The sequence below is a fragment of the Setaria italica genome, chromosome I (genome assembly GCF_000263155.2).
Source record: "Setaria italica strain Yugu1 chromosome I, Setaria_italica_v2.0, whole genome shotgun sequence".
Taxonomy (NCBI): Eukaryota; Viridiplantae; Streptophyta; class Magnoliopsida; order Poales; family Poaceae; genus Setaria; species Setaria italica.
The window spans coordinates 25,081,810-25,141,374 of NC_028450.1; the positions used below are offsets into that span (position 1 = coordinate 25,081,810).

The following is a 59,565-nucleotide window of genomic DNA, read 5'->3' on the forward strand; positions in this document are numbered from 1 at the left end:
AAGCGAACTATTGAAAGCGCGAAAAATTCTTGACAATGTGTTGCTACAGTAAACATTTGCTAATGATGGATTAATTAGGCTTAATAGATTCGTCTCGCCGTTTAGATTCGTCTTATGTAATGGGTTTTGTAAATAGTCTACGTTTAATACTCCTAATTAGTATCTAAACATTCGATGTGACACGTGCTAAAAATAAGTCAGTGGAAAAAAACGCCCCCTTGATCTGCTTCTACAGGATGTCTCCTTGTTCCTTCTTTTCTTCAGATCACGAGATATGATCTTTCTTCATAATTCTCCGCAGATAAGAACAATGATCCGGTGCTATGTTGTGCCCATGTCATTTGAAGAAAAGGGAGGTGTTCCCGTGCTCCACTGCAACGAACATCCGTACATGGGAAACGGAGTCGGAGAGGACAATACAAGACGGAATCGTCGAAGCACGCCGCCGTGTTCTTGTTCATGTTGTTATCAATTCGGAGTAGAATAGATCGATGCCGCGTTCTATACTGGATACAACAAAGTTCGAATAGGAAGTGGTGTACGTAATTAAGGTTGGTCTTCTACCACAAGTAGAGAACTCATCTTTAGTCCCGGTTGGTAGGGTGCATGTATTCCGAAAATCCATCCGAGATAAATCAATCGAGACAAAAGGAAGGGATCTTTAGTCCCGGGTCCTTCAACCGGGAGTAAAGCCACTCTTTAGTCCCGGTTAGTAAACCGGGACTAAAGGGCCTGCCACGCCAGGCGCGGGACAGGCCCTTTACTCCCGGTTGGTAAAACCAACCGGGACTAAATGGTGCCCCTTTAATCCCGGTTGGGTTTCCCAATCGGGACTAAAGTCCTACTTAAATTTCAGGTGCACGCCATGCAGGCGCTTGCATGGCACCTGTAATTTCATGCATCATGTACGTACTCCGGCTCTTTTGTTAATCTTTAGTAGTTGAGACTTTTTTATAATGAAATCAACTAGTATTTAAACGAATGAAATTAGTAATTATACAATTACTATATATATACACAATTCTTAGTATATATATACAATTCTTAGCATACTATACAAATCGATCTTAGCGTGTATTATATATACAAATCAAACTATATATCTACAATCTTTCCATCGAGGTGTTGCTTGGAGCGTCTAAATTTCGTTCATCGTAATAAATTCTCCTTGTGGATTTACCACCTCGTCCATTAGGAATCCAATGAGACCTTCACATATTGCCGCTACTCTTTCCTTCTTCAAGAGTCCTTATTGAATATTTAACATCTATAATTTGGAAATATGTGAATGTTACACGAACAATTAAATATAAGGAGCTAGAAAATAATTAACTATTAATAGTTTTATTTTACGTACTTTAAAGTTGTGCAGCGTCATCTTTAGTCCCTTAGGTCCCATAAAACTGTGCATGTGCTCACAGATGTAGTAGCCACATAAATTATTCCCGGGTTCCTATCTTAAGTACTTCAGTGGGAAAAAAATAAGTTATGAAATATTCATGTTATACAATGTACAAAATATGCAGACTTCATACGTACCGGGAAGTCTGTGTTCCATGTAAGTTTTTCTTTAAATGGACCTTTGTGTGTCCTCATGAATTGTTTCCATGCGCTTCGAATTAGAATAATGAATGATATAGTGTAACCGGGATAAAATTTAGGAAACAAACTTTTGCATAGAGATAAAGGTCCAGAATTATTACAAGTCTAGCATGTCTTGCATGTCTCGGTACTCCACTGGATCTTTCCTCAACGAATCGAAGACAGTGATGTGTCTTCTTTCAGGCTCAATTATAATGAGGATCCAATGGAAGCTGTGTACGTAAATGTTCATACATATTAGTGCTAACTAACATTAATTATGTAAGGAAAAAGAAAACGAAAGTAGACGGTATACACACACTTACTTGAAGTTGTATGAAAGTAGTATGAAATTCTTGAATTTTTGTTTGTCTAGGAAATTGTATACTTCCACCAAGGTTTTTTCCTGCGATACCTGTAGCTATTTTTGGTTAACTACGGATGGATCCATGAAGTCAATGTGGAGGTACGCTTCTCGTTGGCACGTCTGAATTAGCATCCTATATAAAATGGAAGACGAAGTTAGTACGGTGACGCATGCAAAAAAAAATAATGATATGAGCCAAAATTTACATGTAGATAAACGGACACTTACTGAACCTAGGGGCTGATCAGAGAGACGTCTAGGGCATCATGATAGTACACTTCGTATACATAATTCAAGCCTCATAGCTTTCTCGCCTTCGCCGTAAAAATCTATCAGTTTTACCTTAAGGCCAAACATTTCCCTCGAGTCGGTGGACACCTTCATATACCATTGACAGAATTCGTACATCTTTGTTGATAGCTTCCGTACCAACTCAGGCCTTACTAGAGACTTGCCTAGCTCAAAGGTCCATCTCGGTTCAACTAGCAGTGCAGCTGGCGGCTCAACTTGCCCTAAACATTCATCAAGTCCCATACCTGTTTCTTCCATGAATTTCAATACTTGTGCTTGTTGATCCAAGGGCATTGCTGCTATCTTTTGAGCGTCTTTTTCTGGTAGATGCCCAAGGTCGGGGACAACACCACTGCAAGATGACTTTCCTTTCCTTTTGTCCCTCTCATCAGCCTTGACTAAAGCCCGTTCGTAGTTTGATAGTAGTGGTATCCTATTCTTAGCTCCTTCTTCCATCCTGATAAATAAATTTAAATCTCTTCGATTTACTGGCGGTGGCTTCATCTCCCTTGCTTTTTTTTCTTCGGCTTGTTTCTTGAACCACTCACTGGCCTCTACTAGGTCAAAAGACAAGGTGGTTGCACATGAGCCCTCATCAAACTACACCACTGACTACATAGTTACAATGGACCACAATGGTAAAATAGTAGTCAAATATGTTGGTGCCTACACGAAAAAGGCTATCTTTAGGAATGTGTGGGTTCCAAAGGTTTATCCGTCTAACCAACAAGGACCCAAATCTTTTTGGGTACCTAAATTCCAAGCTTAACTTGTTTTGTAGGCCTACTTCTCCGGTGGAACATCATGGTTACTCGATAGTGGATGTTTAAATCATATGACTGGGGTGAAGGACATGTTTTCATCCCTAGAGCACTATGACACACCTAAAGAAAGCATTGTCTATGGTGATAATAGCAAAGGGGATGTGATCTTTGGTGACAATAGCATTGTCTAGGGTGACAATAGAATGGGTAACATTGCTATCTCAAATGACAACTCTCTCTCTAATGTCTATTTAGTTGAATCTTTGGGATACAATTTGTTATCCGTCTCACAACTTTATAAGAAGCGCTACAATTGTCTGTTTAATAATGAGGGTGTGACCGTCTTTAAAAGGGAGGATTCCTTTATTGTTTTTATGGGTCGCTTGAAAGGCAAACTCTATCTTGTTGATTTCACAACGGATAGAGTTGAGCCCAAGACTTATTTGTGGTAAAAACTAACTTGGGTTGGCTTTGGCATCACCGGCTAGCCCATGTTGGGATAAGAAACTTGGCCAAACTTCAAAAAGGCGATCACATCCTAGGACTAACAAATATTGTGTTTTGAGAAAGATAGGATATGTAGCACATGTTCAGCTGGAAAACAAGTTGGTGCTCTACACCCCGCCAAGAACATCATGACTACGTCAAGACCATTGAAGCTTCTACACATGGATTTATTTGGACCCATTGCTTACGTTAGCATTGGCGGTAACAAATACAATCTTGTTATTGTTGATGATTTTTTTCGTTTCACTTGGGTATTCTTTTTGCAAGATAAAAGAGAAGCCCAAGGAATAGTCAAGAAATTTATTAGAAAAGCTCAAAATAAATATGAGTTGAAGATCAAGAAAATAAGAAGCGACAATGGCTCGGAATTCAGCAACACCAATGTAGAAGAGTTTCTTGACGAAGAGGGGATCAAGCATGCATGAGTTCTCTGCTTCATACACACCTCAACAAAATGGCATTGTGGAGAGGAAGAATCGAACTTTGATTGAAGCTGCAAGAACCATGCTTGATGAGTACAAGACCCCGAATATCTTTTGGGTCGAAGCAATCAACACCACTTGTCATGCCATCAACCGCCTCTACCTCCACAAGTACTTGGGCAAGGCACCCTATGAGATAATCATCGGTAACAAGCCTAAGGTGTACAACTTTAGAGTTTTTGGGAGCAAATATTTTATTCTAAATAAGAAACCTAAAAGCTTAAAGTTTGCACCAAAGATTGATGAAGGTTTTCTACTTGGTTATGGTATTAACGAACACGCCTATCGTGATTTCAACAAAACCACCAGTTGTGTTGAGATCACGGTAGATGTAACTTTTGATGAATCCAACGGCTCTCAAGTAGAGCAAGTTGATAAAGACCTTGTCGATGATGAAGAACACCAAGCCAATCAATCATGAGGATGAGTTTGGGTGAAGTGAGACCGCGTGAAGTTGAAGCTCAACCTCCGGAAGAAAATGACAATAATGATCCATCATCATCAACAAGAGTTGAACCGCCAAGCTCTCAACAAAGCCAAGATCAAAGTCAAGATCATGGTGACGACCAAGGTCATGGCATTGATCAAGGGGGAGAACAAGGTGGTCAAACTCAAGAAGATGATCCACAAGTTGAAGATGATGATGATGATGGACCTATTCAACAACAATCACTAATGCTTTTTCCTAGTGTTCAACGTGATCATCCCGTCGACAACATCATTGGAAGTATCCAAAGAGGGGTAACTAATTGTTCACGTTTAGCAACCTTTTGTGGATGTTACTCATTTGTTTCCTCTTTGGAGCCCTTTAAGTTAGAAGAAGCACTTGATGATCCGAATTGTGTGATGGCCATGCAATAAGAACTAAACAACTTCACAAGAAATGAGGTATGGGAGTTGATTGAGAGACCAAAACAAAATGTGATCGGCACCAACTGGGTCTTCCGCAACAAGCAAGATGAACATAGTGTGGTTACAAGGAACAAGGCAAGGTTAGTTGCAAAAGGTTTCATCCAAATTAAAGGTTTGGATTTTGGTGAAACCTATGCACCCGTAGCTAGGCTTGAGTCAATTCGTATTTTACTTGCCTATGCTACTCACCATAGTTTCAAGCTTTATCAAATGGATGTGAAGAGTGCATTTTTGAATGGCCCCCTATCCGAGTTGGTGTATGTTGAACAACCGTCGGGTTTTGAAGACCCAAAGTATCCAAACCATGTGTACAAGCTCCATAAGGCGTTCTATGGGCTTAAGCAAGCACCAATAGCATGGTATGAATGCCTTAAGGATTTTCTTCTCAAGAATGACTTTGTGATGGCAAAGCCGATTCCACTCTCTTTATTCACAAAGTTGATAAGGATATATTTGTTTGCCAAATATATGTCGATGACATTATATTTGGTTCGACTAATGAAAAGTTTTGTGAATAATGTAGTAACCTCACCAAGAGGTTTGAAATATCCATGATGGGTGAATTGAAGTTCTTCCTTGGATTTCAAATCAAGCAAATGAAGGAAGGGACGTTCATATGTCAAACACACAAGAGACATGCTCAAGAAGTTTGACATGGCCGACGCCAAACCTATCAAGACACCCATGGCGTTAAATGGACAACTTGATCTCAATGAAGAAGGAAAGCTGGTCGATCAAAAGGTATATCACTCCATGATTAGCTCTCTACTTTACCTTTGTGCATCTAGGCCCGATATTATGCTTAGTGTGTGCATGTGTACAAGATTTCAAACCAATCCTAAGGAATGTCATTTAATGCATGTTAAGAGAATCTTTAGATATTTAGGATACACTCTTAACCTTGGCTTGTGGTATCCCAAAGGCTCCACTTTTGATTTACTTGGCTACTCCGATTCGGATTATGCCGGTTGCAAAGTAGATCAAAAGAGTACCACCGGGACTTGCCAATTTCTTGGTAGATCCTTGGTGTCATGGAGTTCTAAGAAGAAAAATTCGGTTACTTTATCCACCACCGAAGCCGAATATGTAGCAGCCGGTGCGTGTTGTGCCCAACTTTTGTGGATGAAGCAAACGTTGAGTGACTTCGATTGTGAGTTTAGTAAGATCCCACTCTTGTGTTACAACAAGAGTGCCATCAAGCTAGCTAACAATCCAGTGCAACACTCAAGAACAAAGCACATAGATATTAGACATCACTTCTTGAGGGATCATAAGGCTAAGGGAGATATTGCTTTACGTCATGTAAGCACCGAGAGGCAACTTGCCGATATCTTTACTAAGCCTCTAGATGAGCAAAGGTTTTGTGCTTTGAGGAATGAGCTACATATCTTGGATTCTCGTAACTTGGCTTAACTTATTGCACATATTTGTATGTTGCTTAGATAGGAAAAATGGATTTACTTGTGTTGAGTATTATTTCAAAACTTGGATTTTGATCCTTGGATCAAATCTTGACTCAAGTGATCCTTGTTATGTAATGTTGTTTGTTGACTGATCACTTTAGGGTCAAGATGTCTTATATGTCCATAAGCCATCTATCTAGAATCTCAATCAATATTCATCTCAAAATCTATCTTTCTGGAGCTGTTTTGCACCTGTCGGAACTTCCAACACAGTATCGGAACTTCCGACACCCACCGGAAGTTTCTAAGAAGTCCCGACAGAGGTTCTCTGGAGGATCTCATCTCCCGTCGGAACTTTCGACGGGTACCTTGGGGTTTAAATACCCCGGAGCGCTAGCCCCTCAAACCCTAACGTCTACTTCTTCAAACCGGCACCCCTCTCTCTCTTTCTCTCCACCACTCACGGAGATCTCAAGTTTGGACCGTGGAAAGTTGAAGGGATTGCTATATTTGGATTCTCCACTCCTCGGAACCGCCATCCACCCTTTGAATCCTTCGATCCGCGCGCGAAATCATCGAGGTAAATCATTCAAAAATCCCATCATCCGATCTCTCAATGCCCTAGGAGTTAGAGGTTTTCCTTTTAGGGATAGACTCTAGGTTCATATTAGAACTCTTTCCTGTGATATCTTGTGACCTGTGATATCTTGTGAATTGGATGGATAAATCTCAAGTTCTGAGATTTTGGACGAACTCGGGCTCTGTCAGAACTTCCAACAATGTATCAGAACTTCCGACGATCGGAAGTTCCAACACAGTGTTGGAAGTTCCGATAAGCTTCTGCAGTTCCCGTCTCTTAATCTGTGTGTGTCATCTCTGATCCATCTCTCATTTTCTTTGCTTATCCTGTCAGATGGTTCATGAGAGGAGGAGCAAGATGTAGGAGGATACACCAGAGATTCAGTCTGACCCCTCCACTGAGTCAGATGATATGCCTATTTCACAGAGGAGGGGCAGAAGGAAAGCTATCCCCAAAGTGCCTACCCGAGCTAGAGGAAGGGGGAAGCCTAGTGCAGCAAGAGCTTCTAGCCAAGCTCGTCGTCCTCGTATGAAGAGTGCATCCACTCCAGGAGCTCATTTGGAAAACAGTGAACCAATCAACTTGGATGCTCTCAAAACCGTCATTCTAAGGATGAAAAAGCCAACTCGTTGAGAGAGACCCGGCTTTACTCCAGTGCGTCCAGTGGATTACATGAAGGGGAGATATGATGTTCGTGTGTTGAGACATGATGATCCATCACAATATGAGAAGGAATTCTATGGGGATGTCCATTTTTAGTTGCGCTTCCATGCGAATTGGTATGAGTCAGTTATCCTCTCCAAGTATCATCCCACTACGGACATGAAGTCCATTGACTGGCCATACTTTAATGAGATTGCTTTGCCAGTCATTGAGCAAGTGTACACAGCCTGCAACAACGAACACCTTCTTTCTATCATGGAGTACAATCACGATTGGAATGAAGAGGTGGTGGCCCAATTTTATGCCACACTCAATATTGATAGGGCCACCAAGGTCATGCATTGGTCACTCCAAGGAAGCCATTATCAGTCACATATACAAATTTTGCGGGTATCCTTGGATATGTTGGGGCTAATCTTCATAGGCATAAGATTCATGATGAGAATGTTATTGAGGATGGGGAGATGGCCTTCATGTATGATGCAGCTTATGGACCAATTAAGCATGGCACCACCAAGGGCATGATTCCGTACTATAGATTGATTAATCAATTGTTTCGGTATATTCTTTGTTCTAAAGGTGAAGATTCCGCCGGAGTGCTCTATCCTGGCCGCCTTCTCTTTGTTCTTCTTTTTTCCCAATCGCGGGAGCAAGGCAGCAGGTAAACTATTTTTTAGCTGTAGCGCGGGCTTTTCTACCACCAAATACCACACTCACCTAAAACTTACCTTACATGTGGGACCCTGTCGCGGTAAAAACTTCCCATTTGATCGGTAACAGGTTCGACCCACGGGAGGAGCACGTTTTCCATTTTATTTTCCTACCCTATTTATCAGCTTAAAGTTACATGTGGGATCCTCGTTGGTTTATGACGTTTTTGCGGAGCTTATATCGTCACAAAACCACCATGTAACAGCGAGTGATGATTTTTTTTTTGCTACAGTGGCAACTTTATGACGTTATGTAGCTTTGTCACTAAATTTGCTCGGATGTCAAACTTTATGATGTTTTCAGCTAGAAACATCATAGATCTATAACGAGAACAAATATGTCATAAAATTTTTGTCATAGATCAACATATTTCTTGTAGTGTATTGTCAAATTCTCGGAGAAATTTGCAATAATGTAAAAGCTTGGTGCTTTACTAATCACCCGTAGATGATGTGTGTCGTTACAATTTGTGTAACGCTTAAAAGCCCTAGTTACTTGCATTGCACAAATCATCTATAAATTATGGGTATGCATGATATAATAAACCAAATTACTCCCAATATTCTCTACTGGACACGCTCTAGAAGAACGATAAGACAAATGTCATTAAGACTAAATGTTGTGAGAATTCTGTAGTCTCACATTAAACTATCCTTGCCAATATTTATTGGAAGTTATCATCAGGCGAGTATACATTGATCACCATTACACCCGGGATTCTAATTGTTATTTGACACCTACAATTGAATATGGGCTTAAATAATTATGGTACTCCATATCCTTACATCATGAGTTCCAGGAGAAAGATATGGTCCGCATCATGAAATGATTTGTTATGTCTATATGCATATATACTTCCCGCAGAAAGTATTCCAGGATACATTTTGCATGGCTTAGGGGAGTTCTTTCCAAACGTTAGCCCTTTTCATGATTTTAGAGAACGTTGTTTTGTAGATAAATGTTGTACTTTTTTTTCCTCAGTGAGTTTTTATGAAGTTTCTCACATAAGGTTTTTAACAAGGTAACAATGTGCAAATGCATTAAGCGAGAACAATGTACTCTTTCTCCATTTTTTCCAAATGGGTTTTTGGGAGTTTTAATGAGGCATGTGTTGGTCACGGTATTCGCCCAAGGGAAAAATTCCCCACTATGGATATGAGTGGGCTCGTACCTTAATATCATGTAGTGTGTAGGCTACTAGATGTGCCTTGAAGGCTACATCTATATACAGGAGCTATATGTGTAATACCATATGACTAATGAGAAGATGCATAACTCCCTCACATACTTATCTCTCGTGTTCCTTCTATGGTGACCATGTGTATTAGGGAGAGAGAAACAAGATCTACCTACTTCTTCACGTCTTGTTCTTGATGGGAATTGGGGAACTGGATCGGAGATCCGATTTATAACACTAAGTACGCGCACAAAATACCCCTTTTCTTTTTTCCCGAAAGATAAAATACTCCCTTTTCTCGTGACCGGAAAAGGAAAAGAAACTAACTGTTCTGCCCGACGTACGCAGCCCAAGGCCCAGAAGCTACTACTGGGCCAGCTTCCGTGCGGCGTGCGCCCGCTTCCGTCCTCCCTCTGTCTCGCTTCCTTTTCCTCCTCCCCGGCAACACCACACGCGGCCTCCGCGTCTCCTCCCCCTGCCTCGAATCAATCTCCCCCACCAAACCGGAGCACCCGATCCCCCCGGAGGCCGGAGCCGGCGGCGAGCGAACCCAGCCAGCCCAACCGTCCATCCACCATGCTCAGGGTCGCGGGCAGGCGCCTCTCGTCCGCCCTCTCCAGGCGCCCCGCCGCCGCCGCGGCAGCCGGCACCCGGGGTCCCCTCGCCGGCGCCCTCCCCGGCCGCGACGACGACGACACGCGCGACAGCAGGGCGCGATTCGCCATCGACTCCCCCTTCTTTACCGCCGCAAGAGGTATGTGCTGCGGTCGTCCTTCTCACCCTCGCTCCGATCTGCGCTCCCGTGGATTGACGGCTAGATTCGAGCGGGATCCTATCCGGCCCCTTGCTCCTAGGGTTTCCGAGCTCGCGGCACCTGCGCCTGTTCGATTCATGGTATCTGATCTCGGGGTTGGGTTTGCTTCGGTGCTCTTCGGTGCTCGTTGATCTGTGTATTTCATCCCCGCATGCCTGATGTGATATTAGATCGCGCACTAAAACTCCCTGATTAGGATCGTTGGGCCTATGGATGAGGGTTCTTGCGGTTCGATCATTTAGCGTGAACCAGTTTGCTTTGTTTCTTTTCCTCGTAATGTCTGGTGGGACTGGATTGTACATGGAATGGAGGACATGGTGTTTGGATTGCTCAGTCTGGATTATGAAACGTGACTGTTAGGTAACATGTGCCAGAATTTTGCAATTGGTTTCTGCAAGCCAATTGTTGTTCTCTAGTTACTCTTAATTCTACTAAGGATGTTAGTGCTCTTATCTTTATACCTTGACATGCAAATCCTCATTTTATCCGAACTACTCTTAGATTTTTTCATGTGGATAGAGGATACACGGCAGCATATTGAAATATTGATGTGGTAGTGGATTCGAAATAATAGCAAAACTGTAGCCAACGAGCGTTTTTCTTGTGGTATGACATGGTGATAATTCCAATCTTAATTTGGATCTCTTAAGCTAATCTCTAATGCTACTGTTTTATTTGGTTATATCTGTCATGCAAACTGAGGTTCCCTGGCATCTCAAAAATAGTTGAAGAAAATTTATGTTTGTTAAATGTTCTTTGAGTGCTTGAGTTTCTTCTACTGAAATGTTCAGTATAATTTTTAGCTAACATTTTCAGATGAATTCTGTCTGAAAAGTTGCTAGTGATATCTAGTATTCTAATTTAGTATGAATAATACCTAGTTGTCATGTCAGAATTGTGTTATGAAGTAACTGTTTTAAGGCCAGAAGTACCATGACGCTCAAATCTGCCATCAAGGCAAACATGTTCTTTCTTTATTAACTGGTTAATTTCTGTAAATTAATTAAAATTTCATACTTACTCATGTACGATTATCTACTTGGATTATTACTGCTATATCATGGCTGATTTGTTGGTAAACACGTGTGCACTTAAATTTTCCCAGTGTTGTTTTAAATTATCCCATTGCTATACTACTGCATGTTAGATGGTTCTTGTTTGCTGTTATTTGATTCTCTCCACTAGCTGGTATAGATCTTTAACCATCAAAAACATGTTAGCTTTCTTATAAATTGTTGTTTTTGGTTTAGATACTTAAATATTCTTTTGTCTATATGATGGAATTGATAGTTCCAACCTGAGTAGAGTTCTATTAGTTGTGTGATCTGGACAATGGTCCTGAGTAGCCTAACTTGTCAGTTGTGACTTACTGCAAAGAGATGATATTGTCTTTGGATGCTAACGGTAACCTAGGTAGAAGGCATGGCACATTGTTCCTTGTTTGGAATGCTAGATTGAACTGAGGTACAACAAAAAGAAACTGAAGTCAGTCCCATACTTATAAGCATATAGCATGTAGCTAGTGAGTAGTGATAAGAATACAGAATTGGCAACAATAAACATTGAATACTTGCCACTAGAAGACATAGTTAACCACGCAATGGCTCCATATTCTTTTGTATTTTGCTGTTGTACTGTTCAAATGCATCATCTAGCAGTGGCCTACTCTGCTGCTATGCATAAGTGGCCTGCTGACTAGTGACTAGTTCAATCTCCCATTTATAGTTTTTCATGTTCGACTTTCTAATGTTGTTAAGATGCCATCTTATTCTGACATTATAGCGCTAATGCTATCTTGGCGGTGCTTCTGTTATTCTATTTCTATGCGAGCTAATGGCTCTTATTTACAGGGTTTTCGGCTGAAACTCTTGTTCCAAGAAACCAGGACGTAGGCTTAGCTGAGCTCCCAGCAACTGTGGCAGCTGTGAAGAATCCCAGTGCAAAAATTGTCTATGATGAGTATAACCATGAGCGCTACCCCCCTGGGGACCCCAGCAAGCGTGCATTTGCATACTTTGTGCTGAGTGGTGGGAGATTCATTTATGCTTCCCTGTTGCGTCTGCTCATCTTGAAATTCGTCCTGAGCATGTCAGCAAGTAAGGACGTCCTCGCGCTTGCCTCCCTTGAGGTTGACCTCTCAAGCATTGAGCCAGGCACCACAGTGACTGTTAAGTGGCGAGGCAAGCCAGTCTTCATCAGGCGAAGGACAGAGGATGACATCAAGCTGGCCAACAGTGTCGATGTTGCGTCCCTTCGCCACCCGCAGCAGGATGCGGAGCGTGTCAAGAACCCCGAGTGGCTGGTTGTCATCGGTGTCTGCACCCACCTGGGTTGCATCCCACTCCCCAATGCAGGAGACTTTGGTGGCTGGTTCTGCCCATGCCATGGCTCGCACTATGACATCTCTGGTAGGATCCGCAAGGGCCCAGCACCCTTCAACCTGGAGGTGCCGACGTACAGCTTCTTGGAAGAGAACAAGCTCCTCATCGGCTGAGACTACTGGGCTGTAGTGTTGGCCCTATGGCGCTGTCATTTTGTGTTTGATCGACAATTACCTTTTTTGTTGCCTGGGGTATACCTTTGGTGGACTGTTGTCTATCGGAGTGCAGTGTTGTTGCTAGCACCTGACAGTAATGAATAACCTGCTGCTACTTAAAGGATGCTGTTAATTGTTAAGTTTTTGGGTGCTGTTTCCTGATCTCAAGAGGAAGGGTCTTGATCATGTAATACCTTTAGCTGTTGTAGTCTATTTTATTGGGTTTCGCCTATGTTAGTAACTCTTGCGGTATTACTTGGGGTCCAAAAGGAACGTCTTGTAGCTATCATGGTTTCTGGAATTATGATGAATAATCATGTGAAAATATGTTATAATGGCTGTAAATCCTTGAAGCTTTGCGATGGAGCTGCTTGATGTTATGTTTCAACTTCTAGAGTAGTACAAGTCTTCACAGCTCTCTTTTTTATCCGCTTTCAAACATCTCCACAGATTATTGAAGCTTTGCCAGGCGTTATATATGTGACGATGCAAATGCTACTTGCACGCCCCCGAAATAACAACTTATCTGAGTGATCCAATGCGAGATCAGAGTGCTCCCTGACTATGAAAGCACATTTGTGGAGCTCTGCAACTTATCTGACCATGAAGTCCTGTTAGCTTGCTTTGTTGTTTATAGTGATGTGTTAAGAGGCACTCACAGATGGTAGCATCATTTTATAAATAGTGGGTGTTGTACTGTACTTAGGCCAGTAGCCATGGTCCTTTTCTCCTTTGCCCCTGTTGTGGACTAGCGAAACACTCCGGACGTGCGCGCCACACGCACACATCGTTGTGCCCATGCGCGCGCACGACTCACCTGACTGCACCGGTAGGCATTTGCCAAAGAGACCGAGTGCGCATGTCGTTTGGTCTCTGAAGCTCTGCAAGATTGCAACCATGACTTGCCATTTCGTTCTAGAATTTTACCAGTATAACCGGTGCAATTCCCGCAAGAGTTGTACTGAATTCGTGCGTTACAGATGGAGGCATGGAGCATAGAAGGCCACGAGTGGGGCGCATACCTTGATCCTCTATAATCTACCATATCCTTTATTGCCAACGGAGAGTGAAGCTGCCACCACTGCTACACTAGTGAGAGCCGATATCCGCCCACCGCCCACGCGGGACAAGTCTCTTTCGTGTGTTGCCTTTATTTGGACTTTGTTGAGCGACTGCGACTGCGAGAGGGCGACGCTAACCAAGAACCAATGTACGGTACTTGTATATCGAAGTACATGCTGGAAGCAGATTGATGGGCGCTTGCTGACAGGACAGGACACGACACGAACGCATCTGTTGGTACTTGGTAGGTTCCCTGATAGTTGATCAGCTTGGTTGGGAATTGGGATCATGTTGTGCACTCACCTAACACTGCTGATTTAGTTTTTTTTTTCTGATCAATGAAAGGTTTATATGAACCTGATCAATGAGAGCTTATCAGTTATCTCAGACAGAATGCCATTGGGATAGGTAGTGAGGCTAAGAAGGCTTAAGCCACACAATATGGCAAAAGCCCTTCACTGTTCCAGGACCAACCACCAGAAACAAACTCATCACAAATCAAGGTGCTCACCTACCAAAGTACAGTATCAATTGTTTTTACCTTCTCCACACCAAGACTCAAAAATATAAAATATGCTCATATCAAAAAACAGAGCCTTGATTACTACTCATCCTGGTCAATGGTGTTTCCCTGCTTTCTTGCCCTTGAGTGACCCATTCCCGATTTCCAAATTCCCCTCCTCTCTGCAAGCTTGTCCTCACAAGCAACAAAACCCCTCCCTGTTTGGCTCCTTGTCCCCTTGTCACATACAGCAGCAGATTAATCTCTCACTTCTCCTTCAAACTCCTGTCTGATCACACACTCATTTCTTCAGGTAGCTTCCGCGCGATCCCGCTCTCACTCTTACCTCCCACCATCTCGGCTGAATCTCGTCGCCTAGTTCGTTGGTGGAGGTGGTGACTGGTGACTATGACGGCGGCGAGGGCGAAGGTCCTCCTTGCCGTCGCTTCCCTCTCCTGTCTCCTCCTCTCGTCGCCGGCGGCCTCCGCAGCCGCGGGAGCAGAGGTGGCAGGCGGGGTGGCTCATCGGAACATCGAGCGCATCGCAGGTGATCCCCTTTCTTGCCCTGTCTGATGCTCCTGTCTTCCTCGTTTTCTTGGAGGAATTTCTGGTTATTTGTCTCATCGATTGCTTGCGATTGTGATTAGTGGTAGTACTAATTCAGGTTTGTCTATTGGAATCGTGAGCGATGCCAGCTTTGTGATTTGATGCATTGACTGTTTGAATTCAGTAGCAGTGGATTCATATAAAAGTTTTCTTCTTAATATATTTAATGATACGCTATGTGTTCGAGAAAAAAAATATAAAAGTTAAAACCTTTTGCGTCCTTCCTTCGAGTCGAGATTGGTGTTTTTATTAGGTTAGGATTTTGATACGATAATATTATTAATGACTCTTTGCTCAACTATTGCCATCGTTCTGTAATTGCTTAGTTGAAATCATCCTCTGTAGCATCTCATAGATCCATCATCGACTGGTGGTTTATTTGAACTGCTTCCTAGAACCTTATTACAGATACTCACTTGCTAGAGGTTCCTGATAATGTGCAAAATTCGATCTTTGAACTGTATTGACCCCCTTTTTAACGAAGGGATGCTCCGATCAAAGTTTGTGTCCATGGATCAAGTCTGGGTATATTTTTTTTAGGCATATAGTCTTGAATAAATCATTGGTGAAAAATATGGAGTTACCATCAGAAAGCTTTTTGCTTCTCCTTTTCCAAGTGCTACAAGGTTGATGGTTGGTAGTTTAGCCAACCATACCGTCCTGCGCGGCTGTGCAGAGTAATGCCATTGACAATGTCTGCTGCAACTACCATGACTTGAGACATTGAAACTAAGCCTAGTGATGCCTGTGCTATTATGTGCCTGCAATTAAGGAGCAGTTGTAGGACAGACAGTTAGCCTATACATTCTGAATGTATCTAAAAGAAATGACCGGATCAGCCAAGGCAAAACATTGTAAAAAGATGCACGGCACCATGAATTTGGGATAAATCAGTCATGCTCCAGTGACTTGTCAGAAATTTGGACTTTCTAAACCTATGTTGTGCTGATACTTTTCCCCATCTTTAACATGCTAGATATACTTGAGTACCATGTTCGGCTTAGCATAGCTGTATGATTGGCTTACTTTAGGATTTGTTCGTTAGCTTTATGTGTACTTGGTTCATATGGAGAATATTCTTCTATTCATTAGCTGTTACTAAGCCAAGAGTATTAACCTGCAGGAAGTGCTGGTGATGTTCTAGAAGACAACCCTGTTGGAAGGTTGAAGGTTTTCGTCTATGACTTGCCAAGCAAGTACAACAAGAGGATTGTCACCAAGGATCCACGATGCCTCAATCACATGTTTGCAGCTGAGATATTCATGCATCGTTTCTTGCTCTCTAGTGCGGTGCGAACACTCAAACCAGAAGAGGCTGATTGGTTCTACGCACCAGTTTACACTACTTGTGATCTTACTCCAGCTGGACTTCCACTGCCATTCAAGTCCCCAAGAATGATGAGAAGTGCAATCCAATTTATTTCACACAAGTGGCCTTTCTGGAATAAAACTGATGGAGCTGACCACTTCTTTGTTGTTCCGCATGATTTTGGTGCATGCTTTCACTATCAGGTGAGGACATGATATTTTCACTTCTACTTGCTGTACCTCATCACTGCCCACTGCCCCACTACTTCATCCGTTCATTCTTTTTGTAGGTGTATTAGGATTTAACAAGGTCTTTAGATGTATACTTTGACTATCAATTTCTATTACAGTATTCATCAATTGCAATCAATCCAATGTTGTATCAAAGGGTCTTTGAAACACAAATCTATTCATATAACTTCTATACAGTAAGCATCATATAGTTTGACTAACTGTCGGTCAAAATTTATGAAGTTTGACTTTTCAAAATCCTTACGCCTACTAATTCCAAACGGAGGGAGTATTTCAGTTCTCCATGAACTAGGAGTTCTGTTGGTCGCTTTTCAGGAAAGTTCCTGCCTTTAGGGCTGTAACTCTGAGGTTTTATCTGTCTTTATAGGAAGAAAAGGCTATTGAACGTGGAATTCTTCCAATGCTCCGTCGTGCTACATTGGTCCAAACATTTGGACAGAAGAACCATGTCTGCCTAAAGGAGGGTTCCATCATTATACCACCATATGCACCTCCGCAGAAAATGCAGGCTCACTTGATTCCACCTGACACTCCCCGTTCAATCTTTGTTTACTTCAGGGGACTGTTCTATGACAACGGCAATGACCCTGAGGGTGGGTACTATGCTAGGTAAGAGTGTGTGTAGAATTTTCTATGCTATACACTCAAAACATGATGTATGGATCCCAATTACTCATTTTGTTGTGATGTTATGCAGAGGTACCCGAGCTTCACTGTGGGAGAACTTTAAGAACAATCCTCTCTTTGATATCTCCACTGATCACCCTGCCACTTACTATGAAGATATGCAACGCGCTGTCTTCTGCTTGTGCCCATTGGGATGGGCACCATGGAGCCCAAGGTTGGTGGAGGCCGTGGTTTTCGGCTGCATTCCAGTCATCATAGCTGATGACATCGTTTTACCATTTGCTGATGCGATCCCATGGGAGGAGATTGGTGTTTTTGTCGATGAGGAGGATGTTCCAAAGCTAGATTCAATCCTCACCTCCATTCCAGTAGAAGACATTCTGAGGAAGCAAAGATTGCTTGCCAATCCATCTATGAAGAAGGCCATGTTATTCCCACAGCCAGCCCAACCTAGGGACGCGTTCCATCAGATCCTAAATGGCCTTGCTCGCAAGCTGCCACACACGCAGAGAGTATACTTGCAACCAGGAGAGAAGCACCTCAACTGGACCGCTGGGCCTGTCGGAGATCTGAAGTCTTGGTAGCAGGGAAGCTCCACTGCAAGACTAAGTCCTTCCCTGCTAATTATACTGTGAAATTCTGACTTCTACGTGGAGCGGCGGCGGAGTTCCATAGAATCAGTTGGTATATATTTACCAATTACCAAGTGTGTTATAGTCCTTTGGTGCCACTGAAATCTGAATGCTGATTCTGTGGACCGGATTGTAACTGTGTAATTGTACAAATTGAATGATTAAAGAAATGGAATGCGTGTGTTCTTGTGTGAAGGTTGGTTCGCCTGAGATGTTGGCAAATTTGTGTATGTTACAGATTCCAGATTGTGTATACTCTGTAGTAGATACCTCTGCAAGTGATTGGAGCTTGTATGTTCGGTATGAACAACAGATTGCTGTTTAATTAAGTTACAGCTCGGTATGTTGTTCCGGTCAGGACGGTTGTGCCATGACGGAAGTTCCTGACCCTGACCCTTGCTCCTGCAGCTTAAAGTTCAGGGAGAGCAAATGCAATGTGAGGTTCCATTAATCCATTTCTTGCTGAAGAATCGCTTCACCTCTGAAGTTTCTGCTGTTCTCTACACTGAAATGCAGCCTTGACTCATTGACTGGTCACGGCACATTCACCCTTCGACGAGGTAATCTGGGCATTTGGAAAACTGTTGGCATGGCTTTGTACCGGCGACGACATATATAGGTGCAAGATGACGGCAATGGCCGCTGAAAATGGAACTAACTATTTTCCTTGGCCTGATTTTGTGCAGTAAGCCTTCTTAACAGAAGGTCAACTTCCAAGTTTGGAGAGATGGATCGGAGAGCGATGCGCGTTCATGATTGCAGATAACAAGTTAACAACATACATTCTTGCATAAATTTTCATACTTACAGATAGGGTGTTACATTTGAATATTGAAAGATCAAAGTACATTGATCATGTTTTTGTATATAATAATCTACTCATTTTACATACGGATCATTAGTCCTGACCCTTCAATAACGCCTGCACTCTGGGATTACTAACACTGTAGCACATTCCAGCTGCATAAACGATCGAGTTAATAATATGCTAGATCTCTTGTTAGCATGAGATCAGTATTCTTTTCCCTTAATGCTTATTATAATATATATATATATATATATATATATATATATATATATATATAATGCCATGGAGTGAATTTACTTGTACGATGAATCGGTTGTGACTTGGTAGGGCGTCGGCATATTTAGCTAGGCAGATGCCGCGGTTTTGCGTCCGGTGACGGCGTACGGCGGGGTGTAGGGCGGGCCGGGGGGCGTGGGCGTGGGCGTGGGCGTGGGCGTCGGTGGCTTGGGCGTGGGCGGCTTGGGTGGCTTGGGCGACGGCGGCTTGGGCCCTGGCGGCGAGGGCTTGGGCGGCGACGGCGACGGCGTCGGCGAGAGGCCGCAGCGGATCATGCAGACGACGCTCTTCTGGTCGCAGCTGATGATACAGAGCGGCAGGTCTGGGCCCTTGCCCATGCACCCGAACGAGCAGCCGAACACCTGCGTGAAGCACCCCATAAGGCACTGCATGAAGCCGTTCAGCTCCCCCGGGGACGGCGGCCTCGGCGTCAGAAGCGCCGCCGCGTCGTTCTTGTTGCTGCTGCCGTCGTCGCTGGTGGCGGTGGCGCTCGCCCCGCCGGCGGCGCCGGACGCGAGGTCAGCGGCGCCGGCTAGCGCCACGAAGAGGAGCACGAGGAGGGAACCGGCGCTGGCACGAGTAGTGCCGCTGGCCATCGCTGTGACCATGATCGCCGTGTGCCTGCGTCGTCGAGTGACGATGAGCTTGATCGGTGTGGGTTTGTGTGGGCTGTTACGTGTTGTTCGGAGGGTTTATATAGCAGGAGAGGAGAGGGGCTTAGCTTGGCGGTGTGGCGTGTCATGGTGGGATCGTGTTTTTGGTGTGGGCTGGCGTTGCTTTTCTGCGCACGCGCACACACGATACGGGTGATGGACGGGCTAGGAAATCACGAGGGGCGTGTGACCTCTAGATTGAAATTAAAATAAATAAAATGTTTTAGCGCCATGTACATAGCGACGAGATGGCCGAGTTGGTCTAAGGCGCCAGATTAAGGTTCTGGTCCGAAAGGGCGTGGGTTCAAATCCCACTCTCGTCAGCTTTTTTTTTTATGTTTTCCTTTTACTTTGTTATTTGTATTCTTTTTTATATGGAATAACTCGTGGTATTATCGTTATAATGTCAAGCTCAAATACATGTGCGTCTTTTTTTACCAGATTGCATCTTCTTAGTTCAGCATGGACACTAGGACAAACTTGGTAGCATGCATTGTCCCAAAATCCAGATCGAGATGCTGTTGTTGTTCGCTATTGTTTGCAGTGCCTTTTCTAAAAAAATTCGAGACACATAAAGTGCATGTTGGTATTGGTTGTCATTGTTTGATATTAATGAAGTGTCTTTTCTAAAAATGTTGGAGATGTATTAATAAACATAGTGACGGGGAATTTTTAGAAAAAACAATGGAACAATCCTGATTGTTTACAGAAAAGTCACTCAACTCTTTTTTAGATAATGGATAAAGTTCCGGCTTCAGCCTCCTCAGAAAGGAGGATCAGTTCAAAATTATTACATGTAATAACATATTGCTGCACCCTATTTTGATCAAAAGCAAATGACTCAAAAACCAATTCTTAATCTAAAGGACCATCCATTTGAACTGGAAACGTAGCGATGCCATATCTATGGACCTACATGCCGAAATGAAGATTTCCTGGTCGCTTTCATTTCGCTGCAACTTGGCCCAAAATCGAAGCCAGTACGTCTCCCTGAATAGTACCTGCAAAAAAATTTTTGGTCTACATTTGTCAAAAACCACCTCATTCCTATTCAACCATATCGCCCAACATATAGTTGCAGTCCCTGTCAATAATTATAGATTTGGTTTATACCCCATGTTTAACCTAATGTGAACCCGTGGGGTTGAATCCCGATCTTTCGATAAGAGAAGGGGGATAACTCGATTTGGGGATGGAGATGATGTTCACGGCTCGACTACAATCATCCAAGGACGTTGCGCCTTAGCAACCAATACACCACCTCCAATGGTCGTCGCGATCTTGTGTAGCACGATCAACTAAACTACTACGGTAGTTCCTGCAAGCAATCGAGGAACAATTAGAATAAGCAACTCAATTGCAAATATGAAGATAAAAACCAATCTAAAATCACAAGTTGGGGTTCTGAATTGAGTAGAATGGATGGTCTAGTCGACACATGCGTCTACAAGGAATAACAATGGCTAAACTTTCAACAAAACAAAACCAGAACTGTTTGTGGCAGCTATGGTGGTATATGAGAGGGTAGAGAACGACCAGGACGTGGTGGGGGTCGTCCCACAATCCTAGGACGCACCACTATTAGGTCTCACTTGCTACACGGCCCATCAGGCCAAAATCAGGTAACGCAACACTATGGATAGAAAAAGGTCTCTGTAGTAAATCAACGATTGCGGCCGCCTCGTAGTAGATATGGATATGAGTCCAAATCCATATGAAAGTAGACTTGATAAAGTTTCTATCAAGTACTTGAATGTCCAAAACGAAGTCCAGATGAAGTCGTGGTGGCCATCACAAGTTGATGTAGTGCTGCAGTCCGAATCCAGTCCAAAACATGTTGGATTTGATCTCTTTCTTTCCTTGGGCCAAAAGTGACGTGGTGACCTGGTGGAGGACGTTGGGAATATTTGCACTTGGTCCCCAATCAACTTCTTTGGTCCTCTATGCCTTCCATGTGTGTTTAACACTCTTTTTGATACACGTATGTATTTCTGAAAATGACAATGAACATACATCATGGTGCAGCATCAATTCATCAAATGTATCAAATACAATCATGATAAAGAATTATTTCACCTTTGAATTAAAAGTTGCTAATGTGATTGTATCCGAGCAGGTGATGTCCTCATCATTCTCCCATTCTTGACTGCAAGTCATCCTCGACTTGCTCCAATGGCATTCAAAGGTGTGTGCTTTGATGTTGAAACACACAACGACGGCTATGCTGCACAGCTACAACCAGCAATGCTTCCCTTCTTCAGGCTTACCCTGTTGCATATGGGAAAAACTAGGAAAACTTTGCAAGATATTATTAGTGTTAATGCAGCTCCTTATTTGATCATGGTATTGTAGTCCAAAATGATATTTCAGATTAGAGCAAATATAAACTTTGTGCACCAAATATTCTCCTTTGCTATCATATTTGCCAATTGCATGAAGCGAACAGTGATTAAAACTTTACAAACCAGAATCGAATTTAAGTTTCTCTTTTAGATAATTTAGATTACAAAGAATTTCAAATTCAATATAACCTAATGTGTTAAAACAGGACATGAGTTTCAGCTCTTCATTCTTGCTAGCAAGGCAATGAACATGTCTAGAAACGACACGTACATCATTCAAAACAGATTTAACATGTTCATGCTTGAGTTGTGTTTGTGATATACAAGAAATATTTTCAAACAACTCCTTGTCATTACGAGAAAAGTGTTCTGTTTGTGGCAAGGCATACTCACAAGGAGTGTTTTCTGCATCGAATGTGTTGCTTTGCTCAGTCTCCTCAGACGTGGTAGGTGCTGCACAATCATTCTTTTGCAGCTTAGCAATGGGTGTAGTTGCTCAATTTGCTCTATCTCTTGTTGTGGTGATGAAATCAGAGAAGACATATCACACAACTCTTTATTGTCACAAGGTACAACAAGCAAATTACGTTGCAACATAGGCAAATTAGCAGCAAATTCCACTATTTTGTGCTCTTGATTAGGATGTGTAGTGGAGGAAAAATGATTACCATGGGTCACATTGTTCTGGAAAGTATTCCTAGATAATAAAATCTGATTTTCAGCTTTCAGACCAAGCAAAAATAAGATAGAGAGGTGATTATCAATTTTAGAAATCAGCATGGTTTAAAATTCAGAATTGAGCCCCCTCATAAACCTACTCATTGTATCTTTCTTGCACTCGTCTAAACCACCAAACATGGCACAAATCTTAAAGACATGATGGTATTCTTTCACAGTCCTACTACCTTGCTTCAAGTTGTCTAATTTTGCAAACAAATAATCAGTATAATATGCAGGAATGAATCATATCTAAAAAGAAATTTGAAGTCTTCCCAAGATTCTAGAACTTTGTTATGCCTACAAATGTATTTCCATTCTAGCAAAGCATATTCAGTCAAAAAATTAGAGGCAATATAAATCTTTTGATTCTCGAACAGGTCATGCTCATCAAATTCATTATCTACTTTTAGCTCCCAATCAATGTAAGCTTTAGGATCAAACTTAACATCATATAATGGCAATTGTTGAATGACATCCTGAATATGAGGGTTTAGTTTCAACAACTTAAAAATGTCCGTATCACCTACCATGATTAGTAGAAAATAAGAAACACAATCTCCGTATCATCCTGAATGTTGTCTTGTCTTGGTCGGCAAGATCAAGGGCGATCTGGTGATAGCCCGAGTAGCAGTCGAGGAAGCAGAGCAGGATGCTCCCCGTCGTAGAGTCTATTTCTTGGTCGATGCGCGGAAGAGGGAAGGGGTCCTTAGGGCAGTGTGTGTTCACGTCTATGTAATCGATACGCATTCTCCATTCACCGGTTTTCTTTCTTACAAGGACTGGATTTGCTAACCAGTTGGGATGCTTACATTCGCGGATGAATCCGATGGCTAAGAGCTTATTTAATTCTACCCTATTGGCCTCCTTGCGATCTTGGGCAAAGCGGCGGAGTTTTTGCTTGATCGGCCATGCAGCCTTGCTCAAGTCCAAGGAGTACTCAGCCAGCTCCCTGGGGACACCGGGCATATCAGATAGCTTCCACACGAATATGTTCGAGTTTTTCCAGAGGAAATTGATGAGCGTGAGTTCCTATTTCTTCGAGAGGTCGGCCCATATGAGGGCCGTCTTGGTCGGGTCTTCTAGACCGAGGCAGACCTTCTTGACCTTGGGGTCGGGCTGCAGCGCCATGGGCATCGGCTCCATCTCACGGATTGTGAGCTGGTTCCTGTCCATCTTCTAAGCCTCCACCACCATGGCGATGGCCTTGACCGAGTACTCCAGAGCTTCCGCAAGCTGAACTTCCTCGGTGTTGCACTTGTATGACATCTCAACGTCACCGTAGATGGAGAGAACTCCGTTTGGCACTGGCATCTTGAGGATGAGGTAGGTGTGGTGCAGGATCACCATAAACCTTGCCAGCATGGGCCTACCAAGGATGGCATGGTAGGAAGTCTTGAAGTTTGCCACCTCAAATGTGAGGTACTCCGTGCGGTAGTTGGCCTGTGTGCCAAAGGTGATCGGTAGAACAACTCGGCCAATCGGGTAGGACCCTTTGCCGGGAACGATGCCGTAGAAGGGTTCTTCGCAGGTGTAACAACTCTACTTAAGCTAAACTTAGTTAAGCTGAAATTGGAAGCTTAGACACTAATCTAGCTCATGAAAAGTCCTTTTTGCCCTTAAGAGCTCAAGTTTGGAGTTAATTCAAAACTTGAAATTTTGTATAGAAATCTAAAGTTTTGCCAAACTAAAAGTTGTAGAGTTTTACATTTCTAACAACTTTCCTTATTAGCACTTTTGCTAGTTTGGAGTGGAAGAGGTTCAAAAATTAGAATTAAAATCAGTAACTTTTGAAACTCACTTAAAAAACTCGAAGTGTTGAAAACAGTGAATTTCCCCAACTTTGCAGCCCTTTTTCTCAAATTTTATAATGTGAGCTCAAGTCAAACCTTATCTAAATGTTTTAGTGCTACAAGTCTTTAACAACTTTGATTACTGGAGTTTGGCCAAAATCTGCACAAAAACCCTTCAAAAGTCAGGTCAAAGTCGACCAAAATGGTCAACCCAGCCAAAACCTCAAAACTTATGCCAAGTCTGAGAGCAGTTCAAAGTTTGTATCTTGGCAATCAAATTACTCACAAAACTTACAGTAAACTTAAGAAAAACCTTTATAAGATTTTTAGTACCCAGTCTGTAAAAATACTTTGTCAATAACACCTTGGCCTAATTCAATCGGAAAACTGTTCAAATTTTGGGTCAAAAACAGCCAAAACTTTGAAAATCAGCAAACTTGGAAATCTGCCTAGTTTGGATGACCAGCGCTCTAACAAAATTTGGAACCTCATAACTTCAAATCTATTCTGTTTTGGAAGTAACACCTTTTGTAAGTTTTAAACTTTGGTTTAAGGGCTACAAATCCTAGAAAGGCAGAAGTTGAAATTTAGTTCAAAAATCTAGCTTAAGCTCGGCCTAAACTTCGGCCCTTTGGCCTGCCTCATGTCACCCCCGCGCCAGAGCGCGCACGATGCCTGGCTGCCTAGCTCGTTGCCGCCGCATGGACATCCCCCACTGGCGAGCCACGGTGGCCTATCCACGCCAGGATGAGACGGATCAACGCGCCGTCTTGCCCAATGACTGTGCGACCCTATCCTCTCCCCGCCCAAGCATCTCCTTTTCCCAATGCCGCGCCACGCCTCTGCCGCTTCCCTCCGCCACGCCTTTGCCACACGTTGGCCAAGCTCCGCCTGCCCAATCCACCACTCAACGGCTACAGGACGACACTCAGCTTGCCCAATCGCTCCGCCAGACAAAGAGGATCTCGCATACCTTCTATCTCTCCTGTCCAATCGCCGGAAGATCTTTACACGCGCCCGCATCTTCCCTCCGCAAGTGAGCGTCGTCAGGCAATGGCGTCACCCTGTTCTTCTCCCCCGCTCGCCTCCGGCCATGTCCGCCGCCAGCATTGGCTCCACCCTCGACCTCCGCACCTCCCCGGCCCTATAAAAGGAGCCAATGCGCCGCCTGCGCAGCTCCCTGCTCTCACAAAGCTCCGCCGCCCCCTCTGCTCTAAGCACCGCTGCACCACCCCTCCGTGGAGCCCCCTGCTCTGTGCCACCCCGCGCCTCGCCAACACCTCTGAAAGCTCCACCACCACCACGCACAGCTCACAGCCCCCTCCGTTGGCCGCCCGAAGCACCGCCGCCGCCAAAACACCAGAGAATCCTCCGCCGCCACCCGTGTTTCATCCCCACCGCCGTTCACCATCCACACGCCTTCTCCGCTGCCCCAACCTTCACCGAATCCCCTCACGGTGAGCACCCACACGTTTCTTGCCCGTTGTTCGCATCGTTTAGCCCCTAGGCTCGCCGAAATTTCATTCCCGCCGTCGCACCCGCCATGAGGGCACGGGTGCGATTGGGAAAACACCGCAGGGATCTTTTTGTTAGAACCGAGGGCATACTTGTGATGTTTTGAAAACTCCAGGGCCTGGCTGTAAAGTCGTTTCGGTTTTGTTATTTTAATTCAGCAAAAAAATAAATGAACTTTGGAAATGCACTGAAAAATGTAGGAAGCACAGAAAAATGCGAAATAAATTTTGTTGGACTCACTGAAGTACATAGTTTCATGGAAAAATAACCTTGCCCATGTTACTGTTGGAAATAATACCCTATAGTTTTATTTCTTGCTTAGGCCTTTTAAATCATGGTAAATCACAGAAAAATGTAAATATGACAAATCCACCTCTAAAGTGTTTGTTTTATTGAACAAAATCTTAGAAAAATAGTTAAGACCCTGGTATGGAACTTTAAATCCCTATTTTAACTTTATCTTTGAAATGTAAGGTTAAATCTTTCTTTTTGCATAAGTTTTAATCTAGAGTAGAGAAAAATGTGAAACCACTTGAAGTACCTTGGTTTTGAAGAGTACTTCCTAGGAAAAATATGAAACACTAAATGTAACTTGTTGATACATGCCCTTCTATTGGAAGAAAGATAAATAGAAGATAAATAAGGGAAATGGTTGTCCTTCACTAAAAATCATGAAGAATTCACCAAAGTCTCTGCAACATGCCTTCAACCCACAGTTAGAGTTTCACCCTCAGAATCGCTATATGTTTTGAGATAAAAATAGTGAAGTACGTGCTACCTTTGGGTAATAAAATAATTTTAATTATTTTTGTACTGATCCAATGGATCCCAAATTTTTACAGCAACTCATTGATGACATGAGTGAGATACTGCTAAATTCTCAATGTCATATGTTACTGCTTGAATATGGAAAAAAAATTTGGAAGATGAACCGGTTTAAATGAATAAAGAAAACATAAGTCCTAGTATGCTTAATTGGTAATTTTTGGAAGAGGTACATAAAAACATTTAGAAATAAATGACTTTCCAAATGAACCCCGAACAATTCTAAAAGTGACCCCCACCTTCCTTGTGAAGCTCTAAGTTGTAAGAACCTTATATATACACAATCACCATCAAAGTCAACCCCGAGTTTTAAACCACAACACACCTTACTTCATGAAGATAATGAAAGTTTAGAACCTTGTTTAGGTGAATGTGGTCAAAATGCAACTTACACTTCAACAAAAATTCATGTCTTGCATCCTTCATATGAAAGCATAGAAAATTTGAACTTTCTGCATATAATGTCGTGGAGAAGCTAATATTGCTGCCGGGACCTACGAGCTCCATCCTACGCCGGAAGAGGAACCCTCCGCAGAGCTACATCACGCGGAAGCTAAGCTCGAGTCAGATCAAGACTCCGAAGACCAACTAGCTTTTTTTGAACCTGAAGGCAAGCCCCGGTGCATGCTTCCCTGTTTTTAAATTATGCAATATGTTGATGCTTATGATTGTGCATTTACGTTTATAGAAGTTGATTGAAACCATAAATGCATGAACTTAGTACCTTTGATCTGAACACTAGTTGCTAAAGTCGAGTAGTTGCTATGCTAAATAGGACTCGGTAAAAGTCGAGTGATTGCCTGTCACTCGTGAGTTATAGGAGTTGTTTGTTTACTCATACTACAACTATAAGGATGATGGACAGGATCGGGAATGGTTCCAATGTGGTGGTTTGCCCCATTTGTCTAGTAATGAACTTGCTAAGGTCGAAATGTGTCGGTGTTCATGATCAAGTGTTTGAAAATACTAATCTCATATCTAGTATGGGATGGGGAAGCCTAATACCTGATTGAACTGGGGTGTGGCTTATATTTCTACTGTCCTTAGAACATCATTCCCATGGTGCATCATATGGGTGCAAGTGTTGTCATAGTACGGCAGAGGCTGGGACTATGGAGCATTGCATGCCAAAGGAAGTTTGGACCTGACACATGCCTAGGGATCGATGGGGATGGCTAACAAGTGAAGCAACCCTTAGTGGTGCGCGAATGTCGTGGGATTAGGTTCGCCATGCATGGTTAATAAACTCGAATCGATTCGTTTGCCTCTCACAGTAAAGATGGAACATGATGATGATATTAATCTTGATGCCTGTTCTTTAATTGTTTGGAAACTATGCTTGCTTAGTATAAGTTGCTAATTTAGACCGGTTAATGAACTTAGAATCTGAGCTAAAATATTGAAAGTAAGGACCAACTTTAGTCGCTTTTGGCAAAAACAAACCCACCGCCAAAAAGCCTTGCATGTCTAGGAGTCGGTGAAATAGTTATCCCCTGTCAGGTCAGTCTTGCTGAATATTAGTTGCTCAACCTTGCTTGTGGCATAACTTTTTAGGTAATGTCGATAGTTTGGCTGCTAGCACCACTTGGCCTACCCAGCTCCCTCCGAGTTGGACAATCGAGTGGGAGCCCTCCTCAGACGGCGGGACAGGGATCATTGATATCATGGTCGGCTTCGCCATGGTATTATGTATCGACGTTTAGCTTTCGTCTGTTTTACTTCTTCGTTGTTTACAACCTTGCAAATCTCTGTCTGAATTTCGAAAACTCTGATGTAATAAATTGTTGAACTATGTTAATGTGATGAGAATGTTGTAACCTCTGTGCCCACTCATCTTCGTGTGAGTAATGCTTCTCGATCCTGAGTAAGTGGTTTATCGGATGAAATCCGACGGACGACCAAGTTGACTTGTTTAAAATGCATGATCGCGTGTCAGGCGACTTAAGTGCATTTTAGTCAGGTTAATTTGGGCGGTTCCGCCACAGCACGGGTAGAGCCGCTTGAAGTCAAAGTCCATGCACTTCAAGGTCTTGATGAAAATGATGTTGAGGCTGCTGCCACCATCAATCAGCACCTTGGGGAGTAGGGCCCGATCTATAGTGGGGCAGACCACCAATGGGTAAAATCCGGGATCTGGGATATGGACCCAATGATCTTGCCTGGAGAAAGTTATGGTTTGCTTCGACCAGCGCAGATACTGGACTGGTTGTATGGAAATGAAGTGCACCTCTCGCTCACGCAGCTTCTGCTTGCGGTTGCTGCAGAAAGCTCTGGGGCTACACACAATGATGTTGACCTGCCGCTCTGGTCACTGGAACTCCCCATTCTGGTCAACACCGGGCTGCTGGGCATCTTGGTGTGGTGGGTCGCGGCGCTCCTCTCGGTTTTGGCTATCACGGTTGTCACGATTGTCGCAGCCGTCATGACCGTCACGGTAGCGGTCGCGGTCGTCGTTGCAGCGGGCGCCGCGGCGGCGATCGTCGCGGTCATTGTGGTCATCACGGCAGCAGTAGTCGTGCCTGTTGTTGTCTCGACGGTAGTCGCGCCTATTGTTATCTCGACAGTAGTCGTTGCGGCAGGGTCGCTTGTACTCCACCGTGGCGCTGAGCTCTTTTTTGAGGACTATGCAGTCCCGAAGATTATGACGTGCATCCTTGTGGAAGGGGCACAGAGCGCTAAGGGTTTCGTCAAACTCTTCCTGGAGGAAGAAGGTCAACCTAGTAGGATCGGCCTCAGTAGCAAGGACCTCGGGGGCCCTCTTTCAAAGTCGGGACTCTGGTCGTGCTTGGGGTTCATCATGGATCAGCTCGTAGTCATCGCCCAGCCGGTGCTTAACGTTCTGGATCTGTACTTTTGCCGCGTCCTCTATGTCTGCTTGCTTGTTGACAACTTCCATCATCTGCCCGACCATCTTGGGGGTAGCCTCATACATCTTGCTGAACATGGTGCGATTCATCAGGCTAGAGCGGAAGAACATAATGATGTCACGGTCTTGAACGCCAGCCAGCCTGTTGTGGTTCTCGAAGAAGTGATCGGCTTACTCCCGGATAGTTTTGCTTGACCTCTGGTGGACTTGGCTGAGTTTCTCCATGTTGCCAGGTCTATTATAGGTAGCCTGGTAATTCTAAGTGAAATTTCTAGCGAGCTGACCTAGCTGTCGATGCTGTTCAGAGGGAGATTCTGCAGCCACAGGAGCGGAGCGAGACCCATCACCACTGGGAAATAGGCGGCCATCTGGTCGTAGGTGCCATTGGCAGCTTTCACCGTGGTGCTATACGTCTTGAGCTAGATGGTGGGGTCGGAGCGACCATCATACTTTTCATTGATGGCCGGCTTGAATGTGGTCGGCCAATCGATAGGCTTGAGGCATGGAGTGAAGGCGATGAAGCCATCGATCGCCATGTCATCATCATTGTCGAGGTAGCACTCGATGGGTGGAGTCCTGGGGCGTATGCTGTTGTCGTGCCTAGGTGGGTCGTAAGCGTCTTCAAGGGCGTTGTACATGCGGTCGTAGTCGGTGCGGCGGCGCATCTCATCCTCCTGGGAACGACGATCCTAGCGTTCAGCGTCACGATTATGTCCAGGAGCATCGTAGTCACGATCGTACTCAGCATGGTGGCGGAGCTCATTCTCGTCACGCTCGTTGTGGTGGTTGTTGAGGTCAGGGTGGAGGTCGCGGCGATTACGGAGATCACACAGCTCATCACGGAGATCACGTTGCTGACCTAGTCGGCTGCGGTCCTCATCATCACCTCTCCTCTCGGGACGGCGGTTGTCATTGTTGTCGCGCTAACGGTTGTTGTTGATGTTGTCATTGGCGGGTGGGTTGGCGTTCTGCTCCACCTCTTCTTTGCGAATTGGCTCCATCCGACCTCCTACACAGTCGCCTCGGCGATGCTCAGATCTGCTATGCTCTGATCGGTTTCGGGAGTGTCGGGTGGCTGTGGACCGAGAGTGTGCGGGTTGGTTGTTGGCCTGTTCCTCGATCTGGGCATTGGTGACTTGGAGTTGCGCTCAAATCCGCCAGACTTGGTCTGAGTCTGGGAGATTCTCCAGGTCGGCGTACACAACCCCCATGTTGGCCTGGGATGCAGTGAAGACGCTATGGCTAGCCTCCTTGAGGTTGGCTAATAGATTGTGGGCGCATGCAGGGTGCCTGCATCTGTCCCGGGCACCGCCCTTGGTTGGCGTTGTCACGATTGTTGCACGGCGGTTGGCGCTGGTCGCCTGCTGCCTCCGCATTGGCAACAGGTTGCTACTGGGCATTGGCTTGCTCCTGTTGGCTTCGTGCTGCACGGTTCTGGTTTCTAGCGTTTTGGCCTCCTTCCTGAGAAGAAGTTTTGCCATCCTAGGGTGGCTTGTCGACGGAGACCACGAAGGCTTCACGATCTAGCATGGAGGAGTTGCTCTCGTCATCGCTTACATAGGGATTTGGCATCAGAACGATGCAGGGCACATGAAATTCACCACAGTCCGGAAATTGGGCGGGTTCGGGTGGATCTCCAGATTGGATCTGGAAAGCTTGGTCGAGTTTGGCAGAGTACACGGCAACCGAGTTCCGTAGACCAAAGGGGACGCGGGACGGACCCTGCATCGACCTTGTTGAACATAGCACCACCTCAGACATATCTATGTACTCAACGATAGTGCTGCTGATGCGGTCTAGCCCCACGATCAGGTCGGAGGGCATGGGTGGGCGGGCGACAGCAAGTAGATCTGGGAGCCTCTCGGAGGGAGAGAGATCGCCGAGTAAAATGAAAGAAGCGGTCGAATCCAATGGAAGCTGAGCTAGTGCTGGATGCTGAGTCAATGAAAGAAGCGGTCGAATCGGAATCTGCCAGCATGGTCCCGAAGCGAATCTGGATCGGGTTGGCGATGTAGTCCTTCATGCTCAGGGAAAACAACGCTGGGATGGGATGCCATTGAGGTCATTAAAAGGATCTCACAACCATCCCTACCTAGCGCGCCAACTATCGGATTTATAAATCCGACAGTCCACCAGGGGGTTACTCTAGTGATTGATTTGTAGGTGAGGGTGATTGTGAAACCAAGAACTCAAAGGTGATCATGAGAACACAAGGGACACGAAGGTTTTAGACAGGTTCGGGCCTCCGGAGAGTAATACCCTACGTCGTGTATTTTGGTGGATTGTATTGCTTAATGCTCAGATGCCCTCGGGAGGCTCCCTTGGCCGCCTTATATGGGCTGACGACCTAGGGTTACAAGTCAATTTGAATCTGATCTACTCGGTAGTTACATGGAAGGTAATCTAAGTCGGACTACAATACGTGTTCCACGATATCCAGTTAGATTTGAACTGTTTTGTTGCCTTGACGTGTACTCCAAGTATCTTCGTGTCCTTAGCCCGCACACCCTGGTCAGGTGGGCCCACTTGTCAAGTCCGACAGTATCCTAGTCGGTAGGGACCCATGGGGTACCCATATCCCTCAATCCTCCTGTCAACTACAAGGATGTGTTGGTTGTAATTCTCTCAAACTTAACTTGTTTAAAACAAGCCCTTACAAGTTCTTACCAAGCCAAACAGGAGGTGACGGCAACCAACAAGTCTGCAACCGTGGAAAAAAGTGTACTGGTGTTGAAGCAACAATTCCTATCAAGCTATTGTTGAATATGTGGAGCTGTAGGTGGGCTGAAAATAATTTATAAGGAAGTACTAGAACCACGTTAGTTGCAAGCAAAATGAACAAATGCTCAACGACGTTATTGTGCAAGTCCTAGGCTAGAACATGCTAGAGATGAGAGCCTGGACACAAACGAAGTCACTGAACTGTAGCAATGAAGGATCACCAGGAGAGGAATAGCACCAAAAGAAAAATCATGCTCTTCTGCTTTCTCTTTCTTGTCTTTCTTTCTTTCTTTCTATCTTTCTTTTCTTTATTTTTTTCTTTTTTTTCTTTTTTTCTTTCAAGTAGCACAAAACTGAAATTTTGCAACAAGAGATAACAAGGTAGTTACAACAATTAAATATTTCCATGGGAAGGGTGATTCAGCAGAAAAGTTAAACAAGTGGTTGTTTTGCAAAACCAGCAGATGTGCAAATCTCCCACGGCAATCGCTCTGAATGAATTTGGGACCAAGATCAGATCCATTGGAAAGAGCACAAGTTAAGGTTTCCAGATTGTAGTTAAACTCTCTATTCGGACTCTTAACAAAGGAAATATGGTTTTTTTCTTTTTAGGATAAAATATGACTCCGAACGAATTCTATTTTGAACTTGTTAGATTTCCTTTTTGTAGATGGAAGTATGGACATGGATGAAACCTCCAAGGACGTGGTTAGGGTAATGGTGGTAAACAAAACAAAGGAATTTAGAAATCGACTCTAATTCGTGGAGAGAAATAAATAAACTCAAACCTGCGATGGTGACACAAACGTGACTAGAACTCAAAACCCTAAACGACTAGACACTAAGACCAGCAACTTGACACGATGATGCAACCATTAATTCAATAACCCTAACTAAGCAGCAATAGTACCATGTTCAAAGGGTTTTTAGGATTATAGAGAATTAATCTACTATTTTTTTAGCTTTTTCTGGACTATAGGGGATTAAAAACAACAAAGAATTGGAAGTCTCTCACCGATCAACCTTGCTCTGATTACCAGCTGATGTGAACCCATGGGGTTGAATCCTGATCTTTCAACAAGAGAAGGGGGATAACTCGATGGGAATGGAGACGACGTTCACGGTCTGACTACAACCATCCAGGGATGCTGCGCCTTAGCAACCGATACACCACCTCCAATGGTCGCTGCGATCTTGTGAAGCACGATCCACCAAACCACTAGGGTAATTCCTACAAGAAATCGAGGAATAAGAAAGAACAGGTAGAACAAGCAACTCAATTGCAATTATGGAGATAAAAACCAATCTGAAATCACAAAGTTTGGATTCTGAATCTAGTAGAATGGATGGTCTAGTCGACACACGCGTCTACAAGGAAGTAGCAATGGCTAAACTTTCAACAAAACAAAATCTAAATTATTTGTGGTAGCTATGGTGGTATATGAGAGGGTAGAGGATAACCAGGACGTGATGGGGGTCGTCCCACAACACTAGGAGGCGCCTCTATTAGGCCCCACTTGATACACGGCCCATCGGGCCAAAATCAGGTGACGCAGCACTATGGATAGAAAAAGGTCTTTGTAGTAAATCAACGATTACGGCCGCCTCAAAATAGATATGGACATGAGTTTGAATCTTTATGAAAGTAGGCTTGATAAGGTTTCCATCAAGTACTTAAATGTCCAAAATGGAGTCCAGATGAAGTCGTGGTGGCCGTCACAAGTTGGCGCAGTGCTACAGTCCAACTCCTGCCCCAAAACGTGTTAGATTTGATCTCTTTCTTTCCCTGGACCAAAAGTGACGTGGTGGTCTAGTGGAGGACATTAGGAATACTTGGACTTAGCCCCCAATCAATTTCTTTTATCCTCCATGCTTTCCATGTGATCCTCCATGCTTTCCATGTGTGTTTAACACTATTTTTTGATCCATGTATGTATTTCTGAAAATGATAATAAACACACATCATGGTGCAGCATCAATTCATCAAATGTATCAAATACAATCATGATAAAGAATTATTTCACCTTTGAATCAAAAGTTGCTAATGTGGTTGTATCCGAGCAGGTGATGTCCTCATCATAACCTATTGAGAGAACAAGTCATTGATACTTGTTGGTGGAGAAATATCAAATACTATATGTATGGCACGCTATAGAAATTTGGCATAGTGACAATGAAAGAAGAGATGTTTAATGGATTCCCAAGAACTACCGAAGCTGCAGTATTTGTCTCCATTCCAATTTCTCCTAGCTAGGTTATCTTTTGTTAAAATAACCCCTTTCTTTAAGTACCACATGAAGATCTTAATCTTTAGTGGTAATCTCATTTGCCAAATTTCCTACGTGACTCTAACTATAGTACTGATGAGACGCTTGTACATAGAATGCACCAAAAAAAAACCATTTTTATGAAGGGACCAAACAAAAGCATCTCTCCCATCATTAAGGTTGACATCCACAATTCTACCCACCAGGTTGTGCCATTCTAATAGCTTAGTGCCCACTAAGGATCTCCTGAAAGATATATTGAGTGGTGTTGCATTGAAGACCTCAGCCATAGTGGCGTGTTTCTTTCAAACTATATTGTACAAATTAGGCGACTAGGATTTTAACGTCCAATTTCCGAACATGTATCTTTCCAAAATCTAGTTTGAGCTCCTAACTGCACTACAAACCTCCCAATTTAAGAAAATCCTCTTTCACTCCCATCAGACCCATCCAAAACTTTGTTCCCTAGGTTTCTTATACACTTGGCCGAGCGGTTTATTCCTGAGGTATTTATTCCTTAGGAGTTCTTGCCAAATTCCATCCTCATTGCACAGTTTAAAAAGCCACTTGCTCAATAAACATTTATTTTGAATATCTAGGTTCATGATCCCCAATCCTCCCTGGTCCTTTGGTTGGCATAATACATCCCAGTTTACTAGTCTGTAGTTTTTCCTATGTTGGTCATATTGCCAAAAAAAACCTCAACCTGAAATGCTCAATTTTTTTGAGGACTCCCCTCGGGACCTCGAAAAATGAAGGCATAAACATCTGTAAGCTTGATAAAATAGAATTAATCAGCACTAATCTCCCCTCGGCCGACAGCATTTTGCCTTTCAATCCACTCTATCTTTTTTCAATTCTATCTTCAATTATCCTCCAGTCCTTATTACTCAATTTTCTAAAGTGCATTGGTATACCCAGATATCGAAAAGGGTAGGAGCCAAGTTTACAACCAAACAAATGTGAGTATGTAGACTCATGCTCTCTTGCTTGTCCAAAGCAGAAAATTTCGCTCTTATGAAAGTTTATTTTAAGATGAGATAACTATTCAAACATGCATAATAACATATTCATGTTCTTTGCTTGTTCAATATCATGGTCTATAAAAATCACAGTATCATCTGCATACTGCAAGATTGAGAGACCATCTTCTACTAAGTGTGGATCTACCCCTTTTATCTGTCCTTCACTTTTAGCCCTCGCAATGATTATCGCAAACATGTCTGCCACTATATTAAATAGTAAGGGAGACAATGGATCACCTTGTCTGAGTCCCTTCTTTGTTTGAAAGAAAGAACCCATCTGGTCATTAATTTTAATTCCAACAATTCCACCTTTGATGAATGCTTGAATCCAATTACACCATGTTGGTGAGAAACCTTTCATTCTAAGGGTTTGTTGTAGAAAATCCCATTTCACCTTATCTTAAGCTTTCTCAAAATCTATTTTGAACACAATTCCATTTTGTTTCTTCGTATGCAACTCATGCAAAGTTTCATGTAAGATAATATCCCTCTCCATAATATTTCTCCCCGGCAAGAAGGTTGTTTGTGAGGGTCTAATGATCCTTTGGGCTACTTTAGAAATTCGGTTTGTGGCTACTTTCGTTAAAATTTTAAAGCTAACATTCAGTAGAAAGATTGGTCTATACTACTGAATTTGTTTCGCTTCACTACTCTTTGGTAGTAGAAATATTGTCCCGAAATTTAGGCTGTGTAATGGTAATGAGCCCTTGTGAAATTCCTCGAACAGAGCCATCAAGTCCGTCTTAATTATATCTCAGAAAACTTAATAAAATTTTGGAGGAAATCCATCGGGACCTGGTGCTTTGTTTTGCTCCATCTGGAAAACTGCCTCTCTTACCTCAGCCTCTATAAACCTTTCAATCAATAAAGCATTTTCCTCCTCGGTAACTTGGGGGATATCACTAATAAGTGATTCATCCATACACATGTGGTTTGAATATGGTGGGCCAAAAAGAGTTTTATAGAATTTTGTAATAAACTTTTTAAGCTCTTTGTCACCACATATCTTTGCCCCATCTTGTTCGAGTTGGTAAATACACATTTACCTATGTTTTCCGTTAGCCACTAATTGGAAGTATTTTGTATTTGCATCACCTTCCAATAGATTCTTAACTTTATCCCTTTGATACTATTTCATACTATTTCAGTTCTTCCTCTCTTATAAGTTTAGCTAGCCTCTCATTAAGAACGTGTTTCAAGGTAACCTCATTTGGGTCCAGCTGATTATGTTCTGCTTTTTTTTATCTAACTCATCCAATTTATTCAATAACTGTTTTTCCTTTTTATATACACCACTAGTATTTTTAGCCCACCCCCTTAAATATTGTCTTAGCCTTCTAATCTTAGCTTGCCATTTTTGTAGGGGGTGTGGCCCTCATTAACGCCTTGCCAAATGTCTCGGACCATATCAAAGAGTCCATCACGTATCAACCATCCCAGTTCAAATTTGAAACTAGGTGTTGTATTTTGCGTAGATGGATCTCCCGTGTTTAGGAACAAAGGAGTATGGTCAGATTTTCACGTGTTAATGCTTGCACTGTGGTAAGCGGAAAGGTGGATTCCCAATCAGTACATACTAAAATTCTATCTAACTTCTCATACGTAGGATTTTGTAGATTATTTGCCCATGTATATTGGCGACCTAATAAAGCTAGTTCTCTATAGTTAAACGCATCAATGATAGCGTTAAACAAGAATGGCCATCTGTCATTATAATTGGTATTATTTTTCTCATGTGGTCCTCTAATGATGTTGAAGTCACCACCTATTTGGTTTCCTTCGTGCACATTTGGACCAGCTCAGTAAGAAATGCTTCCTTAAATTCTTGTTGTGCAGCCCCATAAACTGACACTAGATTCCACTTAAAATCATTCTCTTTATTTCTAACTTTAAATTTAACAAAATATTCCCCTTCCTCTATCTTGCCAATGTCAAAGGTCAAAGGTTCACCCCTACAAGCATGCCACCAGATCCGCCTACAGGAGGTTTAACATGCCACAAGAATCTTTCCCAGCACAAAGGTTCCTAAGAAAAGAATCTGAAAACTTACTCCTCCCAGTCTCTGATAAAGCAATAAAATCTAATCCCTTTTCTTTGGTAAGATCATTTAAGAATTTATGTTTCCTGTGATCACCTAGGCCATTACAATTCCAAAAGACATCTTTCATGTTTATAGAATACACACAAGATCTAAACCGATTTCCTGCCTCTACTAGCTTTAGTTTTTGCTTTTTTGTTCTTTGTAGAGCTTAGATACTTAAAACTTGGTGAGGCCGGTAGATTAAGATCACCGTCCTCATCACTCGTTCCCTCGATTAAATCACCACATAGATTATTTAATGCAAGGAGATCAAGCTCTTCTTCATTTTCAGATTGTATGCCAGTATTACTAGAAAAATCTAAATTAGACACTATAGAACCTTGTAACCTGCCTGACTCTAAGGACTTCAGTAAATTAACAGAACTACTAGCCTGCACACCATCTGAACGCATGCATACCCCAACACTCGAAATATTTTTGGCAATAATATCATTGTGAAATGAATTAAAAGAAATATTTGTGAGGTCAATACCTTTTGTCTGAGGCTCTTCTAGATTTTTCTTGCATTAAGCTTTGCTGCCCTCTCCACAGAATCTTGATCATTGGCTGTTGCATTTTTCTTGCTGGTTCGAGTTGGTGTAATTTTCACATTGGCATTGACGTGCAACGGTTCGGCTGCATTGGTCGCTTCCTTCTCCACCAAAGTTTGCATAGGTGTGGCTGTCCAAGTATTGCTACCATCAGTACTAGGACTAAGGACCACCACCGGTTTCTGTTTGCCTTTGTTTTGATCTGAATTATTAGCGCTAGGTGTAAGTATTTCGCCATTGGTGCCCTTTCCAGACCCCAAAGCTTCCATGCCACCTTTCTCATCTTTATTGTTTTCTTCATTCAGTTTGTCTTTGTCAGTTTCACCATCACTGTTACCTTCATTTTCAGGGTCTGTTTCCATGTTAATAGGTACTGGGTTGTTGGCCGTACAGTCTTTTTCAACTCTAAACTGTAGCTCATATACATATTCCCCGATTACCACCTCTACAAAGTCTGGGATTAGATCAGGTTTAAGTACTGCTACACGTAATCTCGCGACATCATACTGTTTTGTGAATCGCATGTCCACCATCTTAGTCACTCCCAAAATAGAGCGAACTGCCCAGATGATAGGAACTTCTTCTCTCAATTTCTGAGGTAATCCTCGGAATTGCACCCAACACTTTGGGATCTCATACTTGTACACATCTGTTTCTTTGTTCTCATGTACTTCCATCTTTGCTTTCACTATTTTTGTTTCCACACTACCCCACAACACCATCAGCGTAAGCTCAGAACGCGATGGAAATGTGGTTGTGAAGGTATTATTTCCTTTTTCCTCTACAACTCATTTACTGCTACCTGGTAGAAGTCTCTCCAGCTCCACTGCTATGTTATGCGCAGTCATGGAACCTTCGATAACCTTCACCACAGCAGCTTTTGATTCCGATTGCACTTTCAATTTTCCATTAAACGGACTGTAATAGAAACCCAAACAATCTACCGCATAACCACACAACATAGCTGTTTGCTTTGCCGCTTTTGCTTGCGGGCAGGCCTTTGTGACATGTGTATCACATAAGTCGCAGCTAATTTGAGTGCTACATTCAGTGTTAATATGACCTTTAGTTAAGCAACGGTAACAGTATGGTTTATTTTTTCCCTCCTGATCTTCTTGCCTTCCCGACGAGTTGCCTTCCCGACGAGTCCGGTCCCCCACGTCGCCCCCTCGGGGCGACACAGGTGGAACCCTAGCCGCCGCCGGTTGGGTCCCCTCTCCCCCACCCTCGTGCCCTCGCCGCCGGCAGAAGCCTGCGCGGGCGCGATAAATGCGATGCGGGGCTCTTCTCTCCGCCCGAGATGCCGCCCCTGGTTCCCATGGCCGTCTCCAGCATCGGTAGTCCTCAGCGTTGCATCCCTCGCATCCCCCGTGTCGACCTTTGGGGGCGGCTCTGTTGGAGGTATGCCCTAGAGGCAATCATAGAAATGATTATATTCCATTTGTATCCATGATTTATATTGTGTTCCTTGAATATCCATTAAAGGCTACTTGAATTGATTTGCAATTATATGAATTGTATGTGAAACTCTTTACTTGTATGGTTATTCTAAAGTTGTCCCTAGTCGGAGTTCATGTGAGGACACACATGAATATTAGACTAGCACATGTATTAGTTGATGACTATGTTTCACAAGTCATGGACATGGAGGTGTTGAACTAATAATGTGGGCAAATGTGGAGACATGTGCTAGGACTGACCCAACACAAGAAGTAGTTCTCTCTTTACACAACATATACACTTTGTCCTTAGACCTGAGATTGTCGCATGTACTCAAGATGTGGATCGACTTACTTAGGGGCTATCAAACGCTACGCCGTAACAGGGTAGTTATAAAGGTAGCTTTCGGGTTTGTCAAGAAACATGCTATGAGACATGGTCAATCAAGATAGGATTTGCCCCTCTCTGATTGAGAGTGATTTCTCTGGGCCCCTTGAGTAATCGGATCCGAAAATGCATGGCCATGCTACGTACACTTAAGAGTTAACCTACAAAGGGATTCCGAATCACAGGATCGAGAAAGAGCGGTCGGCTTGAAGCTAGACCAAATATCGTGAGGTAAAGGGAATAGCATGTATATAATGTTATGATGGTTCGTCTGATATGATCTTCGTGTGCATATAGGAGTTGGCACGTCTTGCTAGAGGCCGCTACCGACTATTGGGCCGAGTTGGAGTACTCGGGCCATGTCTATATGTATCCGAACCCATAGGGTCACACACTTAAGGGGCTGGAAGCCCAATTCGAATGTGATCCGAGTTGAATTAGGTTTAGAAGTACTAATGGGCCTCGGACCCAGAGGCTCGTTATGAACCTATAAATAGAGGGGTGGGGGCGCCCTAGGGTTTACACCTTTTTGGCGAAACACATCTGCCGCGCCTCCCACGCCCTCGCCTGTTGCAACTCACGGATCTAGCAGTCCGACTTGCGACGCTTCCTCCCTGCACGTGTGGATACCTTGGAGGTGTTGCGCCTGCAGCACTTGGACGAGCCACGACGAGCCGCCGACAAGCCGACGACGAGCCGCGGCACGAGGGAGATCTTACTGCACGTGGACGAGCTGCTGAGGAGCTGCTGGACGTCGACGTGATCGACTACGTACAACTACGCTGATCCACTTCGCTGCATCGACGCGAATCTACATGTTCCGCACCAGTAGGGCGTCGAGTGGTAATCCCGTGATCCTTATACGACAGTTTTCCTGGTTTACACGGTAGAAAATTTTGTTTTGCGCTAGTGTAGCCTACCTCGTATCCCAACAGTGGTATCAGAGCCGTAGCTATTTAGTTTTGGATTCGGGATGTGTGCATATGAAGATATGCGAGTTTTCAGTTTGATCTATGTCCTGGTTTCGTGTTCTTGCTGCAATGGTAGTGTAACGACATACTCCTACCGGTCGGTTTCCGCCATCGGAGTTAAGTGATACACATAATTCCAGTTGCAGTGAGCGAAGATCAATGTGATTGGTCGAATCAAAATCCAGGTTCATACGCCAGGCGCATGAGATGTGCAATAGTAGATGGGATCTACTACCGGGGTCGGGATTTTTGCCGTGTGCGTATGCTTCGGTAAATCAGCCGTAACTTTTCGGTACGATCTCGGATTAGGGTGAATTTTATATGAAAATTGATCTACAAAAAAAGTTACACATGAAATTCAACGGCTTTGCCGTTTTCGGCGAAATTAGATTTCCCAAATTCGGCTTGGAAGATGGAGTTTCGGGCATCCGAAGTTTGGAACGTTAGGACGCTTAACTCTGTTTTGCAGGATGTATGTATGTATCTTGTGATCAGTATGGCCCCTTTGTGTATGTGATGCATGTGTGTAACTCTTTTGTGACCTGCGTGTCGCGCGTACGGCAACATGGCAGGAGCCATATGTGTTGTCACCTTAATGTATTTAATGATCTGTGTACCAATCTGTGATGATCCAAGCAACTATGTAATCTTCATTACTAGCTTCCTTACTAGCTATTAGGCGTAATAGCATGTTCTAGTTCTTGGAGAACTCATCACCAGGAGGATGGCGCACATGGAACATGGAGATGGAGATCACCATGGTGAACAGGTTCTATGGAGATGGAGATCACCATATGAAAACGGGCCATACTGTGTCACAACTGTGTGAATGTTATTCTGTTTATGTTTTACTTTCTGCATGCTGTGATGTTAGAAGTAGAACGATCCCTCACAAAGTTTAAGTTAGTATGCCCTCCCAACTAAAACTTGCACCGTCCCATGTCTTGTACAATTAGTGGTGGGTCTATGAAAATATGGTGCCACTAGTTTTTCTTGATTAGATGGGTTTGTGTCGGACACTTACACGCATAAGGGTTGGTTTGCTTAACAAGGTTAACTTAACGGTTAAGGACCTTGGGGCATAAAGGTTGGGCGCCGAGACATGGAGATGTCACCCAACAACAGGAGTCATATGTGATATGATTAGCAAGAAATTGCTTACCGATCTACCTTGTTTGCTAGCGGTGATGCTAAAGCTCACTAGTAGACTTGTTAGTTGTGGATCCTGAATCACTAAGTATCAATAGAGGGATATTGATTTTAGTAGGAGTAGATTCTGTTAAAATAGTTTAATGTGATTTGCTCTATCATGGATACGTTTGTCTTAGTGTATTTTGCATTACTTTTGTTGTAGATTAAATGGCACCTAGCAACACCACACCGTTTGCTTTGCGTTCGGTCCTTGAGAAGGACAAGTTGAATGGAACAAACTACTCGGATTGGATCCGTAACCTGAGAATTGTTCTCAGGGCCGATAAAAAGGAAGATGTTCTAGACACCCCACTACCACTAGTACCTGCTGATGATGCATCTGCTGCCATTAAGGCTGCTTACAAGAAGGCATTTGATGCTAATCTTGAGGTAAGCTGCCTTATGCTTGCTTGCATGGAACCCAAGCTGCAGATGCAGTTCAAAACAAATCATGAGGCACATGATATGATCGTGGTGCTCAAGGACATGTTCTAGACACAGGCTAGGACTGAAAGGTTCAATGTGTCCAAAGCCTTTCTGGAGTGCAAGCTAGCAGAAGGCACATTAGTAGAACCACATGTAATCAAGATGGTTGGTTACACTCAGCGATTGGAGAAGCTGGGCTTCCCAATGGGCAAAGAGTTGGCCACTGACTTCATTCTTTCATCTCTTCCGCCTAGCTATGGGAACTTCATCTCGAACTACCATATGCATGGGACGGAGAAGGGTCTGAATAAACTGTGTGGTATGCTCAAGACAGCAGAGGTAGACATTAAGAAAAGCGCTAGTACCAGTCATGTGATGGTTGTACAGAACAACCTTACCTTCAAGAAGAAGGGCAATTCTTGGAAGAAGAAGGGTAAGGCTGGAGTGTCCAAGCCAAACCCAGCGCCCAAGGCAAAAGCTGGACCTGCTCCAGATAAAGAGTCCTTTTATTGTCACGAACTTGGTCACTGGAAGAGAAACTGCAAGCAGTACCTAGCTTCGTTGAAGAATGGCGGAAGTAAGAGTACTTCTACCTCAGGTACGCTTGTTGTTAATGTTATAGACAAAATTTTTCTCGCTGATACAATTATTAATTCTTGGGTATTTGATACCGGATCGGTTGCTCATATTTGCAATTCGATGCAGGGAATGATAAGAAGTAGAAGCGTGGAAAGAGGAGAAATTGATTTCTGCGTGGGCAATAATGCAAGAGTTGCTGCGTTGACCGTCGGGACGATGCAACTCCACCTCCCGTCAGGATTTATTATGGAGTTGAATAATTGTTATTTCGTTCCTAGTTTAAGTCGAAACATTTTGTCTCCTTCATGCTTGATGAAGGATGGTTATTCATTTGCGAGTGAAAACAATGGTTGTGTGATCTCTAAGAATGATATGTTTATGGCTTTTGCACCCATTGTGAACGGATTATTTGTTTTAAATCTTGATGGTTCACCCGTCTGTAACGTAAGTGCTAAAAGGCCTCGGCCTAATGATTTGAGTCCTACCTACTTGTGGCATTGTCGTTTGGGTCATATAAGTGAAAAGCGCATGAAGAAGCTCCATTTTGATGGACTTCTAACTTCGTTTGATTTTAAATCATACGAGACATGTGAGGCTTGCTTGCTAGGCAAGATGACCAAGACGCCTTTCACAGGATTTCCTGAGAGAGCAGTAGACTTGTTGGAACTCGTACATAGCGATGTATGCGGACCAATGAGCACGACGGCTAGAGGAGGATTCCAATACTTCATAACTTTCACTAATGATTTTAATAGATATGGCTATGTCTACTTGATAAGGCACAAGTCTGAAACTTTTGAAAAGTTCAAGGAATTTCAGAATGAAGTTGAAAATCAGCGTGGCAAGAAAATTAAGGCCTTACGATCTGATCGTGGAGACGAGTATTTGAGCCACGAGTTTAGCAATCATCTAAAGAGTTGTGGAATTGTTCCACAACTTACGCCGCCTGGAACACCTCAGAGAAACGGTGTATCCGAGCGACATAATCGAACTTTGTTAGACATGGTTCGATCAATGATGAGCCAGTCGGACCTACGATTGTCATTTTGGGGATACGCTCTAGAAATAGCAGCTTTCACACTTAATAGGGTACCATCTAAATCCGTAGTTAAGACACCATATGAGATGTGGATTGGAAAGGTTCCCGGTTTGTCTTTTCTAAAGATTTGGGGATGTGAAGTGTTTGTCAAGCGACTTCAGTCAGACAAGATCACACCCAAGTTAGATAAGTGCATTTTCATGGGATATCCAAAGGAAACTTTGGGATATTATTTCTACAACCGGTCAGAGGGCAAAGTGTTTGTCGCTCGGAACGGGGTTTTCCTAGAGAAAGAGTTTCTCAAAGGAGAAAAGAGTGGAAAGACAGTGCATCTTGAACAAGTTCAAGATGAGCCGATCGGGCAAGAATCAATGAGTGATGCTAACGTAGCAGAACAAGTTGAGATACCAATGTCAAGAGAAGCACCGCCACAACCACGAAGGTCGGCAAGGCTCCGCGAAATGCGGGAAATATTATTGTTGGACAATGATGAGCCTGCGACATATGCAGAAGCAATGATGGACCCAGATTCCAAAAAATGGCAGAGTGTCATGCAATCCGAAATAGAGTCCATGGGAGACAATCAAATTTGGAACTTGGTTGACCCACCTGATGGTGTTAAAGCCATAGAGTGCAAGTGGATCTATAAGAAGAAAAAGGACATGGATGGAAATGTTCACATCTATAAAGCACGACTTGTCGCAAAAGGTTTTCGACAAGTTCAAGGAGTTGACTACGACGAGACTTTCTCGCCCGTAGTGATGCTTAAGTCCATTCGGATTATTCTAGCTATAGCTGCATATTTCGATTATGAGATATGGCAGATGGATGTCAAGATAGCTTTCCTGAATGGAAACCTAGCTGAGGACGTGTATATGATACAGCCTGAGGGTTTTGTCGATTTGAAAAATACTGGAAAGGTATGCAAGCTTCAAAGATCCATTTATGGATTGAAGCAAGCATCTAGGAGTTGGAACATTCGTTTTGATGGAGTGGTCAAAGGGTCTGATTTCACCAAAAACGAAGAAGAGTCTTGTGTTTACAAGAAGGTTAGTGGGAGCTCTGTAGTATTTCTAATCTTATATGTGGATGACATATTACTGATTGGAAATAACATTCCTATGCTTGAGTCCGTAAAGACTTCACTGAAAAATAGTTTTTCAATGAAGGACTTAGGGGAAGCGGCATATATTTTGGGTATTAAGATCTATAGAGATAGATCGAGAAGGCTTATAGGATTAAGCCAAGATACTTACATCGACAAAGTGTTGAAGCGATTCAGCATGGAAGAGGCAAAGAAAGGGTTCTTGCCTATGTCACATGGCATACATCTCAGCAAGACTCAGTGTCCTTCGACTGTTGATGAGCGGGATCGCATGAGTAGAGTGCCATATGCCTCGGCTATTGGATCTATCATGTATGCAATGATAAGTACTCATCCAGATGTTTCATATGCGCTAAGTATGACAAGCAGACACCAGTCTGATCCAGGTGAGAGTCACTGGACAGCGGTGAAAAATATTCTTAAGTACTTGAGAAGGACTAAAGATATGTTCCTCGTCTATGGAGGTGAGGAGGAGCTCGTTGTAACAGGTTACACCGATGCTAGTTTCCAAACCGACAGAGATGATTCAAAGTCACAATCAGGATTTGTGTTCACGCTAAATAGTGGTGCTATTAGTTGGAAGAGTTCCAAGCAGGAGACGGTGGCCGATTCTACGACAGAAGCCGAGTACATCGCGGCTTAGGAAGCCGCGAAGGAGGGTGTTTGGATAAGGAATTTCCTCATTGAGCTTGGTGTGTTCCCGAATGCGTCCAGCCCATTGAATCTCTATTGTGATAACAATGGGGCAATTGCGCAAGCAAAGGAGCCAAGGAACCACCAGAAGAACAAACACGTAATGCGGCGATTTCATCTCATTCGAGACTTCGTTAACCGGGGTGAGATCAAGATATGCAAAATACACACGGATCTGAACATTTCTGATCCGTTGACAAAACCACTCCCGCAGGTTAAGCATGATGCGCATGTAAGAGCTATGGGTATTAGGTACCTTCTAGATTGACTCTAGTGCAAGTGGGAGATTGTTGGAGGTATGCCCTAGAGGCAATCATAGAGATGATTATATTCCATTTGTATCCATGATTTATATTGTGTTCCTTGAATATCCATTAAAGGCTACTTGAATTGATTTGCAATTATGTGAATTGTATGTGAAACTCTTTACTTGTATGGTTATTCTAAAGTTATCTCTAGTCGGAGTTCATGTGAGGACAAACATGAATATTAGACTAGCACATGTATTAGTTGATGACTATGTTTCACAAGTCATGGACATGGAGATGTTGAACTAATAATGTGGGCAAATGTGGAGACATGTTCTAGGACTGACCCAACACAAGAAGTAGTTCTCTGTTTACACAACATATACGCTTTGTCCTTAGACCTGAGATTGTCTCATGTACTCAAGATGTGGATCGACTTACTTAGGGGCTATCAAACGCTACGCCGTAACAGGGTAGTTATAAAGGTAGCTTTCAGGTTTGTCAAGAAGCATGCTATGAGACATGGTCAATCAAGATGGGATTTGCCCCTCTCTGATTGAGAGTGATTTCTGTGGACCCCTCGAGTAATCGGATCCGAAAATGCATGGTCATGCTACGTACGGTTAAGAGTTAACCTACAAAGGGATTCCGAATCACAGGATCGAGAAAGAGCGGTCGGCTTGAAGCTAGACCAAATATCGTGAGGCAAAGGGAATAGCATGTATATAATGTTATGATGGTTCATCTGATATGATCTTCGTGTGCATATAGGAGTTGGCACGTCTTGCTAGAGGCCGCTACCGACTATTGGGCCGAGTAGGAGTACTCGGGCCATGTCTATACGTATCCGAACCTATAGGGTCACACACTTAAGGGGCTGGAAGCCCAATTCGGATATGATCCGAGTTGGATTAGGTTTAGAAGTACTAATGGGCCTCGGACCCAGAGGCCTGTTAGGAACCTCTATAAATAGAGGGGTGGGGGCGCCCTAAGGTTTACACCTTTTTGGCGAAACACATCTGCCGCGCCTCCCACGCCCTCGCCTGTTGCAACTCGCGGATCTAGCAGTCCGGCTTGCGACGCTTCCTCCCTGCACGTGTGGATACCTTGGAGGTGTTGTGCCTGCAGCACTTGGACGAGCCGCCGACGAGCCACGACGAGCCGCCGACAAGCCGACGACGAGCCGTGGCACGAGGGAGATCTTGCTGCACGTGGACGAGCTGCTGAGGAGCTGCTGGACGTCGACGTGATCGACTACGTATGACTACGCTGATCCACTTCGCTGCATCGACGCGAATCTATATCTTCCGCACCAATAGTGCGTCGAGTGGTAATCCCGTGATCCTTATACGGCAGTTTTCGTGGTTTACACGGTAGAAAATTTTGTTTTGCGCTAGTGTAGCCTACCTCGTATCCCAACAGGCTCGGGTGGAACCCTAGCCACCGACGGCCAGGCCCCCTCTCTCCCACCCTCATGCCCTCGCCGACGCCTAAGAGCGTCGGTGGAACGGGCGCGATGAAGGCGGCAGCAGGGCTCTTCTCTCCACTCGAGATGCCGTCCCCATCCCATGGCGGCGGTGGCGGCCGGCGATGGCCGTTGGTGTTCTGGTGGGCGGCGGTGGTCTACCGGCATCAGGGGTGGTGGTGTCGGCCGGATTTGGGCGCCATGGCTACTGGTCAACTTCAACCTGCGGCAGTGGCACTTCCTCGCCCTTCTCTGAGCGGTTCTCCAGCCTATGGTGGACCTTGTGCTTGGGCTCGTCGTCTCCGCCCTAGCGGCTGGGTCCTCACCAGAGGCCGGCGCTCCTCTTGCCCCGACTTCCTATCAGCGAGTGGGGGGCAACGGTCGGCAGCCTTTGCATCTTCGGTCCCTCCTGGTGGTGTCAGCTCCACTATGCGGGGCTGCTCGGCAGGTTTGGCCAAAAGAACGTCGTAGATTTCTTGTTGGGGTGATGATGTGGTCGTGTAGAAGCTATGAGCAAAAGCTTTACCCAATTGGTGTCAGTGTCAGCAACGACGGCGTCGATTGGGCATTGTTTCCCTCCATTGAGGCGTTTGTTGTGATGCTCTCTGCAAGGTCAATGGTCTTCTAGGTGAAAACTTTACTTCGGCTTGCCGGATGGGCGGTGACGGCATCTTCGATGTCGTGTCCTTCTTGGAGGCGTCGCCTTGGAAGTCCTTTGGCCCGACCTTCATTACCTAAGATGGAGTCTGTTGTGCGAGCGATAGAAGACAAGTATTCCAAGTCTGGCATCAAGTTTCTAAGTAGATGAAAGATGTGATGGCTTGACGATGCACGAAGACAACGCAAGGACAAAGAAGAACAATGAAGCTTAGTCTTCTAATTATTTTCTTTGTCTTAGAGTTTTCTTCCTTGTGTTTTGAGCTCCTCATTATTGAGGACTAGAGTCTAAGAACTCTTTGTAACCTTTGGGTGGATATATCCACCATGTGGATATAGTAGGCAGGATTTTATCCTTAATCTAAAAAAAGCTCTTGCAGCCCCTTGGGCTGATGATTCACTCTCCCGTTGCACGTCTTTGCCTTTGTGTACTCCATCCTTGCCATCAGCAGCATCCTTTGTCAACATATCAGCTTCAGCCCCTGTTGTCGGATGAGCAACAGGTTCATCGGTTTCCATCTTGTCAGAGTTCTCGGCGAAAGCTTGCTGCTCCTGTGCACTGCTATGGTCACCACGGCCCCTTCCTCCATGCGCTGGTCCACGTCCATAGCCGCCTCTAGCATACTCTTGGCCACGACCAGAATAGTAGCTTTCCCGGCCAGAACCCCTCCCATGGTGGAAGAAGTTATCATAGGTGCCATGGTAATTATAGCCATCATGACCGTAGTTGTAGCCACCACGATCATTGCCGTAGCCACCACGGCCTCTGTTCCCTCCACGGCGGCCGCGGCTACCATGATGCAGATGGCCTCTACCTCCATGGCTGCCTCTAGCTATCTCCATCATAGCCGGGATTGAATCGTGGTTGGAAAAACCAGGGTTGAAGTTGTTGTGGCCCTGTCCTCTCCCACCCAGGTGACCTTGTCCGCCACCGCGGGGAGCAGCTTGGGACGCCCCCACACGCGCAGCACCTCCGGTCAGCATCTCCTTCGCCATCACGGTTTTCACGTTGAGTGCGCCGCCACCCGAGCGAACGACCTCTGCGTATGATTGTGATTTGTTTTTCGTTGGAGACTCCTGTCGACCCCAGCTAGGTTCTTCTCGTACCCGTCCTGGAGAACAAAGCCACCAGGCCCGGCGTTGGCCGAAACCAGCGTCCCGGCCCAATGAGCACCTTCCCAGGAGGGCCCACACCTGTCGTTGATGACGGTGATTTTGGATCACGTAGTGCTCCTTCCTTAGATGCCGCATCCGTTACCGGAAAACATGTGGCCGGAATGCCGGATTACTAATTTTGAATTTTGAACATTGGCCACATCTGCTTCCCGGCGATCGACATGCGTTTGGGCATCTCCGGCGATCACCGGCGATAAGCCCTTTGCCGTTTCTCCACGCCAGGGAGATAATTTCTTAGAACGGATAGCCTTGTTCAACTCATCTCCAAGAGTACGTACTGGTGACACCCTTGGAGGAGGCAGCGGTCCTAGCCATGGACGCCCTGCTCTCCTTCGTTGAACCATGGAGTCCAGGATCCTAGTTGCTAAAGGTGTAGATGTCGTACCTTGTGATGTCTTGGTAGATGCGGTCGTCAGCTCGTTCTCTGCCCGCACAAGGTCTTCCATCGAGAACCCGGCCCTTCTCGCCTCAGCGATGAACTCCGGCGTCGATTGGTCCCTAACCTGAACCACATCACTCGCCTCTTCATCTGATGACTCGTAGTCCGAATCACCGGTTGCCCAAAACCTTGATGCCAGTGGTTCCACTCCATGGCGAGTTGCAGGCCGCCCTGAAGCAGCGGCAGCTACTTCCACTGCCGCTGACAGGGCCCTTCTCGCCATCTGACAATCCTCCTCCGTGTACTCTTCCTTCCCTGGCGGCTGGCGCCCCCTCCCGTTCATCCCTTCGAATGGATCGAAGCAGTCCCGGCGCCAGCGTTAGCCGCCGTCGCCGCGGCAGCATCTGCTAGCCGCGACCCGCGCTCAACCTGCTTGTTCTGAGATATTAATATAGTGCCTGTTGCTCACACGTTTAGAAAAAAAGATCGATTTCCTTGCTAAAGTCTGGGTAGTCATCGAACTCATGAGGGTACATGGACGTCGCCAAATTTGCTTTGCTGGGGCTACTATGTCACGCTGACATGGCAGCTTCAGGCAAGCAAGAAGTATCAGAGTTATGGTTCATCTAGCAAATAGCAATTAGGAGCATACTGTAACTACTCTGCACAATACAAAATGAAATCGGGACTTTTCAAAAAAAAAATGAAACCGGGAAATATCATCGTTGTGGAGCAGCTCAATAACCCAATATATTGGGCTGCAGGAAACGGCCCAAGTTAAGTATAGCTGGGCCTTAAGTCTCATTCTTTTTTTTAAGGCCTTAACTCTCATTCTCAAAAGATAAGGACAACAACAAAACAAGTACGGGGGGATTTCCTATCTACCAAATGGGCTAGCCAACTCTTCTCAGTTCTCACTCAGCAGCTCACTTACTCGTCGTTGCTCTTACTGCAAGATTTATACGATTTTCCCGAGTGTTTTTCAAATGACCGGAGATTTTTTAGTCTTCAATATTTTTTTCTCAACTAGCTAAAGTTTTTTCAAAAAAAAAGCCAGTTACGGATTTGTTTGTTGCAAATTCTTTTTCACTCCCGCGAAATATCGAAAGTAGACTATAAATCCTTTGGCCAGATAAAATCGTAGAAGAACAAGAACACTCGGCTAGCTAGTCTTCAATTTCATGCAGTGTCTGCGCTCGCCCGATCCTCGTGTGCAGTGGAGGAGACCACGTACCGCGTACGATAGGCCAGCGAGGCACCAACGGCCTGCCCGGGTGGCAGCATCGCACGGTGGAGGGGTGTGGACGGCGGCGGTGGAGAAGGACACCGGCGAGAAGGAAATGACGAGCGGAGGCGGGCCGTCCGTGGTGAGCCGGCCGGTCGATTTGGCTCCTACCGCTGGTAGCCGGTGGCTACGTCGGCAGGCAGCGTGTCTGGCGGGCACGCCGATCGACGGGTCGCCGTCTCGGCCCATGAACTATCGTTGCATGGATGTGACGTGCATGCGACGGCTGGACGGACACATCATCCATCGTCCTCGGAACGTGTACTGCACGATCGACCGGGACTGGTGTCGTCGTCGTCGGTCGTGAAGCGAAGCACTGGTGGTGTACTGAAATCACACGCTTTTGAACGTCGCGCCGGCCGGCTGGCGGCGCGGAAGCTTCCTCCGATCGCCCTGGGCATACGCCGCAGCAGGTCCCAGCGACCTGTACGTGCATACGACGACCAAATCGCGCGCACGGCCCCCCTGCTGGCCTGGGATCGACGCCTCACGTTCTGAATTGGCGATTAAGGGCACCTTTGGTTCCCTTGCTTGCTTGGCTGGCCTCGCCTCGCCCAGCAAGGCTAACCTTGCCGGCGGAGGAGAGCTAAAATGGCTCGTTCAGGAAAGCAAGAAAAAAACTTGCTTTTATAGGCTCCGAGGCACATGGCAAGGAATCCAAACTCAATGACGTACTATTCCAACTTCTTGCTCAGCGAGGCTAGGTGAGGTCCTTGCTTTCGCGCGCACGCTCCGTGGGCTACGGGGTCGTATCGATGGGTTTGTCTAGAATTTCCAGATGGACTAAGCATGTAGGGAGGCTGAAGAGACTTGTGTGGCGCGATGGAGAACTGAGGAGGCGACGGCGATCGACTGCACGGAATTGACGACGGACTTTTGCCGGCCTTGACGTGTGATGGCGGCATGTCGGCATGAAGATGGGCAGGACCGACGGCCCCCTGCTCGCATTGCAGCAGTGCCTGCTGCCCATCCTCAATTCTAATGCAGTAATGCTTATGCAATCAGTGATCACATCCATAGCTACAAAATTCACATAGCTAGGTGGCCCCCTGCCCGCACTGCAGCAGGACCGTACGGCCTCGTTGTTTTCGGTCCGGATAGGTGGCACACACCACAATTCCCAGGAAATTGATAGGTGGCGACTCCCCGTCTAGTTACAAAATTCACATAGTGCCCGTTATACGGACATTGACAAAATCCAACTATCCCAAGTCTTTTTTTTGCATACTATAAGGATTTCTGGATTTTTCCAAGTTAAACTATCTTAATCAAGTTTATACAAAAGAGCACTAACATCGGTCACATCTAAAGAAGTACACTATAAATATGCATTTCATAGTGAATCCAATATGATCTTTTTTTTCTACATACGCAAATGCTCACATATATGCACGCACACTTAAAGATATGAATACAAGCACGCAAATCTACTCATATAAGCGCTAGCAAATCTTGAGATTGTTTAAGTCACCATGTGTGCCTCGCTATCGAGGCATGTCGCCCACCGAAAGAATACATTCGTTAATTTATGAACTAAATCCAAAAAAATATAATAAGAGCACACGTGTTGAGTTAAGGACTCGAACCCAATGAATAAGCCAACTGAGGTACCAATAATGCTAATTTGATGTCATGGGTGTTGTTATTCTTTTCTCTATAAGTTTAGTTAAATCAAAGATGGTTTGACTTAGTCAAAACTAGAAATACTTATAATCTAGGATGGAGAGAGTAATTTGCTTCCCTTCTCTCTCCAGCTCTACATGTTCTCGGCCGTGCAGAAAAAACGCAGTGGTAGGATTGCATTAGCGATTGGGTTGAGAGTTGGGTCGAGATCACGAGAAGTAGCAAAAGTCTTTGCTTTTTAGCAGCAATAGGCAACCCTCTTGCTCGTTTGTTTCAAAAAGGGAAAAGAAGAAGAAAAAAAGAGTAAATCAGGCATTATCGCAATGAATCAATGCACAGCAAACTAATAACCTGATCAAGGATAGCTCGAGCAGATGAAGCCATGAAGGAGCTCTAATTTGTCTAATTGATGTAAGTGCTGACAGGAGCTCCGTCCTAAGGCCATATGCCTGTTGATCGGGTATAGTAATTAAGTAATTATGTCTCAATGTGCTTTACTTACTGTAATTTAATTGCAACATCGCTTTCGAAACTATTGCTACATATTTGGCAGTTGAAGGGTAAAAACAAAGAAGAAAACAAGATGATGCAAGTGAGACAGCCAAATAGTTCACTGGTTGTCCATGCATGCTTTGGATCTATTTGCTATATATTTATTGAGTTGTCAAAATCTGTAGTGATGTAGACTGGTTATATTGCACCTCGATTAGGGACTACTTCCTTCCATGCATGTGCCTATGTAATGCCGGGTATACGTTCATGCTGTGTGTTGTGAACCTTTGCTGCTACTCCCGCGGCTGAAATTAAACTGATGCATGCCTTTAAGACTCCTTTCTTGAGAAGTTTCATGAAGAAAGGTTTTTTTTCCTTCTTCTGAATCAGGAGCTCATTAGGTGTTGGAGTAATACACTAGTGAAGCCAAGCAATATATATGAAAATCAGAGACTTGATTAAGCTAGGTGAAGCATTGCCTACTCCTAGCTATCTTAATTTCTTAATCTTTGTTAGAAACAGAATGGAAAACAGTAGGCTTCATGCATGGAAAGCGTTTATGACTAAAGAATTTTGATTTATTGTGGTGATGGTGGTTTGGCGTCAACATGGGAATTTGAGGAACGATGCATGTGATGAGCCGCTGAAGATTTAATGAATAGCTACCCATGTGACAGTCGGAAGTTCGTCAGAGAAGACTTCTGATTGTGCAGCGCCATGTCAGTGCATACATCTACCTGAAGACATGGGCAATATGGTATCAAATGAAAAGTGCTGGACCACTTGGAGCCAAAACCTAAGATCTCGAACGAACTAATATATAATACATTTAAAGAAAAATCAAAGCCTAGTTAGTGTACTGCAACATATATATATTATCTACAGAATCAAGAATGAACTAGTTGAAGGTACAACACTGTTTTTCTTCTCAAGAAATACAATAAAAATGAATAGTGCAGGTAGCTAGGAAATGATAAAAGCACATAACACACTTTCTAGCTAGATCTATTACATGCATTAATCAATACATTATGTGTAATACGGGACAGCAAAAAGATTCTACATATGCCCTTTTTTCAGTGAACTTAAAACAAATTTGAACTACCTTGGTTGGCACCTAAAGCAATCATGACCGCTTCCATTTTTTTTTCTCAAAATGGATATCAGTTGAATTGAAAAAGGTTGTGCTGGTGCCTACTGATCGACTATAGCACATCATTTATGTTGATTCAGTTATTTTAAAATGAAAAGTGAAGAAGAGTTTGACCTAACATATTGTTTCCTTCTCAGTGAATCATGATTGAACGATTGATCATATTTCTAAGCTGCTATATAAGATTCTTTTTGTTCGATTCTTCATATTTTGGTACGAACTTGCTTTTTAGTGATTTATGTCAATACATTTCAATTGTTTCAATTAGGCCTTACAATGTCATACTTAGTATTAATTGTATAGTAAAATAGCTAGAATACTTGGTTTGCATTGGGCATAGTTTCGGTGTGTTTTTTTCTCAGGATGTACACTTCTTGGAAACCAACTATCACCTACATTTCAATCATGAGAAGATTCCCTCAACTGATCAGGCGAGGATGAGATTCCTGTCAAATTGTGTTGAATAACAAGCTAATAATAAGAATCCAAGTACAAGTTTATTAATTTTTAACTCACCAATTATATTACCAACACGTTCGTGATCCTCAGACGAAGTTTCTTATTACTATTTTAAGAAGCCATAAAATAGAGCATAGGTGTGATTCGCATTTACTCTTATTGTTGCCACTTGTCAATGATGACATGGAAATGTAAAAGCAAAACAGAGTTGTAACTTGTCTCTGATCCCTAAATCTACGTGTATATATATGATATCAAAGTATAAACTTTAAATTACTAAATCTGTCAGCAAAATTTCTCTTTTTGTTCTTATGAATACCTTCTGCATCATACTACTACATTTTACCAGATTTTACTTATTTATACCTCACAAATTATTCTACCTGCATTTAGTTTAGGAGTAAAGTCTATTTTTTACCATCGATTGCTGGCATTTGGTTTTTACCATGAAACCTAAAAACCAGGAATCTTCTAACAAAACCATTCATATTTAACCATCGGACTATTTTAGTTGGTGATTTTAATAACGTGGATGATATGTGGCAGTAGAACCCACGTACCCACCAGATCTCAGCGCCACCTCCTGCCTACCGCCCTTACCTTCTCCTCTCGTCAAACAAGCAAGCTAGCAGCAGGGAGCGAGCACCAAATCCACAACCTCTCCTTTATCCAATCTCTCTCCCTTCTCCCATCGATCTGAGCAAAGCAACTGGGCAACTGCAGCTAGGTTCCAGGCCAAACTAAGCACCAGCCACTACCCCCCTCTCTCTCTCCCCATCGATTCAAGCTGCACCTTAATCCCCAACACCACCACTTGCTTCACGTGCACATGCTCTCCTTTGCGGCAGCGGCGGTACGGTGACAGTAGCCTTCCGAGGGGGCTGTGGAGGTGCGGCTGGGCGAGCCGGGGTGGGGGCCATCCGCTTCTACGCCGATGGCCATGGTCGTGCAGGGGATGGGCGGCGGCAACTTGTGAGCGCGGGATAATTGAGGGGGGGCGGCGCCGGAGGCAGATTGAGAGAAAGGAAAGGACGATGCAGATAGATGGCCGGCTGCTGGCGAATTGGGTGGTCCGGGTGGTGGATTTGGGTGAGGGAGAGAGGGGGAGGAAGGAGGAGGAAGATGGAGCTGACATGTGGGTCCTGGTGCCGCCACGTGCTATCCACGTCATTGAAACCACCAACTAAAATAAAACAACCCGATGATCAAATATGAATGGTTTTGTTAGTTCCTAATTTTTTAGTTTCATGGTCAAAATCAATGGTGAAAAATGGACTTTACTCTTAGTTTAGTTTAGACTAGTTTGTGACTAGGAAAGCTTTCCTTATATTTTGAGATAGAGCATGCTTCTGTTTTCCGTTGCCTCTACTGTTCATCCATAAACATCTTTTGTTTTCCGTCAACCTTTTTAAGAGTGTCATTATTTATCTCATGTAGAACCTTCAACTTCAAGAATGCTTAACCTACAACATATGAGAATATTACTTTAATTTATTTATCGCAATCTTGACAATGACAATTAATCTTTTGGAAAACTTGGTATGTACTCCCTCGGTCCCAAATTACTATTCATTTTAGCTTCTCTATATACATATATCGTATATAGAAAAGTTAAAATGAATAGTAATTTGGGCAGGAGAGAATAGCTATGAACCATGTGCAAGAATCCATTGGGACATAATAAAATATGTAGTAATTAAATCAAAATGGATGTGTGCCTTGGAAAAGGCCGGAATGCTATCCTTTATCTAAAAATAAGCTTCAAGACTTACGTTTGATAAGGAAAACTGATTATTGTTCTGAGTACAACCAATCCTAACCGGTCGATTATTGTTCTGAGTACAACCAATCCTAACCTGTATCTTAGGCTGATTTTGGTCCTTGGGAGGTATCAGGAGGAACCACAAAATTATGTACCTTTTTTGTGGTATGTACCTCCTAGGAGGCTAGGGCCGTTAAAAGACTTATTATAGTCTTAATTGATTTTATTGGAAAGGTGAGTGGATAAAACTGAACAGGTTTGCAGCAGCGGAGTAAAATTAGTATTTTTATCATTATTAGGTCCGGCACAAATAAAAATAGCATCAATCAAAGGACTCATCTCATATTGCCGTTCACCAATAATTTGATAAATTCTGCTGCTATCCTATCCTATCCTATATTCCTATTCCTGCGTAGTGTCTAGACTCTGGAGTATCTATCAGCCGTTCTGTTCAGCTCTCTGAAGCTAGCTGAGTCGGATGGATGCTCCTAGTGGTAATCGGGTAAGCAGGACACACATTTCAACATCAGGTGAGATATAGTAGTATATCCAAGAAATCTAGGTTTGGACTATGCAGTCCAACCCTTTTGGCATTCGTCTCCGCTCCTGAACTCTTCCAATTGTCCGGCCTTCCTCTCGTAAGCAGAAATCAGCTTGGCCAGTCAGCACTCCAGCTTAAAATATGGCCCTTCTCCATATTATTCAGCATTACCATTGCACGCCATTGTATCATCCTGCAATAATGCCCACAAATAACGCATCTAAGTAAGCACGCATGCCACTCGTGTATGGTGCGGGTTTGCAAACTTGTCGAAATCTTGTTAACTTGGTATTGAACCAAATTCGAACCCAATTTGATACAATCTTTTTGAAGTTTAAATAAATTTTGCTTGAGAGATGTAATATCACCTATCTATGTGGCGTGTACATGGTCATCACTAATCACTATCTATCTGTGTCCGATAGGCATATACAAAAGTGACTAGGCAACGGAGAAAAATCATTATGTTTCACAAAAGATTTGATCAGGTCGCAAGCCACCACGTGCCTCGTTTCTGTCTCTATCACGGTGAGTATTTTTCGATGATGTCCATCTTTGTTGCGATTCAGGACAGTCATTGTTTTATGCCTTTTTTTAGAGAGAGAACGATCTGACGATGAAAGCCACAAATTTTGTTTGGAAAAATCGGCATGTAATCCTTCCGTCCCAAATTACTATTTGTTTTGACTTTTCTAGGTACATAACTTTTGCTACGTATCTAAACATAGCATATATTTAGGTGCATAGCAAATTATAATTTAGGATGGAGGCACAAAACTGCAGTTGATCATGTGGCTGAAGAATTGATGACGCTGGTCTCCTCATTGCTTGCCGTGGTCGACATTCTGATATGCCCACGCGCGTAGGTACCCGGGTGGCCAGGCACATGATCTACCTATGTTCAAAATGAAAGTGAACAAGAGATGGAGAACACGCGATGCTGATCACTTCTCAATGCACATGAGTTGTTACGAAAGATACAGCAAACTCTATCTCACTATCTAAGCTAAGATGTACATTATTAATCTAGCCAAGTTAGCCAATGTACATATATAACATATATATTTCACATGATATAAAAGAACATATGCATGTACACAACTTAAGGCAACTCAGAGACTTGAGGGCCTGCGTATAAGTTGTGTACATATCTCTGTTCATATCTCTGTTCATATGTACAAAAAACATAACTATATTTTTTTTCTCAAACCCCTTTATTCTTTCCTTTCCCCCAAAGAAAGCCAGACTCCATGTCAATCGTGCACCGCACACCAACGGCTCGTGCATAAGAGGGTGTTTGAATACTAGGTGCTAAACTTTAGCAGTGTTACATCGGATGTTCAGATGCTAATTAGGAGGACTAAACGTGAGCTAATTATAAAACTAATTGCAGAACCTCTGTGCTAATTCACGAGATGAATCTACTAAACCTAATTAATCCATCATTAGCAAATGGTTACTGTAGCACCACATTGTCAAATCATGGACTAATTAGGCTTAATGGATTCGTCTCGCTAATTAGACTCCATCTGTGCAATTAGTTTTGTAATTAGTTTATGTTTAATACTCCTAATTAGCATCCAAATATCCGATGTGACAGGTGCTAAACTTTAGCATGGGTATCCAAACGCCCCTTCGGTGACACTGCTTGACCGCTCCACCAATCGGAAGCACAGCACTGCTTGACATTTTGGAACAGCGACAGGAGAAATGGGATTTGGTGCGGCACTCATCTCCTATATCTGATTTTGTCAGAGAGGATTCCCCTATAATAATTAGGAAAAAAAAGGAAAGGGAAAGAGATATCTGGACTTGATATGTCTGTTCCCATTTCATGTACTCTTTGCATAAAATCATTCTCTATGGATATGGATTGGAGTGGAAAATACTTCATCTGGAAACACAAGGGATTATGAGTTTGCTTTAAGTCAAATTGTTTTACGTTTTAACCGAGTTTATCATCTATCATATTAAAGAAGGAAACTATAAACATATATTTCATATTATATCTAATTATTATGTTCACTCATATCATGTATATTATTGCTCAACCTATAAATTTGGTTCACATTTAGAATAGTTTGACTTTAGTACAAATCTGGAATCCCTTATATTTTAGAATGAACAAGAGTAAGTTCTCTCTTGATTTTTGGCAACACGTGAAGATTGAACTGGATTATTGTGTTCCCAAATAAAACCTGAATCTGTACATAGAGAACAAAAAAAGGTGAAAAACGGTGCGCAATTCGGCCAAGCTATAAGACACCGCCGCCTCTGC

The 59,565-nt window shown here is 43.8% G+C and overlaps 3 protein-coding genes and 1 non-coding gene across 5 annotated transcripts; 3 read left to right on the forward strand and 1 right to left on the reverse strand.

The window, feature by feature from the left end:
* Window positions 1-9,856: 9,856 nt before the first annotated feature.
* LOC101757866 (cytochrome b-c1 complex subunit Rieske, mitochondrial) lies at window positions 9,857-13,150 on the forward strand. Its single transcript, XM_004952534.4, has 2 exons — window positions 9,857-10,192; window positions 12,103-13,150. The coding sequence occupies exons 1-2, from the start codon at window positions 10,015-10,017 to the stop codon at window positions 12,744-12,746; spliced, it is 822 nt and encodes a 273-aa protein (XP_004952591.1). The 5' UTR covers window positions 9,857-10,014; the 3' UTR covers window positions 12,747-13,150.
* Window positions 13,151-14,350: 1,200 nt separating this feature from the next.
* LOC101758286 (probable glucuronosyltransferase Os02g0520750) lies at window positions 14,351-18,134 on the forward strand. Of its 2 annotated transcripts, XM_004952536.3 has the most exons (5): window positions 14,351-14,572; window positions 14,666-14,899; window positions 16,082-16,470; window positions 16,886-17,127; window positions 17,216-17,729. In XM_004952536.3, exons 2-5 carry the CDS (start codon window positions 14,761-14,763, stop codon window positions 17,727-17,729), a joined length of 1,284 nt encoding a protein of 427 aa, XP_004952593.1. In that variant the 5' UTR covers window positions 14,351-14,572; window positions 14,666-14,760. The 2 variants fall into 2 exon arrangements, with proteins under 2 accessions (XP_004952593.1, XP_004952592.1); XM_004952535.2 differs by having other exon boundaries at window positions 14,353-14,899; window positions 17,216-18,134.
* A 795-nt stretch (window positions 18,135-18,929) lies between these two features.
* LOC101786897 (WAS/WASL-interacting protein family member 3-like) lies at window positions 18,930-19,512 on the reverse strand. The gene has a single exon (XM_004954898.1). The coding sequence runs from the start codon at window positions 19,467-19,469 to the stop codon at window positions 18,930-18,932; it is 540 nt and encodes a 179-aa protein (XP_004954955.1). The 5' UTR covers window positions 19,470-19,512.
* Window positions 19,513-19,756: 244 nt separating this feature from the next.
* On the forward strand, window positions 19,757-19,837 carry TRNAL-AAG. Its single transcript has one exon. It is a non-coding gene; the product is annotated as a tRNA-Leu (tRNA).
* The last annotated feature ends 39,728 nt before the right edge of the window (window positions 19,838-59,565 follow it).

Excerpts from the sequence above, each read along its gene's own strand:
- LOC101757866 (XM_004952534.4), top strand. The coding sequence starts at position 10,015 with ATGCTCAGGGTCGCGGGCAGGCGCCTCTCGTCCGCCCTCTCCAGGCGC. Across the intron at positions 10,193-12,102 it reads CTTCTTTACCGCCGCAAGAG|GGTTTTCGGCTGAAACTCTT; the intron begins GTATGTGCTGCG and ends TCTTATTTACAG.
- LOC101758286 (XM_004952536.3), top strand. The coding sequence starts at position 14,761 with ATGACGGCGGCGAGGGCGAAGGTCCTCCTTGCCGTCGCTTCCCTCTCC. Across the intron at positions 14,900-16,081 it reads GAACATCGAGCGCATCGCAG|GAAGTGCTGGTGATGTTCTA; the intron begins GTGATCCCCTTT and ends ATTAACCTGCAG. Across the intron at positions 17,128-17,215 it reads GAGGGTGGGTACTATGCTAG|AGGTACCCGAGCTTCACTGT; the intron begins GTAAGAGTGTGT and ends GATGTTATGCAG.
- LOC101786897 (XM_004954898.1), bottom strand. The coding sequence starts at position 19,469 with ATGGTCACAGCGATGGCCAGCGGCACTACTCGTGCCAGCGCCGGTTCC.